Genomic DNA, 71,931 nt, shown 5'->3' with positions numbered 1-71,931 from the left:
GTCTGAGGGAACACACTTCCTGTGTTGTAGAGTAGTGGTCTGAGGGAACACACTTCCTGTGTTGTAGAGTAGTGGTCTGAGGGAACACACTTCCTGTGTTGTAGAGTAGTGGTCTGAGGGAACACACTTCCTGTGTTGTAGAGTAGTGGTCTGAGGGAACACACTTCCTGTGTTGTAGAGTAGTGGTCTGAGGGAGCACACTTCCTGTGTTGTAGAGTAGTGGTCTGAGGGAACACACTTCCTGTGTTGTAGAGTAGTGGTCTGAGGGAACACACTTCCTGTGTTGTAGAGTAGTGGTCTGAGGGAACACACTTCCTGTGTTGTAGAGTAGTGGTCTGAGGGAACACACTTCCTGTGTTGTAGTGTAGTGGTCTGAGGGAACACACTTCCTGTGTTGTAGAGTAGTGGTCTGAGGGAACACACTTCCTGTGTTGTAGAGTAGTGGTCTGAGGGAACACACTTCCTGTGTTGTAGAGTAGTGGTCTGAGGGAACACACTTCCTGTGTTGTAGAGTAGTGGTCTGAGGGAACACACTTCCTGTGTTGTAGAGTAGTGGTCTGAGGGAACACACTTCCTGTGTTGTAGAGTAGTGGTCTGAGGGAACACACTTCCTGTGTTGTAGAGTAGTGGTCTGAGGGAACACACTTCCTGTGTTGTAGAGTAGTGGTCTGAGGGAACACACTTCCTGTGTTGTGAAATGTGATGTCATGGAATATTTTTGGATCGTATTAAACAGTTGTTTTACATACAACCTTTAGCCAAATACATTTTAAAAACTCAGTTTTTCACAATTCCTGACATTTAATCCTAGTAGAAATTCCCTGTTTTAGGTCAGTTAGGATCAGCACTTTATTTTAAGAATGTGAAATGTCAGAATAATAGTAGAGAGAATGATTTATTTCAGCTTTTATTTCTTTCATCACATACCCAGTGGGTGAGAAGTTTACATACACTCAATTAGTATTTGGTAGCATTGCCTTTAAATGATTTAACTTGGGTCAAACGTTTCGGGTAGCCTTCCACATTCCGCAAGCTTCCCAAAATAAGTTGGATGAATTTTGGCCCATTCCTCCTGACAGAGTTGGTGTAACTGAGTCAGGTTTTTAGGTCTCCTTGCTCGCACACGCTTTTTCAGTTTTGCCCACAAATGTTCTATATTTAGGTCAGGGCTTTGTGATGGTCACTCCAATACCTTGACTTTGTTGTCCTTAAGCCATTTTGTCACAACTTTGGAAGTATGCTTGGGTTCTTTGTTGAGATGTTGCTTCAATATATCCACATAATTTCCCCTCCCTCACGATGCCATCTATTTTGTGAAGTGCACCAGTCCCTCCTGCAGCAAAGCACCCCCACAACATGATGCTGCCACCCCCGTGCTTCACGGTTGGAATGTTGTTCTTCGGCTTGCAAGCCTCCCCCTTTTTCCTCCAAACATAACGATGGTCATCATGGCCAAACAGTTCTATTTTTGTTTCATCATACCAGACGACATTTCTCCAAAAAGTAAAACCGTAGTCTGTGTTTTTTTTATGGCGGTTTTGGAGCAGTGGCTTCTTCCTTGCTGAGCGGCCTTTCAGGTTATGTCGATATAGGACTCGTTTTACTGTGGATATAAATACATCTGTACCCGTTTCCTCCAGGAGCAATGCAAATAGTTATATTGTTATAATAGTTATATAGTTATATTGTTATAATAGTTATATTAGTTATAATAGTTATATTAGTTATAATAGTTATAATAGTTATAATAGTTATAATAGTTATAATAGTTATATTGTTATAATAGTTATATAGTTATATTGTTATATTAGTTATAATAGTTATATAGTTATAATAGTTATAATAGTTATAATAGTTATATTGTTATAATAGTTATATTGTTATATAGTTATAATAGTTATAATAGTTATAATAGTTATATCCAATGAAATATATTACGTGACATTACATTTTAAAACACATGAAGTGTTTTCCATCAGGCCTGTGGAACAGGAAGTGCTTAACGAGGAGATAAACGCTTCAAGGTAACACAGCTGGCAGTCGTTTAGGTGGGCCAACCCAACACAGGTGTCCTACAACAGCGGCAGTCTGGGTTTTGTGTGTAGTGTCTAGGCAGACCCATGTAAGAGGATCTATATGCGAACAAATTCTCTCTCTCTCACTAAGTCTGTAGGGTACAGAGACATTCTCTCTCTCTAACAGTCCTGACTAAGTCTGTAGGGTACAGAGACATACTCTCTCTCTCTAACAGTCCTGACTAAGTCTTCAGGGTACAGAGACATACTCTCTCTCTCTAACAGTCCTGACTAAGTCTTCAGGGTACAGAGACATACTCTCTCTCTAACAGATACATAGCCTAGATATTACTTTCTATGTCATCTTCTTACATGGGTCTGCCTACACACTGTACACAGACTGCCGTTGTTGTAGGACACCTGTGTTGGGTTGGCCCACCGAAACGACTGCCAGCTGTGTTACCTTGAAGCTTTCATCTCCTCTTTAAAGCACTTCCTGTTCCACAGGAAATTGTTACGTCAGCTGACCAACCAGACTTTACTGCACACTCCTGCAGCCACTTGTTTTGATACGAGCAGATCCATTAAGGTGTCCGTTCTCCCCTCCCTTTTGTGTGGAGTGGAGCAGTGGTCTCTGTGGACTGCAGAGTGGAGGGAGGCCTCTCTTTCTGTGGCCAAGCCGTGGTCTCTGTGGACTGCAGAGTGGAGGGAGGCCTCTCTCTTTCTTTCCGTGGCCAAGCAGTGGTCTCTGTGGACTGCAGAGTGGAGGGAGGCCTCTCTCTTTCTTTCCGTGGCCAAGCCGTGGTCTCTGTGGACTGCAGAGTGGAGGGAGGCCTCTCTCTTTCTTTCCGTGGCCAAGCAGTGGTCTCTGTGGACTGCAGAGTGGAGGGAGGCCTCTCTCTTTCTTTCCGTGGCCAAGCCGTGGTCTCTGTGGACTGCAGAGTGGAGGGAGGCCTCTCTCTTTCCGTGGCCAAGCAGTGGTCTCTGTGGACTGCAGAGTGGAGGGAGGCCTCTCTCTTTCTTTCCGTGGCCAAGCAGTGGTCTCTGTGGACTGCAGAGTGGAGGGATGCCTCTCTCTTTCTTTCCGTGGCCAAGCAGTGGTCTCTGTGGACTGCAGAGTGGAGGGAGGCCTCTCGCTTTCTTTCCGTGTCTAAGCAGTGGTCTCTGTGGACTGCAGAGTGGAGGGAGGCCTCTCTCTTTCTTTCCGTGGCCAAGCCGTGGTCTCTGTGGACTGCAGAGTGGAGGGAGGCCTCTCTCTTTCTTTCCGTGGCCAAGCCGGTGGTCTCTGTGGACTGCAGAGTGGAGGGAGGCCTCTCTTTTTCTTTCAGTGGCCAAGCAGTGGTCTCTGTGGACTGCAGAGTGGAGGGAGGCCTCTCTCTTTCTTTCCGTGGCCAAGCAGTGGTCTCTGTGGACTGCAGAGTGGAGGGAGGCTTCTCTCTTTCCTTCCTTGGCCAAGCAGTGATCTCTGTGGACTGCAGAGTGGAGGGAGGCCTCTCTCTTTCCGTGGCCAAGCAGTGGTCTCTGTGGACTGCAGAGTGGAGGGAGGCCTCTCTCTTTCTTTCCGTGGCCAAGCAGTGGTCTCTGTGGACTGCAGAGTGGAGGGAGGCCTCTCTCTTTCTTTCCGTGGCCAAGCCGTGGTCTCTGTGGACTGCAGAGTGGAGGGAGGCCTCTCTCTTTCCGTGGCCAAGCAGTGGTCTCTGTGGACTGCAGAGTGGAGGGAGGCCTCTCTCTTTCTTTCCGTGGCCAAGCAGTGGTCTCTGTGGACTGCAGAGTGGAGGGAGGCCTCTCTCTTTCTTTCCGTGGCCAAGCAGTGGTCTCTGTGGACTGCAGAGTGGAGGGAGGCCTCTCGCTTTCTTTCCGTGTCTAAGCAGTGGTCTCTGTGGACTGCAGAGTGGAGGGAGGCCTCTCTCTTTCTTTCCGTGGCCAAGCAGTGGTCTCTGTGGACTGCAGAGTGGAGGGAGGCCTCTCGCTTTCTTTCCGTGTCTAAGCAGTGGTCTCTGTGGACTGCAGAGTGGAGGGAGGCCTCTCTCTTTCTTTCAGTGGCCAAGCAGTGGTCTCTGTGGACTGCAGAGTGGAGGGAGGCCTCTCTCTTTCTTTCCGTGGCCAAGCCGGTGGTTTCCCCCTGATTTCATCACTACCATCATCACTGCTAGTTTTCATTCCCCCGTGGACAGCTATGCCAACACTGCTAGTTTTCACAGCACTCTGTGGTTTGGGATGGAGGTTCTCTGGGAGTTCTCCCTCTTTGGAACGACGGCCTGTATCCCCCCTCCCCTTTCCATCCCCCTCAGTGTTATTGGAACAGCAGCTGCCCAAAATCCCTCCTCCCCTCCATCCAGGGACACACACCAACCCACAGACCTCTAACCCAGACACACACCGACCCACAGACCTCTAACCCAGACACACACCACCCATAAGACAGACCTCTCTACCCCAGACACACACCACCCATAAGACAGACCTCTCTACCCCAGACACACACCACCCCTAAGACAGACCTCTCTACCCCAGACACACACCACCCCTAAGACAGACCTCTACCCCAGACACACACCACCCCTAAAACAGACCTCTTAGGGTTCAAATCTGGAGGCTCTAATCTGGAACAGCGTTGTCCAGGGGGTTCTAATCTGGAGGCTCCAATCTGGAACAGCGTTGTCTAATCTGGGGGTTCTAATCTGGAGGCTTGTCTCTAGAACAGCATTGTCCAGGGGGTTCTAATCTGGAGGCTTGTCTCTAGAACAGCGTTGTCCAGGGGGTTCTAATCTGGAGGCTTGTCTCTAGAACAGCGTTGTCCAGGGGGTTCTAATCTGGAGGCCCGTCTCTAGAACAGCGTTGTCCAGGGGGTTCTAATCTGGAGGCTCGTCTCTAGAACAGCGTTGTCCAGGGGGTTCTAATCTGGAGGCTCGTCTCTAGAACAGCGTTGTCCAGGGGGTTCTAATCTGGAGGCCTGTCTCTAGAACAGCGTTGTCCAGGGGGTTCTAATCTGGAGGCCTGTCTCTAGAACAGCATTGTCCAGGGGGTTCTAATCTGGAGGCCTGTCTCTAGAACAGCATTGTCCAGGGGGTTCTAATCTGGAGGCTTGTCTCTAGAACAGCGTTGTCCAGGGGGTTCTAATCTGGAGGCTTGTCTCTAGAACAGCGTTGTCCACATAATTTATTTTTACTTTCCTTTATAAATTAAATCAGGAAATGCCTCTACTGCCATTCATTCCAATTAGACTGGTTTGGATTCCTCCCTGACCAAAATGGCTGCCATTTTCACCCCCATTCTTGAACATCGAGTGTTTAACACAACACCCCTCTAGGTATTTAATAGCATGTCGATGGTTCAACGTCTTAGCTACTATGCCACCTACATAAAATGGCAACGACTGACAGGAGACATCAGGCAATGTAACGTGTGTGTTTACACACCATATATCCCCGGTAACCTAGGAAACAAGCCACACCCCGGAGTGACGTTTCAACACCCACCATATATCCCCGGTAACCTAGGAAACAAGCCACACCCCGGAGTGACGTTTCAACACACACCATATATCCCCGGTAACCTAAGAAACAAGCCACACCCTGGAGTGACGTTTCAACACCCACCATATATCCCCGGTAACCTAAGAAACAAGCCACTCCCCTGGAGTGAAGTTTCACAAGACCAAGCCTTTAGTGTTGCATTTATTCAAGTGGAAATGTTCTGTGGCTTTAGCTGAGACCAAGAGAGGGTTTCTCAGATTCAACCACATGAACTGCCTCTTTAGAGGTAGAGGGTAGTACTAGCCTGGAGGCACAGCTCAGCTCTGTGGTGTGTGTGTGTGTGTGTGTGTGTGTGTGTGTGTGTGTATACACTGCTCAAAAAAATAAAGGGAACACTAAAATAACTCATTCTAGATCTGTATGAACTAAATATTCTTATTAAATACTTTTTTCTTTACATAGTTGAATGTGCTGACAACAAAATCACACAAAAATGATCAATGGAAATCAAATTTATCAACCCATGGAGGTCTGGATTTGGAGTCACACTCAAAATTAATGTGGAAAACAACACTACAGGCTGATCCAACTTTGATGTAATGTCCTTAAAACAAGTCAAAATGAGGCTCAGTAGTGTGTGTGGCCTCCACGTGCCTGCTTGACCTCCCTACAACGCCTGGGCATGCTCCTGATGAGGTGGCGGATGGTCTCCTGAGGGATCTCCTCCCAGACCTGGACTAAAGCATCCGCCAACTCCTGGACAGTCTGTGGTGCAACGTGGCGTTGGTGGATGGAGCGAGACATGATGTCCCAGATGTGCTCAATTGGATTCAGGTCTGGGGAACAGGCGGGCCAGTCCATAGCATCAATGCCTTCCTCTTGCAGGAACTGCTGACACACTCCAGCCACATGAGGTCTAGCATTGTCTTGCATTAGGAGGAACCCAGGGCCAACCGCACCAGCATATGGTCTCACAAGAGGTCTGAGGATCTCATCTCGGTATCTAATGGCAGTCAGGCTACCTCTGGCGAGCACATGGAGGGCTGTGCGGCCCCCCAAAGAAATGCCACCCCACACCATGACTGACCCACCGCCAAACCGGTCATGCTGGAGGATGTTGCAGGCAGCAGAACGTTCTCCACGGTGTCTCCAGACTCTTGTCACATGTGCTCAGTGTGAACCTGCTTTCATCTGTGAAGAGCACAGGGCGCCAGTGGCGAATTTGCCAATCTTGGTGTTTTCTGGCAAATGCCAAACGTCCTGCAAGGTGTTGGGCTGTAAGCACAACCCCCACCTGTGGACGTAGGGCCCTCATACCACCCTCATGGAGTCTGTTTCTGACTGTTTGAGCAGACACATGCACATTTGTGGCCTGCTGGAGGTCATGTTGCAGGGCTCTGGCAGTGCTCCTCCTTGCACAAAGGCGGAGGTAGCGGTCCTGCTGCTGGGTTGTTGCCCTCCTACGGCCTCCTCCACGTCTCCTGATGTACTCTCTCCTGGTAGTGCCTCCATGCTCTGGACACTACGCTGACAGACACAGCAAACCTTCTTGCCACATCTCGCATTGATGTGCCATCATGGATGAGCTGCACTACCTGAGCCACTTGTGTGGGTTGTAGACTCCGTCTCATGCTACCACTAGAGTGAAAGCACCGCCAGCATTCAAAAGTGACCTAAACATCATCCAGGAAGCATAGGAACTGAGAAGTGGTCTGTGGTCACCACCTGCAGAACCACTCCTTTATTGGGGGTGTCTTGCTAAATGCCTATAATTTCCACCTGTTGTCTATTCCATTTGCACAACAGCATGTGAAATGTATTGTCAATCAGTGTTGCTTCCTAAGTGGACAGTTTGATTTCACAGAAGTGTGATTGACTTGGAGTTACATTGTGTTGTTTAAGTGTTCCCTTTATTTTTTTGAGCAGTGTATATATATTTGTTACTTAGGTTTCTCTCTTACTTCCAGGGGAGCTGTGCCTAACAGGGCCTGTTGCTTTCAGACTCAAATGCTGTCTGCATGCCTGTCTGTCTGTATGCCTGCCTGCCTGCCTGCCTGCCTGCCTGTATGCCTGCCTACTTTGTGAGACCAACCAGGAAATGCTTTAAGCTTCAAATGTCTTACATTTGTGTGTGAGAGTATAAGATACAGAAACAAGCTGCCGAACGGTGCTGTGTAAGTGTGTCAGGTTGAGGAGAACGGTGCTGTGTGTCAGGTTGAGGAGAACGGTGCTGTGTGTCAGGTTGAGGAGAACGGTGCTGTGTGTCAGGTTGAGGAGAACGGTGCTGTGTGTCAGGTTGAGGAGAACGGTGCTGTGTGTCAGGTTGAGGAGAACGGTGCTGTGTGTCAGGTTGAGGAGAACGGTGCTGTGTGTCAGGTTGAGGAGAACGGTGCTGTGTGTCAGGTTGAGGAGAACGGTGCTGTGTGTCAGGTTGAGGAGAACGGTGCTGTGTGTCAGTTGAGGAGAACGGTGCTGTGTGTCAGGTTGAGGAGAACGGTGCTGTGTGTCAGGTTGAGGAGAACGGTGCTGTGTGAGTGTGTCAGGTTGAGGAGAACGGTGCTGTGTGTCAGGTTGAGGAGAACGGTGCTGTGTGTCAGGTTGAGGAGAACGGTGCTGTGTGTCAGGTTGAGGAGAACGGTGCTGTGTGTCAGGTTGAGGAGAACGGTGCTGTGTGTCAGGTTGAGGAGAACGGTGCTGTGTGTCAGGTTGAGGAGAACGGTGCTGTGTGTCAGGTTGAGGAGAACGGTGCTGTGTGTCAGGTTGAGGAGAACGGTGCTGTGTGTCAGGTTGAGGAGAACGGTGCTGTGTGTCAGGTTGAGGAGAACGGTGCTGTGTGTCAGGTTGAGGAGAACGGTGCTGTGTGAGGTTGAGGAGAACGGGGCTGTGTGAGTGTGTCAGGTTGAGAAGAACGGTGCTGTGTCAGGTTGAGGAGAACGGTGCTGTGTGAGTGTGTTAGGTTGAGGAGAACGGTGCTGTGTGTCAGGTTGAGGAGAACGGTGCTGTGTGTCAGGTTGAGGAGAACGGTGCTGTGTGTCAGGTTGAGGAGAACGGTGCTGTGTGTCAGGTTGAGGAGAACGGTGCTGTGTGTCAGGTTGAGGAGAACGGTGCTGTGTGAGTGTGTTAGGTTGAGGAGAACGGTGCTGTGTGAGTGTGTTAGGTTGAGGAGAACGGTGCTGTGTGTCAGGTTGAGGAGAACGGTGCTGTGTGTCAGGTTGAGGCGAACGGTGCTGTGTGAGGTTGAGGAGAACGGGGCTGTGTGAGTGTGTCAGGTTGAGAAGAACGGTGCTGTGTCAGGTTGAGGAGAACGGTGCTGTGTGAGTGTGTTAGGTTGAGGAGAACGGTGCTGTGTGTCAGGTTGAGGAGAACGGTGCTGTGTGTCAGGTTGAGGAGAACGGTGCTGTGTGTCAGGTTGAGGAGAACGGTGCTGTGTGTCAGGTTGAGGAGAACGGTGCTGTGTGTTAGGTTGAGGAGAACGGTGCTGTGTGAGTGTGTTAGGTTGAGGAGAACGGTGCTGTGTGAGTGTGTTAGGTTGAGGAGAACGGTGCTGTGTGAGTGTGTTAGGTTGAGGAGAACGGTGCTGTGTGTCAGGTTGAGGAGAACGGTGCTGTGTGTCAGGTTGAGGAGAACGGTGCTGTGTGAGGTTGAGGAGAACGGGGCTGTGTGAGTGTGTCAGGTTGAGAAGAACGGTGCTGTGTCAGGTTGAGGAGAACGGTGCTGTGTGAGTGTGTTAGGTTGAGGAGAACGGTGCTGTGTGTCAGGTTGAGGAGAACGGTGCTGTGTGTCAGGTTGAGGAGAACGGTGCTGTGTGTTAGGTTGAGGAGAACGGTGCTGTGTGAGTGTGTTAGGTTGAGGAGAACGGTGCTGTGTGTCAGGTTGAGGAGAACGGTGCTGTGTGTGATCAAGGAAGTGGAAGAGCAACAACAGCAAATTAGAATTTAATGAACATGCTTCTGTCTGAGCTGGTTAGAGGTCCCAGCCCTGTACAGGGACACAACACGTCCCATCTAACCCCAGAACAGTCCCATCTAACCCCAGAACAGTCCCTCCTGTAGTCCCATCTGACCCCAGAACAGTCTCATCTAACCCCAGAACAGTCCCTTCTGTAGTCCCATCTGACCCCAGAACAGTCCCTCCTGTAGTCCCATCTGACCCCAGAACAGTCCCTCCTGTAGTCCCATCTGACCCCAGAACAGTCCCATCTGACCCCAGAACAGTCCCTCCTTTAATTTCTGTCACTAGTCAGATTAAAGGCTGTGGAGGTCGGAGAGGGCATGTGTGTCTCCTCTCTTTACAAGGCCCTGTTGGCTCCACTCGTTTCCTTCTGAACTCACTACCCCAACGAGGTCGACTCAGCCAAAACAAGCCTCCTTGTACAGAACAGCCAAGCTCTCTCTCTCTCTCGCTGACAAGGCCAAGTTTTTTTTAAAAGGTCATTGTGCAAGCGGACAGATTCCTCTCAGGCGACAACCTAACATAATCCAATCCATTAAATAAATACCATTCGTCCCTTTTTAGGGTAGTTAAAGTCTCCAATTATTCTGTGTTGTATGTGACATGGCCGGTGTGTAGCGCGGCAACCGGTGGGGTGGTTAGCAGCTTGGCCAATTAGAGGAGGCGAGATGTTCCACCCAGCAGGCTGAGACTCGTGTATTTCATGACAAGAATGAGTGAAGGACGTTGTGTCAGCAGGTCTGAACTACGAGGGAAGGAGTGAAGGACGTTGTGGTAGCAGGTCTGAACTACGAGGGAAGGAGTGAAGGACGTTGTGGTAGCAAGTCTGAACTACGAGTGAAGGACGTTGTGGTAGCAGGTCTGAACTATGAGGGAAGGACGTTGTGGTAGCAGGTCTGAACTACGAGGGAAGGACGTTGTGGTAGCAGGTCTGAACTACGAGGGAAGGACGTTGTGGTAGCAGGTCTGAACTACGAGGGAAGGACGTTGTGGTAGCAGGTCTGAAATACGAGGGAAGGACGTTGTGGTAGCAGGTCTGAACTACGAGGGAAGGAGTGAAGGACGTTGTGGTAGCAGGTCTGAACTACGAGGGAAGGAGAACGAAGGCCCAAAGCCATGGCAGGTGACACAGTCGTGGCCAAAAGTTTTGAGAATGACACAAATATTAATTTCCAGAAAGTTTGCTGCTTCAGTGTCTTTAGATATTTGTCAGATGTTACTATGGATACTGAAGTATAATTACAAGCAAGTGTCAAAAGGCTTTTTATCGACAATTACATGAAGATGATGCAAAGACTCAATATTTGCAGTGTTGACCCTTCTTTTTCAGAACCTCTGCAATCCGCCCTGGCATGATGCTGTCAATTAATTTCTGGGCCACATCCTGACTGATGGCAGCCCATTCTTGCATAATCAATGCTTGGAGTTTGTCAGAATTTGTGGGTTTTTGTTTGTCCACCCGCCTCTTGAGGATTGACCACAAGTTCTCAATGGGATTAAGGTCTGGGGAGTTTCCTGGCCATGGACCCAAAATATCAATGTTTTGTTCCCCAGAGCCACTTAGTTATCACTATTGCCTTATGGCAAGGTGCTCCATCATGCTGGAAAAGGCATTGTTCGTCACCAAACTGTTTCTGGATGGTTGGGAGAAGTTGGTCTCGGAGGATGTGTTGGTACCATTCTTTATTCATGGCTGTGTTCTTAGGCAAAATTGTGAGTGAGCCCTCTCCCTTGGCTGAGAAGCAACCCCACACATGAATGGTCTCAGGTTGCTTTACTGTTGGCATGACACAGGACTGATGGTAGCGCTCACCTTGTCTTCTCCGGACAAGCTTTTTTCTGGATGCCCCAAACAATCAGAAAGGGGATTCATCAGAGAAAATGACTTTACCCCAGTCCTCAGCAGTCCAATCCCTGTACCTTTTGCAGAATATCAGTCTGTCCCTGATGTTTTTCCTGGAGAGAAGTGGCTTCTTTGCTGCCCTTCTTGACAGGACTAGAGAACCCAGTGGGGAGGGAGGGAGGTGAAACAGGAATAGAGAACCCAGTGGGGAGGGAGGGAGGTGAAACAGGACTAGAGAACCCAGTGGGGAGGGAGGGAGGTGAAACAGGACTAGAGAGCCCAGTGGGGAGGGATGGGGGGGGCAGGACTAGAGAGCCCAGTGGGGAGGGAGGGAGGTGAAACAGGACTAGAGAACCCAGGGGGGAGGGATGGGGGGGGGGGGGACAGGACTAGAGAGCCCAGTGGGGAGGGAGGGAGGCAGTACTAGAGAGCCCAGTGGGGAGGGATGGGGGGGGGGGGACAGGACTAGAGAGCCCAGTGGGGAGGCAGTACTAGAGAGCCCAGTGGGGAGGCAGTACTAGAGAGCCCAGTGGGGAGGGAGGGGGGAGACAGGACTAGAGAGCCCAGTGGGGAGGCAGTACTAGAGAGCCCAGTGGGGAGGGAGGGGGGGGGGGGGGGGGGGGGAGACAGGACTAGAGAGCCCAGTGGGGGGGGAGGGAGGGAGGGAGGGAGACAGGACTAGAGAGCAACGGAGAGAAGCAGCACCAGCAGTCCTGACACATGGCCCACATTCACAGCCGTCCGCCTGCCCTCTCCTCCCTCCCTGTCCTCTCCTCTCCTCCCTCCCTCCCTGTCCTCTCCTCCCTCCCTGCCCTCTCCTCCCTCCCTGCCCTCTCCTCCCTCCCTCCCTGCCCTCTCCTCCCATGTCACTGCTGCTCTTCAAATAAAAAGCCCCTTTGTTTCCCAGGAGGGAGGGAGAAAGGAAGGGAGGGAGAAAGGAAGGGAGGGAGGAAGGGAGGGAGGAAGGGAGGGAGAAAGGAAGGGAGGGAGAAAGGAAGGGAGGTCTCTTGGTTGCACTGCCACGATGCAACCCATCATTTAACATGTCATCTCCCCCTGGCCTGTCATCCCCCCCTGGCCTGTCATCACCCCCCCTGGCCTGTCATCTCCCCCCTGGCCTGGCTTTGCTTCAGTGCTCAAACAAAGGGTCATCGCAGTCCACTACAGTGAGCGTGTCTGTGTAGTCCACTACAGTGTCTGTGTAGTCCACTACAGTGTCTGTGTAGTCCACTACAGTGTCTGTGTAGTCCACTACAGTGTCTGTGTAGTCCACTACAGTGTCTGTGTAGTCCACTACAGTGTCTGTGTAGTCCACTACAGTGTCTGTGTAGTCCACTACAGTGTCTGTCCCATATTTATACACACAGTTGAAGTCAGAAGTTTACATACACCTAAAACTGGAAACATTTCAACTCAGTTGTCACAATTCCTGATATTTAATGCTAGTAAAAATTCCCTGTTTTAGGTTAGTTATGACCACTTTATTTTAAGAATGCGAAATGTCAGAATAATAGGAGAGAGAATTATTTATTTCAGCTTTTATTTCTTTCATCACATTCCCAGTGGGTCAGAAGTTTACATAATAGAAGTTTACATACACTCAATTAGTATTTGGTAGCATTGCCTTTAAAATTTGTACCAAACATTTTGAGTAGCCTTCCACAAAAAGCTGGGTGAATTTTGGCCCATTCCTCCTGACAGAGCTAGTATAACGGAGTCAGGTTTGTAGGCCTCCTTGCTCGCACACGCTTTTTCAGTTCTGCCCACAAATGTTCTATAGGATTGAGGTCAGGGCTTTGTGATGGCCACTCCAATACCTTGACTTTGTTGTCCTTAAGTCATTTTGCCACAACTTTGCAAGTATGCTTGGAGTCATTCTCCATTTGGAAGACCTATTTGTGACCAAGCTTTAACTTCCTGACTGATGTCTTGAGATGTTGCTTCAATATATCCACATAATTTTCCAACCTCATGATGACATCTATTTTGTGAAGTGCACCAGTCCCTCCTGCAACAAAGCACCCCCACAACATGATGCTGACCCCCCCGTGCTTCACGGTTGGGATGGTGTTCTTTGGCTTATAAGCCTCCCTCCATTTTTCCTCCAAACATAACGATGGTCATCATGGCCAAACAGTTCTATTTTCGTTTCATCAGACCAGAGGACATTTCTCCAAAAAGTACAATCTTTGTCCCCATGTGTAGTTGCAAACCGTAGTCTGGCTTTTTTATGCCGGTTTTGGACCAGTGGCTTCTTCCTTGCTGAGCTGCCTTTCAGGTTATGTCGATATAGGACTCGTTTTACTGTGGATATAGATACTTTTGTACCCGTTTCCTCCAGCATCTTCACAAGGTCCTTTGCTGTTGTTCTGGGATTGATTTGCACTTTTTGCACCAAAGTACGTTAACCTCTAGGAGACAGAACGGGTCTCCTTCCTGAGCAGTATGATGGCTGTATGGTCCCATGGTGTTTATACTTGCGTACTATTGTTTATACAGATGAACGTGGTACCTTCAGGTGTTTGGAAATTGCTCCCAAGGATGAACCAGACTTGTGGAGGTCTACCATTTTTGGGGGGGCTGATTTCTTTTGATTTTCCCATGATGTCAAGCAAAGAGGCACTGAGTTTGAAGGTAGGCCTTGAAATACATCCACAGGAACACCTCCAATTGACTCAAATTATGTCAATTAGCCTATCAGAGGCTTCTAAAGCTATGACAATTTTCTGGAATTTTCCAAGCTGTTTAAAGGCAGTCAACTTAGTGTATGTAAACTTCTGACCCACTTGAATTATAAGTGAAATAATCTGTAAACAATATGTCAAAATTACGTGTCATGCACAAAGTAGATGTCCTAACCAACTTTCCAAAACTATAGTTTGTTAAGAAGAAATTCGTGGAGTGGTTGAAAAACGAGTTTTAATGACTCCAACTGTGTGTGTGTGTGTGTGTGTGTGTGTGTGTGTGTGTGTGTGTGTGTGTGTGTGTGTGTGTGTGTGTGTGTGTGTGTGTGTGTGTGTGTGTATATACACACACACCTTGGGGGTGTGTCTCTGTGTTATCCGTTTCTTAGGCAACACTTCCTTCTACACTACTGGGTCAATATGTGCGTCCAGGACAAGGTAGACATTTATAAAGGAGAGATGTTTTTAATATCAATATAATATATGAATCTAAGTAGTTCTTTTGACTTTTAGAACTTCTATAAAAATACCCCCCATCAATGAAGAAGGCTTCAAAGTGCTGATCAATATGTAAACTCAGCAAACTCATGTAAACTCAGGATCCTCACTTAAAGATAATTCGTAAAAATCCAAATAACTTCACAGATCTTCATTGTGAAGGGTTTAAACACGGTTTCCCAGGCTTGTTCAATAAACCATAAACGATTAATGAACTGTGGAACGGTCGTTAAGACACTAACAGCTTACAGACGGTAGGCAATTAAGGTCACAGTTATGAAAACTTAGGACACTAAAGAGGACTTCCGAATGTCTCTGGAAAAACACCAAAAGAAAGATTCCCAGGCTCCCTGCTCACCTGCGTGAACGTGCCTTAGGCATGCTGCAAGGAGGCATGATGACTCCAGATGTGGCCAGGGCAATACATTTCAATGTCTGTACTGTGAGATGCCTAAAACATCGCTACAGGGAGACAGAACGAACAGCTGATCGTCCTCGCAGTGGCAGACCACGTGTAACAACACCTGCACAGGTAAATCCCAACATCACACATGGATAGAAACAACTGCCCGAGGAACACCAGGAACACACAAAATCCCTCCATCAGTGCTCAGACTGTCCGCAATAGGCTGAGAGGCTGGACTGAGGGCTTCTAGGCCTGCTTTAAGGCAGGTCCTCACCAGACATCACCGGTAACAACGTCACCTATGGGCACAAACCCACTGTCGCTGGACCAGGCAGGACCGGGAAAAAGTGGTCTTTACTGACGAGTCGCGGTTTTGTCTCTCAAGGGGTGATGGTTGGACTCTCGTTCATCTTCGAAGGCATGAGCGTTACACCGAGGCCTGTACTCTGGAGCGGGATCGATTTGGAGGTGGAGGGTCCGTCATGGTGTGTCACAGCATCGTCAGACTGGGCTTGTTGTCATTGCAGGCAATCTTAACGCTGTGCAGGGAAGACATCCTCCTCCCTCATGTGGTACCCTTCCTGCAGGCTCATCCTAACATGACCCTCCAGCATGACAATGCCACCAGCCATACTGCTCGTTCTGTGTGTGATTTCCTGCAAGACAGGAATGTCAGTGTTCTGCCATTGCCAACGAAGAGCCCGGATCTCAATCCCATTGAGCACGTCTGGGACCTGTTGGATCGGAAGGTGAGGGCTCGGGCCATTCCATCCAGAAATGTCCATGAAACTTGCAGGTGCCTTGGTGGAAGAGTGGGGTAACATCTCACAGCAAGAACTGACAAATATGGTGCAGTCCATGAGGAGGAGATGCACTGCAGTACTTAATGCAGCTGGTGGCCACATCAGATACTGACTGTTACTTTTGATTTTGACCTTTGTTCAGGGACACATTATTCCATTTCTGTTCGTCACATGTCTGTGGAACTTGTTCAATTTATATCTCAGTTGAGGAATCTTATGTTCATACAAACATTTACACGTTAAGTTTCCTGAAAATAAACACAGTTGACAGCGAGAGGACGTTTCTGTTTGTTGTTGCAGAGTTTATATTCATATATATCTGAAGACGGTAGATGAACATGTAAAACAACCATGTTTATTCCAATAGAAATATGTTAATGTTTTGACCTTAGTGTTGTAGTAACAACTTGTTAAAAATAAAGAATACTAAAAAAACGCCATTAGCATCATCACTAAGTATCAGACGAATGAGGAGACGAGATTTCATTTCAATGTTAGTGAAATGTTCATTGATATACTCTGTATAGGCTGTGTGTGTGTAGGCTGTGTGTGTGTGTGTGTGTGTGTGTATAGGCTGTGTGTGTGTGTGTGTGTGTGTGTAGGCTGTGTGTGTGTATAGGCTGTGTGTGTGTGTGTGTGTGTGTGTGTGTGTGTGTGTGTGTGTGTGTGTGTGTGTGTGTGTGTGTGAGACCTGGGTTCAAATACTGTTTGAAATCATTTCAATACATTATCTGGTCTGTTTAACCAGAATAATAATCTGGCACTCCAGGCCATCTGGCACTCCAGGCCATCTGGCACTCCAGGCCATCTGGCACTCCAGACCTAAAGCACTCCAGACCTAAAGCACTCCAGGTCATCTGGCACTCCAGACCTAAAGCACTCCAGGTCATCTGGCACTCCAGGCCATCTGGCACTCCAGACCTAAAGCACTCCAGGCCATCTGGCACTCCAGGCAGACCTAAAGCACTCCAGGCCATCTGGCACTCCAGGCAGACCTAAAGCACTCCAGGCCATCTGGCACTCCAGGCCATCTGGCACTCCAGACAGACCTAAAGCACTCCAGGCAGACCTAAAGCACTCCAGGCAGACCTAAAGCACTCCAGGCAGACCTAAAGCACTCCAGACAGACCTAAAGCACTCCAGACAGACCTAAAGCACTCCAGACAGACCTAAAGCACTCCAGACAGACCTAAAGCACTCCAGACAGACCTAAAGCACTCCAGACAGACCTAAAGCACTCCAGACAGACCTAAAGCACTCCAGACACTCCAGGCCTAAAGCACTCCAGACACTCCAGGCCTAAAGCACTCCAGACACTCCAGGCCTAAAGCACTCCAGGCAGACCTAAAGCACTCCAGGCAGGCCTAAAGCACTCCAGGCCTAAAGCACTCCAGACACTCCAGGCCTAAAGCACTCCAGCTAAGCACTCCAGGCAGGCCTAAAGCACTCCAGGCAGGCCTAAAGCACTCCAGGCAGGCCTAAAGCACTCCAGGCAGGCCTAAAGCACTCCAGGCAGGCCTAAAGCACTCCAGGCAGGCCTAAAGCACTCCAGGCAGGCCTAAAGCACTCCAGGCAGGCCTAAAGCACTCCAGGCAGGCCTAAAGCACTCCAGGCCTAAAGCACTCCAGGCCTAAAGCACTCCAGGCCTAAAGCAATCCAGGCCTAAAGCAATCCAGGCCTAAAGCACTCCAGACACTCCAGGCCTAAAGCACTCCAGACACTCCAGGCCTAAAGCACTCCAGACACTCCAGGCCTAAAGCACTCCAGACACTCCAGGCCTAAAGCACTCCAGACACTCCAGGCCTAAAGCACTCCAGACACTCCAGGCCTAAAGCACTCCAGACACTCCAGGCCTAAAGCACTCCAGACACTCCAGGCCTAAAGCACTCCAGGCCTAAAGCACTCCAGACACTCCAGGCCTAAAGCACTCCAGGCCTAAAGCACTCCAGGCCTAAAGCACTCCAGACACTCCAGACCTAATGCAAACGATAAAAGTGTTTACCGTCGGATGGGGCCACAGTGTCTCCTGACCCCTCCTGTCTCAGCCTCCAGTATTTATGCTGCAGTAGTTTGTGTCGGGGGGCTTGGGTCAGTCTGTTATATCTGGAGTACTTCTCCTGTCCTATCCGGTGTCCTGTGTGAATTTAAGTATGCTCCCACCAATTCTTTCTCTTTCTTTCTCTCGGAGGACCTGAGCCCTAGGACCATGCCCCAGGACTACCTGGCATGATGAATCCTTGTTGTCCCCACTCCACCTGGCCGTGCTGCTGCTCCAGTTTCAACTATGCTGCCTGCGGCTATGGAACCCTGACCTGTCCCAGACCTGCTGTTTTCAACTCTCTAGAGACAGCAGGAGCGGTAGAGATACTCTTAATGATCGGCTATGAAAAGCCAACTGACATTTACTCCTGAGGTGCTGACTTGTTGCGCCCTCTACAACTACTGTGATTATTATTATTATTATTATTATTATTATTATTATTTGACCCTGCTGGTCATTTATGAACATTTGAACATCTTGGCCATGTTCTGTTATAATCTCCACCCGGCACAGCCAGAAGAGGACTGGCCACCCCACATAGCCTGGTTCCTCTCTAGGTTTATAATCTCCACCCGGCACAGCCAGAAGAGGACTGGCCACCCCACATAGCCTGGTTCCTCTCTAGGTTTATAATCTCCACCCGGCACAGCCAGAAGAGGACTGGCCACCCCACATAGCCTGGTTCCTCTCTAGGTTTATAATCTCCACCCGGCACAGTCAGTAGAGGACTGGCCACCCCACATAGCCTGGTTCCTCTCTAGGTTTCTTACAAGAGTTCTGGCCTTTCTAGGGAGTTTTTCCTAGCCACTGTGCTTCTACACCTGCATTGCTTGCTGTTTGGGGTTTTAGGCTGGGTTTCTGTACAGCACTTTGAGATATCAGCTGATATACGAAGGGCTGTAAGGCACTCCAGGCCATCTGGCACTCCAGGCCATCTGGCACTCCAGGCCATCTGGCACTCCAGGCCATCTGGCACTCCAGGCCATCTGGCACTCCAGGCCATCTGGCACTCCAGGCCATCTGGCACTCCAGACCATCTGGCACTCCAGACCATCTGGCACTCCAGGTCATCTGGCACTCCAGACCATCTGGCACTCCTGGTCATCTGGCACTCCTGGTCATCTGGCACTCCAGGTCATCTGGCACTCCAGGTCATCTGGCACTCCAGACCATCTGGCACTCCAGACCATCTGGCACTCCAGACCATCTGGCACTCCAGGCCATCTGGCACTCCAGGCCATCTGGCACTCCAGGCCATCTGGCACTCCAGGCCATCTGGCACTCCAGGCAGACCTAAAGCACTCCAGGCCTAAAGCACTCCAGGCAGACCTAAAGCACTCCAGGCCTAAAGCACTCCAGGCCTAAAGCACTCCAGGCCTAAAGCACTCCAGGCCTAAAGCACTCCAGGCCTAAAGCACTCCAGGCCTAAAGCACTCCAGGCCTAAAGCACTCCAGGCCTAAAGCACTCCAGACACTCCAGACCTAAAGCACTCCAGACCTAAAGCACTCCAGGCAGACCTAAAGCACTCCAGGCAGACCTAAAGCACTCCAGGCAGACCTAAAGCACTCCAGGCAGACCTAAAGCACTCCAGGCAGACCTAAAGCACTCCAGGCCTAAAGCACTCCAGGCCTAAAGCACTCCAGGCCTAAAGCACTCCAGGCCTAAAGCACTCCAGGCCTAAAGCACTCCAGGCCTAAAGCACTCCAGGCCTAAAGCACTCCAGGCCTAAAGCACTCCAGACACTCCAGGCCTAAAGCACTCCAGACACTCCAGGCCTAAAGCACTCCAGGCCTAATGCAAACGATAAAAGTGTTTACCGTCGGATGGTGCCACAGTGTCTCCTGACCCCTCCTGTCTCAGCCTCCAGTATTTATGCTGCAGTAGTTTATGTGTCGGGGGGCTTGGGTCAGTCTGTTATATCTGGAGTACTTCTCCTGTCCTATCCGGTGTCCTGTGTGAATTTAAGTATGCTCCCACCAATTCTTTCTCTTTCTTCCTCTCGGAGGACCTGAGCCCTAGGACCATGCCCCAGGACTACCTGGCATGATGAATCCTTGTTGTCCCCACTCCACCTGGCCGTGCTGCTGCTCCAGTTTCAACTATGCTGCCTGCGGCTATGGAACCCTGACCTGTCCCAGACCTGCTGTTTTCAACTCTCTAGAGACAGCAGGAGCGGTAGAGATACTCTTAATGATCGGCTATGAAAAGCCAACTGACATTTACTCCTGAGGTGCTGACTTGTTGCACCCTCAACAACTACTGTAAATTATTATTATTATTATTATTATTATTATTCGACCATGCTGGTCATTTATGAACATTTGAACATCTTGGCCATGTTCTGTTATAATCTCCACCCGGCACAGCCAGAAGAGGACTGGCCACCCCACATAGCCTGGTTCCTCTCTAGGTTTATAATCTCCACCCGGCACAGCCAGAAGAGGACTGGCCACCCCACATAGCCTGGTTCCTCTCTAGGTTTCTTCCAAGAGTTCTGGCCTTTCTAGGGAGTTTTTCCTAGCCACTGTGCTTCTACACCTGCATTGCTTGCTGTTTGGGGTTTTAGGCTGGGTTTCTGTACAGCACTTTGAGATATCAGCTGATATACGAAGGGCTGTAAGATTTCAAATAGTATTTGAACCCAGGTCTGGGGTTCCCCATTAAAAAGATAGAGGAAGGAATGTACAGACGGACGGTGTCTCTCAAAGTCCTCTCCATCGCCGTCCTCACGTCCCTGTTAATGTACTGTGGGAGGAAGCGGTATGAGAAACAGAGCCCAATCCCAGACGGACCCCAATCCCAGACGGACCCCTAGCGCCCTACGGGTGGATTTGATTGGTATAAGCAATAGGGTGAAACTTCCCTCTAGCCTATCAGAGGGAAAGGGGGGGGGGGGGGGGGGGGGAACTACGACCATATTGATTGACCTAATAATTATAATTTATTGATTGACACGGGTCAAATCATCTCAGATCCCCATGTGCGTCAGGTTTAGGTGATCGATTGGGACGACATCCACTAGTCCAAGTGCAGAGAATTAATACAAAACTAGCTGTGTGTTCTGTTCATACCCAGTACAAACCAGCTGTGTGTTCTGTTCATACCCAGTACATCGTTATACAAACCAGCTGTGTGTTCTGTTCATACCCAGTACATCGTTATACAAACCAGCTGTTTATTCTGTTCGTACCCAGTACATCGTTATACAAACCAGCTGTGTGTTCTGTTCATACCCAGTACAAACCAACTGTGTTCTCTGTTCATACCCAGTACAAACCAGCTGTGTGTTCTGTTCATACCCAATACAAACCAGCTGTGTGTTCTGTTCATACCCAGTACAAGCCAGCTGTGTGTTCTGTTCATACCCAGTACAAACCAGCTGTTTATTCTGTTCATACCCAGTACAAACCAGCTGTTTATTCTGTTCATACCCAGTACATCGTTATAGATAAGGCATTCAGGCTAAGAGAGAAATGCTGATCGTCCAGACAGACAGAGACCCTCCTTCACCTTTCACTCCCAGAGACATGACCTGGTCCCTTCACAGGGACTACTGTAGTCTACAGGGTTTAGTCAGAGCAGGAGCCTGGTCTCATCACATGGACTACTGTAGTCTACAGGGTTTAGTCAGAGCAGGAGTCTGGTCTCTTCACATGGACTACTGTAGTCTACAGGGTTTAGTCAGAGCAGGAGCCTGGTCTCATCACATGGACTACTGTAGTCTACAGGGTTTAGTCAGAGCAGGAGCCTGGTCTCTTCACATGGACTACTGTAGTCTACAGGGTTTAGTCAGAGCAGGAGCCTGGTCTCTTCACATGGACTACTGTAGTCTACAGGGTTTAGTCAGAGCAGGAGTCTGGTCTCTTCTCATGGACTACTGTACTCTACTGGTCTTTGTCCTTTAAGCCTGTCAGCAGGGTTTACCTACTGTACCACCCAACTCTTCTTTCCTTTCACAATCCCATTCCCCTGAGGGTGGTAAGAATAGTGCAGGGTCATGTTTATTCATTCCCATTCTCCTGAGGGTGGTAAGCATAGTTCAGGGTCATTCTCCTGAGGGTGGTAAGAAAAGTGCAGGGTCATGTTCATTCAGTCCCATTCCCCTGAGGGTGGTAAGTACAGTTCAGGGTCATGTTCATTCAGTCCCATTCCCCTGAGGGTGGTAAGTACAGTTCAGGGTCATTCAGTCCCATTCCCCTGAGGGTGGTAAGTACAGTTCAGGGTCATTCAGTCCCATTCTCCTGAGGGTGGTAAGTACAGTTCAGGGTCATTCAGTCCCATTCCCCTGAGGGTGGTAAGTACAGTTCAGGGTCATTCAGTCCCATTCTCCTGAGGGTGGTAAGTACAGTTCAGGGTCATTCAGTCCCATTCCCCTGAGGGTGGTAAGTATAGTTTAGGGTCATGTTCATTCAGTCCCATTCCCCTGAGGGTGGTAAGTACAGTTCAGGGTCATGTTCATTCGGGAACATGAGGAAAAAAAATGCATTAACATTTTGAAGCATTTCTCATTGGACATATCCAGGTTCTCTCCTCGTTTCAGTCCGTTTTGGTGCACCGTTTGGTGCCTAATGAAAACGACCCGGGTTCAGTTCCTCTCGATCTGATCGATGTCCAGATCTCCTCCCAGCTGATACACATCCTTCCTGGTGCCAGTGGCTGCCCCTTCCGTCACGTCATCGCAGACCGGGGAGCTCAGCCAATCCAGCTCCTCGATGGAGATGGCTAGATCCTCCTCCCTAGAGACACTTGTGACAACTCCGCCATCTTTGGATCTGGCGGTTGGCTTGTCCAATCCCTGATCGCCTGCAGAAGTAAATTCAGTCTCACATTGGTCAGTGGTCCTCAGAGGGGGCGGGCCCTGGGTTGATTGATAGCTGTTGTCCCCAGTGATCTGAGAACTGAGGCTTTGGAAATTCCGAAGTTTCTGTGGATAAAAAAAAAAACTTTTTTATGTTTTTGTTATGAATATTTATTTGGTCACACAGGAAAAGAAACTAAAGCAAACCGTGACTGGACCTGGGGTAGAGAGAACTACACTGCATGCAGGATACTGAACAGACATACTCAGTCCCCATGAACAGCATTGGCAGATACTCTACAGTTGGTTTCCATGGAGATGCAATATTTCGCTGGCTAGACGGGACACTATTGGACTTGTTCAATAATACCGGTTGAAGAAACACACAACTTGACCTTTTAAATTGTTTGCTTTACCCAACAGTGCAGGAAATATTTGAGATAGCTAGCAGACCACATCCTCCTGAATTACAACACAGGTAAACCCATTATATTCATCCCCTTCTAACCTGTGTCATCTTGGTCAGGTCCAGAGAAGGCCTCTGTTTGTGTGAGTCGGCTGGTCTCCTCCGCTTCATACCCATCTTCTTGTCGCTGAGGACGCAGGGCTGAGAGAGACTCCGGGCCAGCTCCCCCTGCCCAGCACGGCGCTTCATCTCTGGGGTGGAGTCTGGGGAGCTCAGGGGCGACGCCGGCACTCCCTGGATCTCTGGGAGGCAGATCTGTTCATGAGAGAGGTAGAGGAAGGGCCTGGGGGGCTCTGAGGACCGGGAGGAGTAAGAGGGAGGGGCTAAACCGCTGAAGTAGGAAGGGCAGGGGGTGAAGCCAGTGAGATCCAGGGAGAGGGTGTTGGAGCGAGCTGGCAGGCTGAAGCTGAAGCTACGCTGCATGGCAGGGAACCCTAGCTGCTGAGAGCGTGTCCCTCCTCCTGTTGCAAATCCTCTCTGGACACTTCCTCCGCTGTGGGATCGCCTCTTCGCCACAGCCGTCCACACCCCGGACCCATGGGGCCTCCAGGCCGACGACCGGCCTCCCAGGTCCTCTGAGCAGGAGACTGAACGACACTGGCGTTTGGAGGGTGGAGCGGTGGAGGGTGAGGAGGCTACGGCGGCTGACGTCTCACCCAGGCTCAGGTCCTGTAGCAGGCTGGTGATGGCGCCCGGGATGGAGGTGGTGCTGGTGGGACCCAGTCCTGCGTCTCTGACTGGGCTCGGGTAGTAGTGGCGGGGTAAAACCTCAGAGGGCAGGACATCCCACAGGTTCTCCAGGCAACAGGACTCCACTGAGGGTCTCTGGTGATGCAGGGCTCCACAACACCCCCGGCCCAGACCCACGTCACCCCACCTGCTGCCGGTCTCTGAAACACATGGTAATAGTCAGGGGGGACGGACATATAGCCTACAACACAACATGGTAATAGTCAGGGGGGGGACATATAGCCTACAACACAACATGGTAATAGTCAGGGGGGGGACATATAGCCTACAACACGGTAATAGTCAGAAGGGGGGGGGGCATATAGCCTACAACACGGTAATAGTCAGAAGGGGGGGGCATATAGCCTACAACACATGGTAATAGTCAGGGGGGGACATATAGCCTACAACACAACATGGTAATAGTCAGGGGACGACATATAGCCTACAACACAACATGGTAATAGTCAGGGGGGGGACATATAGCCTACAACACGGTAATAGTCAGAAGGGGGGGGGGCATATAGCCTACAACACGGTAATAGTCAGAAGGGGGGGGGCATATAGCCTACAACACATGGTAATAGTCAGGGGGGGACGTATAGCCTACAACACAACATGGTAATAGTCAGGGGACGACATATAGCCTACAACACAACATGGTAATAGTCAGGGGACGACGACATATAGCCTACAACACAACATGGTAATAGTCAGGGGACGACATATAGCCTACAACACAACATGGTAATAGTCAGGGGGGGACGACATATAGCCTACAACACAACATGGTAATAGTCAGGGGGGGACGACATATAGCCTACAACACAACATGGTAATAGTCAGGGGGGGGGGACATATAGCCTACAACACGGTAATAGTCAGGGGGGGGGGACATATAGCCTACAACACGGTAATAGTCAGGGGGGGGGACATATAGCCTACAACACAACATGGTAATAGTCAGGGGGGGGGGGACATATAGCCTACAACACGGTAATAGTCAGGGGGGGGGGGACATATAGCCTACAACACAACATGGTAATAGTCAGGGGGGGGGACGGGACATATAGCCTACAACACAACATGGTAATAGTCAGGGGGGGGACATGTAGCCTACAACACAACATGGTAATAGTCAGGGGGGGGGACATGTAGCCTACAACACAACATGGTAATAGTCGGGGGGGGGGACGGGACATATAGCCTACAACACAACATGGTAATAGTCAGGGGGGGGACATGTAGCCTACAACACAACATGGTAATAGTCAGGGGGGGGGACATGTAGCCTACAACACAACATGGTAATAGTCGGGGGGGGGGGGGGACATGTAGCCTACAACACAACATGGTAATAGTCAGGGGGGACATATAGCCTACAACACAACATGGTAATAGTCAGGGGGGGGGGACATGTAGCCTACAACACAACATGGTAATAGTCGGGGGGGGGGGGGGACATGTAGCCTACAACACAACATGGTAATAGTCAGGGGGGACATATAGCCTACAACACAACATGGTAATAGTCAGGGGGGGGGGGACATGTAGCCTACAACACAACATGGTAATAGTCGGGGGGGGGGGCATATTTTCTACAACACAACATGGTAATAGTCAGGGGGGACATATAGCCTACAACACAACATGGTAATAGTCAGGGGGGGGGGGACATGTAGCCTACAACACGGTAATAGTCAGGGGGGGGGGGGACATGTAGCCTACAACACAACATGGTAATAGTCGGGGGGGGGGGGGGGACATATAGCCTACAACACAACATGGTAATAGTCGGGGGGGGGGGCATATAGCCTACAACACAACATGGTAATGGTCAGGGGGGGGGGGGGGACATATAGCCTACAACACGGTAATAGTCAGGGGGGGGGAGCATGTAGCCTACAACACGGTAATAGTCAGGGGGGGGGGACATGTAGCCTACAACACAACATGGTAATAGTCGGGGGGGGGGACATATAGCCTTCAACACAACATGGTAATAGTCGGGGGGGGGGGGGGACATATAGCCTACAACACAACATGGTAATAGTCAGGAGGGGGACATATAGCCTACAACACAACATGGTAATAGTCAGGAGGGGGACATATAGCCTACAACACAACATGGTAATAGTCGGGGGGGGGGGGGGACATATAGCCTACAACACAACATGGTAATAGTCGGGGGGGGGGGGGGACATATAGCCTACAACACAACATGGTAATAGTCAGGGGGGGGGGACGGGACATATAGCCTACAACACAACATGGTAATAGTCAGGGGGGGGGACATGTAGCCTACAACACGGTAATAGTCAGGGGGGGGACATGTAGCCTACAACACGGTAATAGTCAGGGGGGGGGACATGTAGCCTACAACACAACATGGTAATAGTCGGGGGGGGGGACATATAGCCTACAACACAACATGGTAATAGTCAGGGGGGGGGGGACGGGACATATAGCCTACAACACAACATGGTAATAGTCAGGGGGGGGGACATGTAGCCTACAACACAACATGGTAATAGTCGGGGGGGGGGACATGTAGCCTACAACACAACATGGTAATAGTCAAGGGGGGACATATAGCCTACAACACAACATGGTAATAGTCAAGGGGGGACATATAGCCTACAACACAACATGGTAATAGTCAGGGGGGGGGGACATGTAGCCTACAACACAACATGGTAATAGTCGGGGGGGGGGGGGGGGGGCATATTTTCTACAACACAACATGGTAATAGTCGGGGGGGGGGGGACATATAGCCTACAACACAACATGGTAATAGTCAGGGGGGGGGACATGTAGCCTACAACACGGTAATAGTCAGGGGGGGGGGACATGTAGCCTACAACACGGTAATAGTCAGGGGGGGGGACATGTAGCCTACAACACAACATGGTAATAGTCGGGGGGGGGGGGGACATATAGCCTACAACACAACATGGTAATAGTCGGGGGGGGGGGGGGGCATATAGCCTACAACACAACATGGTAATAGTCAGGGGGGGGGGGGGACATATAGCCTACAACACGGTAATAGTCAGGGGGGGGAGCATGTAGCCTACAACACGGTAATAGTCAGGGGGGGGGAGCATGTAGCCTACAACACGGTAATAGTCAGGGGGGGGGGAGCATGTAGCCTACAACACAACATGGTAATAGTCAGGGGGGGGGGGGGGGACGACATATAGCCTACAACACAACATGGTAATAGTCAGGGGGGGGGGGGGGGGGACATATAGCCTACAACACAACATGGTAATAGTCAGGGGGGGGGGGACATATAGCCTACAACACAACATGGTAATAGTCAGGGGGGGGGGGGACATATAGCCTACAACACAACATGGTAATAGTCACCCATAGGGTGGCGTACAATCGGCCCAGTGTCGTCCTGGTTTGGCCGTCATTATAAATAAGAATTTTTTTTTCTGGTTCAATTATTTTATTTTTTATTACAAAAAAATAAGCTAGTAAGGAAAGTTAGCCTGGTAGAAGTTAGCCTGGTAGAAGCTAACGGTATGGTTTTGCGTTTCAAAATAGTGTTGTAGCCTGTGGGGACATTGTTCTGTGAACTGTGATGAACAGTTTCAACAGTTCTACATGGCGTTTTGCATTTATACATGCGTGTCAACATCTGCGCAGCGCGAGCAGGGAACTAACAACGCAGCCAAACCGCTCTAGCAATGAATGAGGACATGCATACGTGGACTGTATCTGAAAATGGGCGTTGTGAAACCAGTGGGATGAACACCCAGTCGGCATAGCGAAACCTAACAGCTAAATTGGAAAGATTGGTTGCCAAACAAGACTGTTTTACGTGGCTGTTATATGCGTTTACTATGGATCCCCATTAGTTCCTGGGGTTTATTATGGATCCCCATTAGTTCCTGGGGTTTATTATGGATCCCCATTAGTTCCTGGGGTTTATTATGGATCCCCATTAGTTCCTGGGGTTTATTATGGATCCCCATTAGTTCCTGGGGTTTATTATGGATCCCCATTAGTTCCTGGGGTTTATTATGGATCCCCATTAGTTCCTGGGGTTTATTATGGATCCCCATTAGTTCCTGGGGTTATTAGTTCCTGGGTTTATTATGGATCCCCATTAGTTCCTGGGGTTTATTATGGATCCCCATTAGCTGCAAGGCAACAACTACTCTTCCTGGGGTTTATTATGGATCCCCGTTAGTTCCTGCCAAGGCAGCAGCTACTCTTAATTCAAACTAAATCCATTATTAGGCTAAATTCAGAGTTGTTATTTGGTCTCGGGTAAATCAGAAACATCTCATTCTCAGTAAGCCAGCCACTCCTACAGCCATTATATCCACACTCACCCATGACTCCACAAGAGAAGAGTGCTGTCCCCTGAAGGCTCATGGTCTCTGCCTTGATCTGTGGAAACACAAGACAAAACATCAGGAAACACCTGCCTTTGGGTTGGAAAGCCCCTCCACCAAGTCACCTCAACACTGGGGCTTAACGTTCTGTCACCAAGTCACCTCAACACTGGAGCTTAACGTTCTGTCACCAAGTCACCTCCCCTCAACACTGGAGCTTAACGTTCTGTCACCAAGTCACCTCCCCTCTGGAGCTTAACGTTGTCACCAAGTCACCTCACCACTGGAGCTTAACGTTCTGTCACCAAGTCATCTCACCACTGGAGCTTAACGTTCTGTCACCAAGTCACCTCCCCTCACCACTGGGGCTTAACGTTCTGTGACCAAGTCACCTCCCTCAACACTGGAGCTTAACGTTCTGTCACCAAGTCACCTCTCCTCAATACTGGAGCTTAACGTTCTGTCACCAAGTCACCTCCCCTCAACACTGGGGCTTAAAGTTCTGTCACAAAGTCACCTCACCACTGGAGCTTAACGTTCTGTCACCAAGTCATCTCACCACTGGAGCTTAACGTTCTTTCACCATGTCACCTCACCTCAATACTGGAGCTTAACGTTCTGTCACCAAGTCACCTCACCACTGGAGCTTAACGTTCTGTCACCAAGTCATCTCACCACTGGAGCTTAACGTTCTGTCACCAAGTCACCTCCCCTCACCACTGGGGCTTAACGTTCTGTGACCAAGTCACCTCCCTCAACACTGGAGCTTAACGTTCTGTCACCAAGTCACCTCTCCTCAATACTGGAGCTTAACGTTCTGTCACCAAGTCACCTCCCCTCAACAATGGAGCTTAACGTTCTGTCACCAAGTCACCTCACCTCTGTAGCTTAACGTTCTGTCACCAAGTCACCTCACCTCTGGAGCTTAACATGCTGTCTGTTCCTTACACAGCACTCTACACAATGAAACAGGAAGTGTAAGCTAGCATCACCTACCCCCTAGAAATGTAATGCAAAGATGGGTCTACTGCAAACCACAGAAACAATAGTGTCTACCAGTGTGTGTGTGTGTGTGGTGTTTTTGTAGGTCTATGTAAATGTGGCATGAAAGAGGACGTTGGAGACTGCAGCTGTGGAATGGATTCCCCCTGGGCACATCTAAAATGGCGTCTTATCCACTACATATTGGCCCATAGGGCTCTGGACCAAAGTCATGTGACTGTATTAGAAATAGGGTGCCCTTTAAAAAGACAGTCCTAGTCAGTCTAGTCTCCACTTTAAACTGAGGATCAGTCTCCTGAGACTGGGCATGACGATGACGTTTCACGTGGACAGAGGGCAAACTCATGTCCACATTACAGGGAGAATTTTCACTCTGAACATTTCTCTTCTCCGGTGAGAAAACACGAGTCAGAGTTGCCCAGCCTTGTTGTTTCTAAAGGTTGAGTGATATAGTCCACTACTGTTGACCAGAACCCTATGGGCCCGGGTCAAAAGTAGTGGACTTTCTAGATAACGGCCCTTTATTTTCAGAAGAGTAATGAATTCCCTTTATAGTGGAATAGGTTGGTGGTCTGTATAGTGGAATAGGTTGATGGTCTGTATAGTGGAATAGGTTGGTGGTCTGTATAGTGGAATAGGTTGATGGTCTGTATAGTGGAATAGGTTGATGGTCTGTATAGTGGAATAGGTTGATGGTCTGTATAGTGGAATAGGTTGGTGGTCTGTATAGTGGAATAGGTTGGTGGTCTGTATAGTGGAATAGGTTGATGGTCTGTATAGTGGAATAGGTTGATGGTCTGTATAGTGGAATCGTTTGGTGGTCTGTATAGTGGAATAGGTTGGTGGTCTGTATAGTGGAATAGGTTGGTGGTCTGTATAGTGGAATAGGTTGATGGTCTGTATAGTGGAATAGGTTGATGGTCTGTATAGTGGAATCGTTTGGTGGTCTGTATAGTGGAATAGGTTGATGGTCTGTATAGTGGAATAGGTTGGTGGTCTGTATAGTGGAATAGGTTGATGGTCTGTATAGTGGAATAGGTTGGTGGTCTGTATAGTGGAATAGGTTGATGGTCTGTATAGTGGAATAGGTTGATGGTCTGTATAGTGGAATAGGTTGATGGTCTGTATAGTGGAATAGGTTGGTGGTCTGTATAGTGGAATAGGTTAATGGTCTGTATAGTGGAATAGGTTGGTGGTCTGTATAGTGGAATAGGTTGATGGTCTGTATAGTGGAATAGGTTGATGGTCTGTATAGTGGAATAGGTTGATGGTCTGTATAGTGGAATAGGTTGATGGTCTGTATAGTGGAATAGGTTGGTGGTCTGTATAGTGGAATAGGTTGGTGGTCTGTATAGTGGAATAGGTTGGTGGTCTGTATAGTGGAATAGGTTGGTGGTCTGTATAGTGGAATAGGTTGGTGGTCTGTATAGTGGAATAGGTTGGTGGTCTGTATAGTGGAATAGGTTGGTGGTCTGTATAGTGGAATAGGTTGGTGGTCTGTATAGTGGAATAGGTTGATGGTCTGTATAGTGGAATAGGTTGGTGGTCTGTATAGTGGAATAGGTTGGTGGTCTGTATAGTGGAATAGGTTGGTGGTCTGTATACTGAACAGGACAAATCTATCATTTATTATACTGTAAGGCTGTAAACGGTTCCATCTTTGGGATGGTGAAGAACGTGGCAGTGAGATTAGACGGCGTCAAGACGTTATTCTACACTGGGCTTGGTGTTTCCTACCGACTGACAGGATGGTTGACATCATACTGACTAAACACTGGGCTTGGTGTTTCCTACCGACTGACAGGATGGTTGACATCATACTGACTAAACACTGGGCTTGGTGTTTCCTACCAACTGACAGGATGGTTGACACTGGGCTTGGTGTTTCCTACCAACTGACAGGATGGTTGACACTGGGCTTGGTGTTTCCTACCAACTGACAGGATGGTTGACACTGGGCTTGGTGTTTCCTACCAACTGACAGGATGGTTGACACTGGGCTTGGTGTTTCCTACCAACTGACAGGATAGTTGACATCATACTGACTAAACACTGGGCTTGGTGTTTCCTACCGACTGACAGGATAGTTGACATCATACTGACTAAACACTGGGCTTGGTGTTTCCTACCAACTGACAGGATGGTTGACACTGGGCTTGGTGTTTCCTACCAACTGACAGGATGGTTGACACTGGGCTTGGTGTTTCCTACCAACTGACAGGATAGTTGACATCATACTGACTAAACACTGGGCTTGGTGTTTCCTACCGACTGACAGGATGGTTGACATCATACTGACTAAACACTGGGCTTGGTGTTTCCTACCAACTGACAGGATAGTTGACATCATACTGACTAAACACTGGGCTTGGTGTTTCCTACCAACTGACAGGATGGTTGACATCATACTGACTAAACACTGGGCTTGGTGTTTCCTACCAACTGACAGGATGGTTGACATCATACTGACTAAACACTGGGCTTGGTGTTTCCTACCAACTGACAGGATGGTTGACATCATACTGACTAAACACTGGGCTTGGTGTTTCCTACCAACTGACAGGATAGTTGACATCATACTGACTAAACACTGGGCTTGGTGTTTCCTACCGACTGACAGGATGGTTGACATCATACTGACTAAACACTGGGCTTGGTGTTTCCTACCGACTGACAGGATAGTTGACATCATACTGACTAAACACTGGGCTTGGTGTTTCCTACCGACTGACAGGATAGTTGACATACTGACTAAACACTGGGCTTGGTGTTTCCTACCGACTGACAGGATAGTTGACATCATACTGACTAAACACTGGGCTTGGTGTTTCCTACCAACTGACAGGATAGTTGACATCATACTGACTAAACACTGGGCTTGGTGTTTCCTACCAACTGACAGGATGGTTGACATCATACTGACTAAACACTGGGCTTGGTGTTTCCTACCAACTGACAGGATGGTTGACATCATACTGACTAAACACTGGGCTTGGTGTTTCCTACCAACTGACAGGATGGTTGACATCATACTGACTAAACACTGGGCTTGGTGTTTCCTACCAACTGACAGGATAGTTGACATCATACTGACTAAACACTGGGCTTGGTGTTTCCTACCAACTGACAGGATGGTTGACACTGGGCTTGGTGTTTCCTACCAACTGACAGGATAGTTGACATCATACTGACTAAACACTGGGCTTGGTGTTTCCTACCAACTGACAGGATGGTTGACACTGGGCTTGGTGTTTCCTACCGACTGACAGGATAGTTGACATCATACTGACTAAACACTGGGCTTGGTGTTTCCTACCGACTGACAGGATAGTTGACATCATACTGACTAAACACTGGGCTTGGTGTTTCCTACCGACTGACAGGATGGTTGACATCATACTGACTAAACACTGGGCTTGGTGTTTCCTACCAACTGACAGGATAGTTGACATCATACTGACTAAACACTGGGCTTGGTGTTTCCTACCAACTGACAGGATAGTTGACATCATACTGACTAAACACTGGGCTTGGTGTTTCCTACCAACTGACAGGATGGTTGACACTGGGCTTGGTGTTTCCTACCGACTGACAGGATGGTTGACATCATACTGACTAAACACTGGGCTTGGTGTTTCCTACCAACTGACAGGATGGTTGACACTGGGCTTGGTGTTTCCTACCAACTGACAGGATAGTTGACATCATACTGACTAAACACTGGGCTTGGTGTTTCCTACCAACTGACAGGATGGTTGACATCATACTGACTAAACACTGGGCTTGGTGTTGCCTACCAACTGACAGGATGGTTGACACCATACTGACTAAACACTGGGCTTGGTGTTTCCTACCAACTGACAGGATAGTTGACACCATACTGACTAAACACTGGGCTTGGTGTTTCCTACCAACTGACAGGATGGTTGACACCATACTGACTAAACACTGGGCTTGGTGTTTCCTACCAACTGACAGGATAGTTGACATCATACTGACTAAACACAGTATAAACATACAACAACAAAGGATATGCAAATAACAAAGTCATATAAAAAGGTGTGTGTGTAGAGAACTTCTCACCAGCTCCAAATCGGTCTTTGACTTTGGACTTTACATCGTCGACACCCGGCTTCTTTTCCAGTAATGTTGTGTAAATGATCACCAAGGCAACGCCGCCCCACATCTCCGCTGCCACACTCTATTCCAGGGCATTTTGGCTGTGAACGGGGTTGGCGATGGAGGCCATCTTGACGATCCTCAGCACCTCCTGGAATGTCTACTTTCTGTCCCTCTGTCGCAGGAGACAAAGGGATTAGAATCCTGTCCGTTTCTGCAGTTCAGGACCTTGTTTCTCAACAACCCTCAACCCTGACCTCATGACCCAGCTGAACTGTGGGGCGGTCAGTAAGAATCCCTGAAGGGGCTTCCTCTCAAGGGGCTTCCTCTCAAGGGGCTTCCTCTCAAGGGGCTTCCTCTCAAGGGGCTTCCTCTCAAGGGGCTTCCTCTCAAGGGGCTTCCTCTCAAGGGGCTTCCTCTCAAGGGGCTTCCTCTCAAGGGGCTTCCTCTCAAGGGGCTTCCTCTCAAGGGGCTTCCTCTCAAGGGGCTTCCTCTCAAGGGGCTTCCTCTCAAGGGGCTTCCTCTCAAGGGGCTTCCTCTCAAGGGGCTCTCTGATAAGCCTGATCTAGGATCTGTTTGCAATGGAAATGACAGTGATCATGGGAGTTGGTGACACCGTAACAAACAGATCTGGGACCAGACTACTACATCTCTCCAGTGCTGATTTAAAAACTCTGGCAGCTCAGCTCAGACAGACACAGTCAGTCTCATCAGAATTTGAGGTCTCAAACGACACACTTGTAGATACCAAAAAAGGAGAACGGCAGTGGTTGGACAAGATCCATTCATTCCAGAACCACAGTAGAAGATGAGATGAGGACTGCACAGAGGGGGTCAGAGAGGAGGAGGACTGCACAGAGGGGGTCAGAGAGGAGGAGGACTGCACAGAGGGGGTCAGAGAGGAGGAGGACTGCACAGAGGGGGTCAGAGAGGAGGAGGACTGCACAGAGGGGGTCAGAGAGGAGGAGGACTGCACAGAGGGGGTCAGAGAGGAGGAGGACTGCACAGAGGGGGTCAGAGAGGAGGAGGACTGCACAGAGGAGGTCAGAGAGGAGGAGGACTGCACAGAGGGGGTCAGAGAGGAGGAGGACTGCACAGAGGGGGTCAGAGAGGAGGAGGACTGCACAGAGGGGGTCAGAGAGGAGGAGGACTGCACAGAGGGGCCTGAGATGAGGACTGCACAGAGGGGTCTGAAGATAGTAGGAGATGAGATGAGGACTGCACAGAGGGGTTGGGTGAAGAGGGTCAGATGAATGACAGAACTACTGCAGAGAGGAGAGCGCTGGGAGAGAGGATAGAGAGCGGGAGTAGAGAGCAGGGAGAGACCTGTTGTCTGTGGAACAAAAGGCACGTTGTCTTGATCATAATGAACAGAGAGGGGACACAATACGAGCTGACAAGAGAGGAGAGAAGTCAGAATATAAACTCATCACAAGACTGCAGGGGGCTGACTGAACCATGGTGACCGTGTGATCTCCATCACTAGGCCTAACAGTGATCACATCAAGTCACAGCAATTTGAGACGGGACGTCACCATTTCCTGGTTGATAACATTCTACTAGTTTGCCAAATCGGTCTCCCGAGTGATGCAGTGGACTGGTAACATGGGGCCCTCACTAAGTAGACTGGACACCAGCTGGTAACATGGGGCCCTCACTAAGTAGACTGGACACCAGCTGGTAACATGGGGCCCTCACTAAGTAGACTGGGTGAATTAGTCACATAAACATTACACAGCAGGTAACGGGCGTCGGGCCGACGACAGAGCAGGTGACCGGGGGGGGGGTAACCATCCGCACCCTGGTGACAGTTTAGCAGGGCCTCTGGTTTCTCAGGGATGCAACTTTAAAGCAAACTACTGTCAGCGCCAGGAGACATGCTGCTAATACTGTCTGTCAGCGCCAGCAGACATGCTGCTAATACTGTCTGTCAGCGCCAGCAGACATGCTGCTAATACTGTCTGTCAGCGCCAGCAGACATGCTGCTAATACTGTCTGTCAGAACCAGCAGACATGCTGCTAATACTGTCTGTCAGCGCCAGCAGACATGCTGCTAATACTGTCTGTCAGCGCCAGGAGACATGCTGCTAATACTGTCTGAGGAGTTCCTAGAACAAATCAAATGTATTTATATAGCCCTTCGTACATCAGCTGTGCTGTACAGAAACCCAGCCTAAAACACCAAACAATGCAGGTGTAGAAGCACGGTGGCTAGGAAAAACTCCCTAGAAAAGGCCAGAACCTAGGAAGAAACCTAGAGAGGAACCAGGCTGTGGGGTGGCCAGTAAACAAACAAACGTCAATAACACAATAGACAAGCGACGCAACGGAGTGAATGCAAATGAGGTAAGATTAGGGAGGTAAGGCAATAAATAGGCTGTAGTGGCGAAGTAATTACAATTTAGCAGTTAAACACTGGAGTGGTCTGCCAGCAGACAGACTGGTTATTTAGTTTTTATAAAGGACAGGGCACATTAATAAACAGGTCTGTCAACGTGCCAGTTTGAACCAGCGAGCCTCTCGACAGCGGTAGACGGGGGGCGTTAGAAGTGGTCTCTCTGCAGCACTGGGCTTGATGAGCGATGGAAAACGGTGACCAAGACTTCTTCCTCTGTGGTCACAGTCAGCCTTTCAAACAAACAGTGGCCTTTCTGAGGTGTATGAAGTTGCTGAAACGGCAAAGGCCGTCGCACTGAAAACACCAGAGAGACACAACTGGGTCTAGAGGAAACCAGTGCCAAATGAGGACAGGAGGATGGATATACACAACAGTGTAGAATACTCTGAGCCGGGTCACCCTGGGCTGATAAGAGGAGAGCCGGGTCATTCGCTGTATATAGACTTGATCTTTTCTACTGTATATTTTGTTTACTCCATGTGTAACTCTGTGTTGTTGTATGTGTCAAACTGCTATGCTTCATCTTGACCAGGTCACAGTTGTAAATGAGAACTTGTTCTCAACTGGCCTACTTGGTTAAGCAAAGGTAAAATAAAACTCTACTGGTCATTAGTAGGAAGCAAACTGGTGACCAGAAGCTGTAAGCATCAGATCTAATGTACAACTTTTAAAAAAGGGATAAATGTGAGAATCTGTCTAGTTAGCATTGGCTCTCAAAACCACCCCTTACTTCCTTCATACTGCACACAGAGACAAAAAAACAAAACGCTACCCACTAGTTCATCTGACGCCAGGTAACTGTCCCGCCAGGCCCCCCCGGCCCCTCCGGCCGTGTCCCGCCAGGGCCCCGGGGACTGGGTCAAACCGTCTCAGGATTGTAGCCCTAGTCTGTACTCTAGCCTAATCCTAGTGTCTGCTAGCTAGGCAGTGCGCCTACCTGAGGAAGGCCCAACAATTCCATCCCAGGTGATGAAGTCTAGCCCAAAAATCACCCATTTATGCTACTGCTAGCTGGTGATCAAGTAGCCTGGTCCCAGATCAGTTTCTGCCATCCTCTATGGTCATTGTCATAAGTGTGAGAAGAGGAAAAACAGATCTGGGACCAGATTAGGAGGCTAGTGCTTGAGAAGAACCAGTCATGTTTCCTGAAAAGTCTCTACTAGCTAACTCTGTTCCTATTGGCTGCTGGTACATTTCTTTCAGCGACTGCATTCAGCTTGAAGAAGGATCCACACGTCCATCTCATGCCCATTGGTTCATAGGCCCTAGACGTCTTCCTATTGGCTGCTGGTCTATGTTGACATGGTATGTAGTACAGGACAGGAACAATGAAAAGACTGAGGAAAGAAAACCGGTTCAGACCAGTTCAGACCTCTTGTTGCTGCATCAGCAAATCATCACCGTTGTGAAATGAAAATACCCGTACGATACAGAACCTTGAGACTTGACAAGTTAGGCCTGGGTTGGTGAACGTGTTGTAGGATACAGAACCTTGACAGTAAGGCCTGGGTTGGTGAACGTGTTGTAGGATACAGAACCTTGACAGTAAGGCCTGGGTTGGTGAACGTGTTGTAGGATACAGAACCTTGACAGTAAGGCCTGGGTTGGTGAACGTGTTGTAGGATACAGAACCTTGACAGTTAGGCCTGGGGTTGGTGAATGTGTTGTAGTAAAATTTGTCAAAGCAGGATTTGTGGTGGTTACAGTGCTCTGGAGATAACAGTACATCAATTAGTACTATTGTTTGGCAGGCTATAGGCTAAAGGCTAAATGCTATAAGCTATAGACTAAAGGCTATAGACTTACCAAACCACATTACAGAGAGGAGACGACTAGGCATCATCTTGGGTTTCCCCGAAGTTGACTTGGGGACACGACACCAACTCCCCCATTTGAATGCCATTCTACCATACCGAAACATCTAGGTTGGGTGCACCCTCACCTTGCGGTGCTGCGAGCTACACTACTGCTTAGAAAACTATAAGGACTCTAAGAGGGCTCCAGCTATGCATCTGGTTTTCTAACTTGCTAGCTAAGCAGCTAGATGTCAAGCTTCTTGGTTACAGCAGAGATATTCAACCCCCCCTTCTAGAGCAAGTTCCCCTGTTGCCTAAATTGTTTTGTGCGTCAAAAACAATTTGAGCCGTGTCAGAGACTAGTGGAACACAGTAATGGTTTAGGGTTTAGGAGACCCTGAGCCGTGTCAGAGACTAGTGGGACACAGTAATGGTTTAGGGTTGAAGAGACCCTGAGCAGTGTCAGAGACTAGTGGGACACAGTAATGGTTTAGGGTTGAGGAGACCCTGAGCTGTGTCAGAGACTAGTGGAACACAGTAATGGTTTCATAAGCATGCAGCTGCCCCAGCCACTTACCATAAACACAAAGACCCACCCAGCAAGCCTATGCATGGCAGCCAAGGCAGAGAGGCCTGCTTTTTAGTGGGTTTACTTCACATAAAGAAGGCCTACAGCCTGCAACAGCAGCACTGTACGTGGGTTAGGAAACAGCACCAGCACCGGGTGGGTCAGGAAACAACAGCACCAGCAGCACTGTACGTGGGTTAGGAAACAGCACCAGCACCGGGTGGGTCAGGAAACAGCACCAGCACCGGGTTGGGTTAGGAAGCAACAGCACCGGGTGGGTCAGGAAACAACGGCACCGGGTTGGGTTAGGAAGCAGCACCAGCACCGGGTGGGTCAGGAAGCAACGGCACCGGGTGGGTCAGGAAACAACGGCACCGGGTTAGGAAACAACGGCACCGTGGGTTAAGAAAGAACAGCACCAGCACCGGGTGGGTCAGGAAGCAACGGCACCGTGGGTTAAGAAACAACAGCACCAGGTGGGTTAGGAAGCAACAGCACCGGGTGGGTTGACATCTATACAGGCCTCCATGGTTCAGAAACAAGAGAATGGTGGAGGTCTTTAAAACAACATGTCTTTCCACCTGCCCTGTCAATGTCTACATGAATATTCATGCCCGTTAAAGTAACAGGGCCAACCTACACTGCAGGTAGGGCAGGCCTATTCATGACCATTAAACAGGGCCAACCTACACTGCAGGTAGGGCAGGCCTATTCATGACCATTAAACAGGGCCAACCTACACTGCAGGTAGGGCAGGCCTATTCATGCCCATTATTAAAGTAACAGGGACAACCTACACTGCAGGTAGGGCAGGCCTATTCATGACCATTAAACAGGGCCAACCTACACTGCAGGTAGGGCAGGCCTATTCATGCCCATTATTAAAGTAACAGGGCCAACCTACACTGCAGGTAGGGCAGGCCTATTGAACATCATATTGATAACATGGGAAGGCTGCATCCTATTCCCCTATATCGTCCACTACTTTCAGCCCTATGGGCCCAAAAGTAGTGCACTATAAAAGGGAACAGGGCACCATTTAGGACACAGGCCTTAAGCCTAACATTTTAGAAAAGTGATTTGTCGGCATTAGGCCAAATATCTGATCCATGGGAAGATGAGGTACTGTGAGCAATCTAGAGACACTCCCAAACAACCTTAAAAAATAAATTACAAGTAACTGCATTGTCACTGACCTATTTAAATAGCAGTACATGGACAATAACCCGCTAGAGTCATCTCAATGTTCAGTTCCTGCTGTCTCAGCTAAAAACGGAGCCTTGTGACTGTAACAACTAAACCACAACTGACAACATATTCTACCATCCAGCTGTGATAAAGATCAAGAGGTGTAAGACCACATGTTAATGTACGACTCAAAACGCCTGGCTGTTTACCATGAACGAACCCCCCCCCCCTCTCCCTCTCTCTGGCTCCACTTCCTCAATGAATATGACAAGGCTTAACTAGCTAAATTACAGCCCAAGCAACACACATAAATGATCTAGGTCTGGTTGTTTCCAAAGTCCCTCTGATAAAGGAAAGGAGTTTGGCAGGCAGGTTGGTGTTGCAGAAGCCCACCGAATGTTACAATGAGGCTACAGAGCACGCACACATTTTAACCTTGAGGGGGAAAAAGGCCACAAACTGCTATATACTGTATTAACACAATATGAAGAGACCTGCTTGTAAAATCTAGTTGGCATAGCAATCACAGGCTACCTCATTGGAGCTCTCATCTGACAACTTCGATGTTAATGAGCAAAAAAAAAAACATACAGTATTGAGAAACAAGCTAAATATCATGGTCCTTACACGTCATTGTTATAGAGAAAGTTGAATAGCAAGCCGACATCCTGTCGTTGACCACATTACGGCTCCACGTTATATTGGATAGCATGTCAACCCGACCGACCTGAGAGGAACATGATCCATGATGAACATTCTCTTATGGTAAAATAAGTTGAAATGTTAACATCTATAAAATGCTACTTGATACTTTATGGCCCAAAGATATTATGTTCCTGTCACACGGGATCTGCTTGTCAAACTCACGGGATGAAAATGATCCTAACAATGCGACCGATTAATTACAACAACCATTCAAAAGTTTTAAAAAACAACTCCTCTCGTATTTCCTACAGTTCATTCTGGGTTGATTTTGATTTAAGCAGCAATACAGAAGCCCGAGTTCAGACCCTGACAAATCTGTCCCGGATAAACTCGCGTCAACCCAATGACATGGTTTTGAAAACAGAAAGGCATCTCACAGAGCAGGACTTTCCAACATAACACCACTAGCTAGCAGACTGCTATAGTAGAGGCTCGTTGGTAGTAGTAGATGCCCTAGTTGTCATGAGCAACCCATAAAAACTAGCTACTACTGAGTCCAAGCCAAGTTCCTCGAAGGCAGAGGCAGTAAACACATTAGTTAGACATGTTTTTTTTTTTTACAGAAAAGTGTTATTCGCAGTACAATAAAGAGCATTCAACCTCCATTTCTTTGATAGTTGTGGGAAAAATGTTGCTACATTTCATAACATCAATTGCTAATTAAAATGTTACAATGAAACAATTTTAATCAAACAACCACCTCATGAACATCACTAGTATGCCGGTTGTTTTTCTATGCTTACTAACTAGGCTGCACAACCGGCTAGACAGAGGAGAGCAAAGAAGACGTTGTAGCTAACTTTCTCTTACATAATCACAGTTTCCTTCCTATCAGACATAGTTACATAGCAAGCTTGATGACTGAATGAAATAACTTGTTAAATCATACAAACAATTATTGCTTTGACATAAGCCTACATCGGGGTACGCATGTTTACTACTAGCTAGCTTTTTATGCAGTCAGCTAGATGGCTTGGTAGTTAGCAGCACAGTCAGCTAGATGGCTTGGTAGTTAGCAGCACAGTCAGCTAGATGGCTTGGTAGCTAGCAGCACAGTCAGCTAGATGGCTTGGTAGTTAGCAGCACAGTCAGCTAGATGGCTTGGTAGTTAGCAGCACAGTCAGCTAGATGGCTTGGTAGCTAGCTTTTTATGCAGTCAGCTAGATGGCTTGGTAGTTAGCAGCACAGTCAGCTAGATGGCTTGGTAGCTAGCTTTTTATGCAGTCAGCTAGATGGCTTGGTAGTTAGCAGCACAGTCAGCTAGATGGCTTGGTAGTTAGCAGCACAGTCAGCTAGATGGCTTGGTAGTTAGCAGCACAGTCAGCTAGATGGCTTGGTAGTTAGCAGCACAGTCAGCTAGATGGCTTGGTAGCTAGCAGCACAGTCAGCTAGATGGCTTGGTAGCTAGCAGCACAGTCAGCTAGATGGCTTGGTAGTTAGCAGCACAGTCAGCTAGATGGCTTGGTAGTTAGCAGCACAGTCAGCTAGATGGCTTGGTAGTTAGCTGCACAGTCAGCTAGATGGCTTGGTAGTTAGCTGCACAGTCAGCTAGATGGCTTGGTAGTTAGCTGCACAGTCAGCTAGATGGCTTGGTAGCTAGCAGCACAGTCAGCTAGATGGCTTGGTAGTTAGCAGCACAGTCAGCTAGATGGCTTGGTAGTTAGCAGCACAGTCAGCTAGATGGCTTGGTAGCTAGCAGCACAGTCAGCTAGATGGCTTGGTAGCTAGCAGCACAGTCAGCTAGATGGCTTGGTAGCTAGCAGCACAGTCAGCTAGATGGCTTGGTAGTTAGCAGCACAGTCAGCTAGATGGCTTGGTAGTTAGCAGCACAGTCAGCTAGATGGCTTGGTAGTTAGCAGCACAGTCAGCTAGATGGCTTGGTAGTTAGCAGCACAGTCAGCTAGATGGCTTGGTAGTTAGCTGCACAGTCAGCTAGATGGCTTGGTAGTTAGCTGCACAGTCAGCTAGATGGCTTGGTAGTTAGCTGCACAGTCAGCTAGATGGCTTGGTAGCTAGCAGCACAGTCAGCTAGATGGCTTGGTAGTTAGCAGCACAGTCAGCTAGATGGCTTGGTAGTTAGCAGCACAGTCAGCTAGATGGCTTGGTAGCTAGCAGCACAGTCAGCTAGATGGCTTGGTAGTTAGCAGCACAGTCAGCTAGATGGCTTGGTAGTTAGCAGCACAGTCAGCTAGATGGCTTGGTAGTTAGCAGCACAGTCAGCTAGATGGCTTGGTAGTTAGCTGCACAGTCAGCTAGATGGCTTGGTAGTTAGCTGCACAGTCAGCTAGATGGCTTGGTAGTTAGCAGCACAGTCAGCTAGATGGCTTGGTAGTTAGCAGCACAGTCAGCTAGATGGCTTGGTAGCTAGCAGCACAGTCAGCTAGATGGCTTGGTAGCTAGCAGCACAGTCAGCTAGATGGCTTGGTAGCTAGCAGCACAGTCAGCTAGATGGCTTGGTAGTTAGCAGCACAGTCAGCTAGATGGCTTGGTAGTTAGCAGCACAGTCAGCTAGATGGCTTGGTAGTTAGCAGCACAGTCAGCTAGATGGCTTGGTAGTTAGCAGCACAGTCAGCTAGATGGCTTGGTAGTTAGCAGCACAGTCAGCTAGATGGCTTGGTAGTTAGCAGCACAGTCAGCTAGATGGCTTGGTAGTTAGCAGCACAGTCAGCTAGATGGCTTGGTAGTTAGCAGCACAGTCAGCTAGATGGCTTGGTAGTTAGCAGCACAGTCAGCTAGATGGCTTGGTAGTTAGCAGCACAGTCAGCTAGATGGCTTGGTAGTTAGCAGCACAGTCAGCTAGATGGCTTGGTAGCTAGCAGCACAGTCAGCTAGATGGCTTGGTAGTTAGCAGCACAGTCAGCTAGATGGCTTGGTAGTTAGCAGCACAGTCAGCTAGATGGCTTGGTAGTTAGCAGCAGTCAGCTAGATGGCTTGGTAGCTAGCAGCACAGTCAGCTAGATGGCTTGGTAGCTAGCAGCACAGTCAGCTAGATGGCTTGGTAGCTAGCAGCACAGTCAGCTAGATGGCTTGGTAGTTAGCAGCACAGTCAGCTAGATGGCTTGGTAGCTAGCAGCACAGTCAGCTAGATGGCTTGGTAGCTAGCAACAGTCAGCTAGATGGCTTGGTAGCTAGCAACAGCCAGCTAGATGGCTTGGTAGCTAGCAACAGCCAGCTAGATGGCTTGGTAGCTAGCAGCACAGTCAGCTAGATGGCTTGGTAGTTAGCAGCACAGTCAGCTAGATGGCTTGGTAGTTAGCAGCACAGTCAGCTAGATGGCTTGGTAGTTAGCAGCACAGTCAGCTAGATGGCTTGGTAGTTAGCAGCACAGTCAGCTAGATGGCTTGGTAGTTAGCAGCACAGTCAGCTAGATGGCTTGGTAGTTAGCAGCACAGTCAGCTAGATGGCTTGGTAGTTAGCAGCACAGTCAGCTAGATGGCTTGGTAGTTAGCAGCACAGTCAGCTAGATGGCTTGGTAGTTAGCAGCACAGTCAGCTAGATGGCTTGGTAGTTAGCAGCACAGTCAGCTAGATGGCTTGGTAGTTAGCAGCACAGTCAGCTAGATGGCTTGGTAGCTAGCAGCACAGTCAGCTAGATGGCTTGGTAGTTAGCAGCACAGTCAGCTAGATGGCTTGGTAGTTAGCAGCACAGTCAGCTAGATGGCTTGGTAGTTAGCAGCACAGTCAGCTAGATGGCTTGGTAGTTAGCAGCACAGTCAGCTAGATGGCTTGGTAGTTAGCAGCACAGTCAGCTAGATGGCTTGGTAGTTAGCAGCACAGTCAGCTAGATGGCTTGGTAGTTAGCAGCACAGTCAGCTAGATGGCTTGGTAGTTAGCAGCACAGTCAGCTAGATGGCTTGGTAGTTAGCAGCACAGTCAGCTAGATGGCTTGGTAGTTAGCAGCACAGTCAGCTAGATGGCTTGATAGTTAGCAGCACAGTCAGCTAGATGGCTTGGTAGTTAGCACAGTCAGCTAGATGGCTTGGTAGCTAGCAGCACAGTCAGCTAGATGGCTTGGTAGCTAGCAGCACAGTCAGCTAGATGGCTTGGTAGCTAGCAACAGCCAGCTAGATGGCTTGGTAGCTAGCAACAGCCAGCTAGATGGCTTGGTAGTTAGCAGCACAGTCAGCTAGATGGCTTGGTAGTTAGCAGCACAGTCAGCTAGATGGCTTGGTAGTTAGCAGCACAGTCAGCTAGATGGCTTGGTAGTTAGCAGCACAGTCAGCTAGATGGCTTGGTAGCTAGCAGCACAGTCAGCTAGATGGCTTGGTAGCTAGCAGCACAGTCAGCTAGATGGCTTGGTAGCTAGCAGCACAGTCTGCTAGATGGCTTGGTAGTTAGCTGCACAGCCAGCTAGATGGCTTGGTAGTTAGCAGCACAGTCAGCTAGATGGCTTGGTAGTTAACTGCACAGTTACCTAGCTTGCTAACCTAGAATCTCCTAGCTAAAATGTATAACTATAGTAGCTAAACAGTGTTACAACTCACGAGAATCAAGCTGCCCATCTCGATGGGTCCCAATGTCAGTCTGACTCCCACACCAACTTACAGTTCGAAATGCAGAATCATCTTCCAAATGTTTTTGGTTGCAAAAAACATAGCTACTGCAACAAACAAAAACAAGACAAAAGCATTGAGTTCAAACTTCCCGTGCTGCATGGACACACACCCAGGGAACTGAACTCTCACAACTACCAGACATTGAGCCAGTGGCTGAATTTACACGCTGTGACGACATGCGCGTTGGAGCGAACCATTTATTTGTCGTAGGGGTGGTCGGGTTTACTCATTAAAAATCATGATATCAAGGCTGTCGCGTATTTAGATATACATTATGTGGTTATGACTGTTTTGATACGGTCAATAATCAAAAGTATGTCAAGATAGTGAGAGATACTGTATCAGACTTTACCGATCACATAGCGGCCGCCTCACCTAAACGAAGGTCTCATCCGCACCGCAGTAATCGAAAGCACATAAAAAAATTAATCAGATTTAAAGGTTTGTAATAGTTGTTGACTGACCGTAAACAACTTTGTGAAAAAGTAGGTCATATGTACAAGGATTACACAATGCACATGTATGTGTAAACCACGATAAAGGATTGGTTAATAACCATTGTTATATTGCCAAAACTACTGAAAAGTGTTGGATATTTTATTTGAGTGACTTGTCTCACAGTGGAAGTGTTTTTGTAAAGTGTTTTCAAATGACCTAAAAGCATTATGGGTTGGAATGATGTCACTAGAATACCACCAGATATTTGCATAATGTTATGCAGTATGTCAATAGAACACTTGTTTTTAGTCCAGGAAAAGTTGCAAATGTGGTCCAATTTATTTGAGGTTTTTTTATTTATTTATTTATTTTACCTTTATTTAACCAGGTAGGCAAGTTGAGAACACCTTTATTTAACCAGGTAGGCTAGTTGAGAACACCTTTATTTAACCAGGTAGGCAAGTTGAGAACAAGTTCTCATTTACAACTGCGACCGGGCCAAGATAAAGCAAAGCAGTTCGACAGATACAACGACACAGAGTTACACATGGAGTAAAACAGACATACAGTCAATAATACAGTATAAACAAGTCTATATACAATGTGAGCAAATGAGGTGGGAAGGGAGGTAAAGGCAAAAAGGCCATGGTGGCAAAGTAAATACAATATAGCAAGTAAAACACTGGAATGGTAGTTTTGCAATGGAAGAATGTGCAAAATAGAAATAAAAATAATGGGGTGCAAAGGAGCAAAATAAATAAATAAAATTAAATACAGTTGGGAAAGAGGTAGTTGTTTGGGCAAAATTATAGGTGGGCTATGTACAGGTGCAGTAATCTGTGAGCTGCTCTGACAGTTGGTGCTTAAAGCTAGGGAGGGAGATAAGTGTTTCCAGTTTCAGAGATTTTTGTAGTTCGTTCCAGTCATTGGCAGCAGAGAACTGGAAGGAGAGGCAGCCAAAGAAAGAATTGGTTCTGGGGGTGACTAGAGAGATATACCTGCTGGAGCGTGTGCCACAGGTGGGAGATGCTATGGTGACCAGCGAGCTGAGATAAGGGGGGACTTTGCCTAGCAGGGTCTTGTAGATGACATGGAGCCAGTGGGTTTGGCGACGAGTATGAAGCGAGGGCCAGCCAACGAGAGCGTACAGGTCGCAATGGTGGGTAGTATATGGGGCTTTGGTGATAAAACGGATTGCACTGTGATAGACTGCATCCAATTTGTTGAGTAGGGTATTGGAGGCTATTTTGTAAATGACATCGCCAAAGTCGAGGATTGGTAGGATGGTCAGTTTTACAAGGGTATGTTTGGCAGCATGAGTGAAGGATGCTTTGTTGCGAAATAGGAAGCCAATTCTAGATTTAACTTTGGATTGGAGATGTTTGATATGGGTCTGGAAGGAGAGTTTACAGTCTAACCAGACACCTAAGTATTTGTAGTTGTCCACGTATTCTAAGTCAGAGCCGTCCAGAGTAGTGATGTTGGACAGGCGGGTAGGTGCAGGTAGCGATCGGTTGAAGAGCATGCATTTAGTTTTACTTGTATTTAAGAGCAATTGGAGGCCACGGAAGGAGAGTTGTATGGCATTGAAGCTTGCCTGGAGGGTTGTTAACACAGTGTCCAAAGAAGGGCCGGAAGTATACAGAATGGTGTCGTCTGCGTAGAGGTGGATCAGAGACTCACCAGCAGCAAGAGCGACCTCATTGATGTATACAGAGAAGAGAGTCGGTCCAAGAATTGAACCCTGTGGCACCCCCATAGAGACTGCCAGAGGGTTAACTGCATTTCACCACTAGTCATGTTTCATTATTTATCCTTGATTAGAGGAGTACTGGAACGCCAATTCTAAATAAATAAAATACTTCCTAACAGCTTCTACCCCCAAGCCATAAGACTCTTGAGGGCTATTTTCTTATTCCTGTGTGGTGGTAATGGGGTTACCATGGTAACATATCCACATGTTCATACATCCTGTGTGGTGGTAATGGGGTTACCATGGTAACATAGGAGAGAGTTCATAACTTCCTGTGTGCTGGTAATGGGGTTACCATGGTAACATGTCAGAGTGGTCATACCTTCCTGTGTGGTGGTAATGGGTTTACCGTGGTAACACATCAGTGTTCATACCTTCCTGTGTGGTGGTAATGGGGTTACCATGGTAACATAGGAGAGTGTTCATGCCTTCCTGTGTGCTGGTAATGTGGTTACCGTGATAACATGTTAGAGTGGTCATACCTTCCTGTGTGGTGGTAATGGGGTTACCATGGTAACATATGAGAGTGTTCATACCTTCCTGTGTGGTGGTAATGGGGTTACCATGGTAACATGTCAGAGTGGTCATACCTTCCTGTGTGGTGGTAATGGGGTTACCGTGGTAACATGTCAGCATGGTCATACCTTCCTGTCTTGTGTCCCATGTACAACAGTAGTTCTCTGATCCTGGTCCAGAATACACAGGGTTTCTCCCTCCCATATTGACTGATACCTGATCCTGGTCCAGAATACACAGGGTTTCTCCCTCTCCATGTTGACTGATCCTGGTGCAGAATATACAGGGTTTCTCCCTCCCATATTGACTGATCCTGATACAGAATATACAGGGTTTCTCCCTCCCCATATTGACTGATCCTGGTGCAGAATACACTGGGTTTCTCCCTCCCATATTGACTGATACCTGATCCTGGTCCAGAATACACAGGGTTTCTCCCTCCCATATTGACTGATCCTGGTCCAGAATACACAGGGTTTCTCCCTCCCATATTGACTGATCCTGGTACAGAATATACAGGGTTTCTCCCTCCCAATATTGACTGATACCTGATCCTGGTCCAGAATACACAGGGTTTCTCCCTCCCCATATTGACTGATACCTGATCCTGGTCCAGAATACACAGGGTTTCTCCCTCCCCATATTGACTGATCCTGGTCCAGAATACACTGGGTTTCTCCCTCCCATATTGACTGATACCTGATCCTGGTCCAGAATACACAGGGTTTCTCCCTCCACATATTGACTGATACCTGATCCTGGTCCAGAATACACAGGGTTTCTCCCTCCTCATATTGACTGATACCTGATCCAGAGCCAGGTCTCTCTCCATTCAGAGACATCAGTATCACGCCTGTCTGTCAGAGTGCCAGGTCTCTCTCCATTCAGAGACATCCGTATCTGTCTGTCAGAGTGCCAGGTCTCTCTCCATTCAGACATCAGTATCAAGCCTGTCTGTCAGAGTGCCAGGTCTCTGTCCAATCAGAGACATCAGTATCAAGCCTGTGTCAGAGTGCCAGGTCTCTGTCCATTCAGAGACATCAGTATCAAGCCTGTCTGTCAGAGTGCCAGGTCTCTGTCCATTCAGAGACATCAGTATCTGTCTGTCAGAGTGCCAGGTCTCTGTCCATTCAGAGACATCAGTATCAAACCCATCTGTCAGTCTGGACTCCATCACATCATCATGCTAGTCTCCATGTGCTGGCTCCATACATGTTTCTGGGAACAAATAGTGACTGTTTAAAAAAAAAACAATGACAGTTAGTATAGGTAATATCTGAAACACAAACATGTTGAAGTTTGAACAAATCAGACTAAACCTACCTAATTCCTAATTCTGTTCTCCCCATCGACAACCGTTGGTGAGCAGGCAAGAGGTAAGGGTTGGAGGTGAGGTCTTTGCCAGAGCCCCATTGATGGGCATTGGCAGCGTAGATCAGCTCTTGGCCCATTCATCAAAGATACTGGTTGGTCACACCCATGACATTATCAGTAGTGGTTATGATAGGCCTGCTGGAACCAACCCGATCGCTGAGGTCACCTTTCACTTATCAGTAGTGGTTAATGTCAGAACCTCATGCAGGAAGTAATGGTCCTAGCTCCAGAACCCCATGCAGGAAGTAATGGTCCTAGTTCCAGAACCTCATGCAGGAAGTAATGGTCCTAGCTCCAGAACCTCATGCAGGAAGTAATGGTCCTAGCTCCAGAACCTCATGTAGGAAGTAATGGTCCTAGCTCCAGAACCTCATGCAGGAAGTAATGGTCCTAGTTCCAGAACCTCATGTAGGAAGTAATGGTCCTAGTTCAAGAAGCCCATGCAGGAAGTAATGGTCCTAGCTCCAGAACCCCATGCAGGAAGTAATGGTCCTAGTTCCAGAACCCCATGCAGGAAGCAATGGTCCTAGTTCCAGAACCCCATGCAGGAAGCAATGGTCCTAGTTCCAGAACCCCATGCAGGAAGCAATGGTCCTAGTTCCAGAACCCCATGCAGGAAGCAATGGTCCTAGTTCCAGAACCTCATGCAGGAAGTAAAGGTCCTAGCTCCAGAACCTCATGCAGGAAGTAAAGGTCCTAGCTCCAGAACCTCATGCAGGAAGTAAAGGTCCTAGCTCCAGAACCCCATGCAGGGGATGTGTGCAGCCAGGAGACTGTATGCATGCCATCTGGGTTTCTAATTAACATGATCATTATTTGAAACATACAGTAGCCTATTTTTTTTTATCTAAAAGCTCTCAAAAAAAGACAACCCACCTCTCATCAATAAAACTAAAGCAAAAAAAACCGATTTAAAATAAATTCATACATTTCTACACAATTTATTTCATGGTCATTCAAGCCATTTCATGTCTGTCTTTGCTTGTAACAAACATTTTATTGCACTGTAAGTAATTTGCGATCCAAGTTACGAACTTTGAAATGCACAAACTGTCACTAATGTTCACTACCGTAGCCAGGTGTAGAGGTGCTAACTGAGGATGGTGTGTTGCAGTTAGCCATCTACCAATAAAGGGCCCTTTCCCGTAGTAGACCATCAAAGCTAAGTATAATCTCTTTAATTACCAATCGAGACAAGGCAGGCTGCTACAGACAAGACAACATTTACGTGAAAGGAAAACAGGGACACCAACTGACAGAGTTGCAGAACTACATCCATTTGCCTTCTGTTGAGCAACTCTTTATGCTGAGTGGAATCACCAATTAGTAGTTTTGACGATTGATCAAACGGGAAATGTACTAGCATCCGACTGTTGTCATGGAAACAGTTGACCAAATCCAAGCAGGTGATTATTTGTATTTTTTAAATTATTTAACCTTTATTTCACTAAGCAAGTCAGTTAAGAAACAAATTCTTATTTACAATGACGGCTTACCTCAGCCAAAACCGGACAACACTGGGTTTGGCCCGGGACTCCCAATCACAGCCGTATGTGATTTAGCCTGAATTCGAACCAGGGACTGTAGTGACGCCTCTTGCACTGAGATGCAGTGTCTTAGACCGCTGCGCCACTCGGGAGCCCAGATTAACAGAGGTGTCTTCCCAAATGGCACCCTATTCCCTACGTAGTGCACTACTTTTCACCAGAGCCCTATGAGCCCTGGTCAAAAGTAGTGCACTACATAGGGAATACAGGGTGACCTTTGGAAACTAATATGAGACCAGAAAAACATGAAAGGACCATCTGGTCGCCATAGATACCCAGTTATTGACACAACCACCTGTCAGACATTTAGTTCATCCACAGCTCATAGCAGAGAGATGAGATCATTCAACCTTAACGCCCCTCCAGGATAATGTAATAATTTGGGGGGGCAAAGGACCATAGGACATAGGAGTCCATCTGGGATTGGGCCTTGTCTTTGGCTCTGGGAGCCCATGACTCAGGAGTAGAGGTGGAGGCCATTTTGGGGGATGGGACAGCGTGTCAACGGGAGGGGGGGTTCTGGAGCAATGCCCATCAATGTTGTTGGTTGTGTAAAACAAAGTGTACAGAAGAAGTGTAGTCTCTATGCTTGACAGTAACATTCAGTGTGTTGTCCAGAAGTGTAGTGTCTATGCTTGATAGTAATATTCAGTGTGTTATACAGAAGTGTAGTGTCTATGCTTGGCAGTAATATTCAGTGTTTTGTCCAGAAGTGTAGTCTCTATGCTTGATAGTAATATTCAGTGTGTTGTCCAGAAGTGTAGTGTCTATGCTTGACAGTAATAGCCAGTGTGTTGTACAGAAGTGTAGTGTCTATGCTTGACAGTAATATTCAGTGTGTTGTCCAGAAGTGTAGTCTCTATGCTTGACAGTAATATTCAGTGTGTTATACAGAAGTGTAGTATCTATGCTTGACAGTAATAGCCAGTGTGTTGTACAGAAGTGTAGTGTCTATGCTTGACAGTAATAGCCAGTGTGTTGTACAGAAGTGTAGTGTCTATGCTTGACAGTAATATTCAGTGTGTTATACAGAAGTGTAGTGTCTATGCTTGATAGTAATATTCAGTGTGTTATACAGAAGTGTAGTGTCTATGCTTGACAGTAATATTCAGTGTGTTGTACAGAAGTGTAGTCTCTATGCTTGACAGTAATAGCCAGTGTGTTGTACAGAAGTGTAGTGTCTATGCTTGACAGTAATAGCCAGTGTGTTGTACAGAAGTGTAGTGTCTATGCTTGACAGTAATATTCAGTGTGTTGTACAGAAGTGTTTTTTCCCAGAATGTACAGAATGTTGTCCCAGTCCTCTTTAACGGCTGTCCGAAGTTGCTGGATACTGGAAGACGCTGTCATACACGTCGATCCAGAGCATCCCAAACATGTTCAATGGGTGACATGTCTGGTGGGCATGCAGGCCATGGAAGAACTGGGACATTTTCAGCATCCAGGAACTGTGTCCAGATCCTTCCTGTCCTTGTAGACTTCCTGTCCTTGTTGTGTCTCTGTACCGGTAGACTTCCTGTCCTTGTTGTGTCTCTGCCTTCTCTGTCCCGGTTCACTTCCTGTCCTTGTTCTGTCTCTGCCTTCTCTGTACCGGTAGACTTCCTGTCCTTGTTGTGTCTCTGTCCCGGTAGACTTCCTGTCCTTGTTGTAAGGCTTGTGAACATTGGAGAGCGAAACTACCTGTAGCTTCCTTCATGTAAAGACATACAAATGGAACCATGAGTTCATCGGACTCTGGGTAACTAGATAAAATAGTATCATTTTTTAAGTTAAAAGACTTTGCAGATATAGTTCATATTGACTAATTTGCCTTGTAACATGTCCCTGTTGTGTCTGCACTCTCAAATCAAATGTTATTTGTCACATGCGCCAAATACAACAGGTATTAGGTGTGCTTACCCAAGGATCGTACCCTTTTTAGATTCAATTTTTGCCTAAAATGACATACCCAAATCTAACTGTAGCTCAGGACCCGAAGCAAGGGCAGTGTGGAGTGCGATTGAGATCGCGTCATCCGTGTGGATCTGTTGTGGCGGTATGCGAATTGGAGTGGGTCTCGGGTTTCCGGCATGATGGTGTTGATGTGAGCCATGATCATGTGAAATTAGACATTAAAATACATGTCATCTATGCACTTACATAGCGAATGGAGGACGCTTTTCCCGTGGTTCAATTTCATGCCAGCCAGGTAGACAATGCTCCTGTTATAAAGAGAAGCAATGTGCTTAATATTAGGAAAGTTGAGAAATAAATATAGTAGGCGTAGCCTATAGAAAGCGGATGGGATCCTCTTCTTTTTAGTAGAGGCCATCACTCTGTTCTCACGCAATTGCATAGCCTATGAAAATGTTGCGCAACATGAACTTTAATGTTTGATTAGATTTTCCACAACATTTGCATTGATGTCAGAGAGATTAGAGACAGAATGCTGAGTACCACCGTTAGCAAGTTTGGTAGGCTACTAATGACCATCAGCTAAACGGTCACGTTGAACTTGACAGACGTTGTGGAGGTAATTTGGTCACCGTAACAGCCCTATAACCCACCGGTTGGAAGTTCACTGAGGCATTGCAACGACGAGGTGAAATGATAATGGGAGCAGCAACTAGCTGGTTTTCCCACCACCAAAGACCTCCTTCAAGACGATTGGACAAGAGATCCTCATGAATCTGGTTGAGTGAACGCCAAGAGTGTGGAAAACAGTAAAAGCAAATGGAGGCTCCTTTGAAGAATCTAAAATATATTTTCATGTTGTTAAACACTTTTTGTTTACTATATGATTTCATGTGTTATTTTATATAGTTGTGATGTCTTCACTATTATTCTACAACATAGAAAATAGTAAAACTAAAGAAAAAGCAACCTCTGACCGGAACTGTAGACTTGGGGTATAATATTCTGCCCACATGAATTCATTTATATAGGCCATAAAAATATTAGTCATATATGATTTCATGAAAAATCATTAAAACATACACATTTAATAACAGAATCATAAACACAATCATTCAATGCTTCCCCGGCGCACCATAGCTTCCCCGGCGCGCCACAGCTTCCCCTTCCCCGGCGCGCCACAGCTTCCCCGGCGCTCCACAGCTCCCCGGGAAACTCTGTGTATTTTAGCCTCACACAGACGAAAGAGTAGCGGAGGAAGGAGTTCGCTGCAGTGTTCGCTGTAAAATGTTATGCGCTGTGGGAGTGCTTTGGTTCTGGGGTTATGTTCTGTGAATCGTGTTCTCTCCTTGTGCCTCAGTCTCTGCCCTCTCTGTGTCCATGTATGCCTGGACAGACCTCCACAGGGCTTGGATGTTCCCCTCTCCGAACCCTGACGCACCTCTCCTCTCGATTAGCTCCAGGAAGAAGGTGTCCTCTGAGAAGATGGGCTTGGTGAACACCTGGAGCAGGTATCTGTTTAGGAGGGAATGAGAAGATGGGTGAACGCCTGGAGCAGGTATCTGTTTAGAGGGAATGAGAAGATGGGCTTGGTGAACGCCTGGAACAGGTATCTGTTTAGAGGGAATGAGAAGATGGGCTGGGTGAACGCCCGGAGCAGGTATCTGGGAATGAGAAGATGGGCTTGGTGAACGCCCGGAGCAGGTATCTGTTTAGAGGGAATGAGAAGATGGGCTGGGTGAACGCCCGGAGCAGGTATCTGGGAATGAGAAGATGGGCTTGGTGAACGCCCGGAGCAGGTATCTGGGAATGAGAAGATGGGCTTGGTGAACGCCTGGAGCAGGTATCTGTTCAGAGGGAATGAGAAGAGAGGAAAACATAGGTTAGATATATTGGGTAGCTTCGACCTCAGTCAGTCAGTAAAAGGACACTGGGTGTCTCTTCTGATCATCATTAGAAAACATTTACTCTGACCGCTACACTCTGACCTCTACACTCTGTGTTGTGATGAAGCAGAGCAGTAGACATACTGCGGTCTCATCAGAGCTGAAATAAAGTACTGTATTGAAAACCCACGACAGCCTTTAAGGAACACTAGCATTTGATACCTACAGGCTAATGAATCTGGTACCTTTTCTTCTGCGTGTCCGTAGTCTGACAGGAAGGGTCAGTCTGGACCTGGCGCAGGTCTGTGTCCAGGAGGATGCTGTGCTGAGACAGCATCTGGGGGTCGTAACCTGCGTCCTCCATCTCCTGCTGCTTACCCACCTGCCACAGGACAAGACACGGGGGTCAACGAGCACAGTGGTAGTAGACGTAATGTTCGACTTCCTGCTAAAGGAGAGACACGGGGGTCAAAGAGCACAGTGGTAGTAGACGTAACGTTCGACTTCCTGCTATAGGACAGACACGGGGGTCAACGAGCACAGTGGTAGTAGACGTAATGTTCGACTTCCTGCCACAGGACAGACACGGGGGTCAACGAGCACAGTGGTAGTAGACGTAATGTTCGACTTCCTGCTATAGGACAGACACGGGGGTCAAAGAGCACAGTGGTAGTAGATATAACGTTCAACTTCCTGCCACAGGACAGACACAGGGGTCAACGGGCACAGTGGTAGTAGACGTAACGTTCGACATCCTGCCTGACTAGATACGCAGGCGTTTCATTAACAAATGGTTGCGTGCCACGTCATCCGTTGTGCAGTCGGGCGTCAGACGACTGAACAACGTCAGACATGCGTGAGGGACGGGCGGACATGCGTGAGAGACGGACATGAGTGAAGGAGATTGTAGATTATGAAAAGTGCTATGAAAAGTTAAATAAATGTATAATTATTAGGTGCAATCAATATGGTAGTAGCTCCACCCTGCTCTCTGATAGGCTAAGTGGAAGTTTCACCACATTGCTTATACCAAGCAAATCCTCTAGGTCTTTCCATTTGGGATGAGCCATTGGGTGCCATGGTGACTGAGTGAGACAAACCTCCGTGTAGTAGGCAGGAGGAGGAGAGAAGAAGTGGACTCCTGCCTGGCCCATGGTCTGTGCTGTGGACACTATGTCCTGTGTGTACAATCCAATGTGCTGGATCCCTGGGCCTCCGTGCTGCTCCAGAAAGGTGTCCACCTGGTTCCTGCCTGAAACAGACACCATTCAGACCGAGATAGACACCATTCAGGTCTCGGCAGGTGGTAATTCATTAGAATGAAAATTGGTCATGGGTAAATGCATTGGCTCTTTCTCTCAATCCATCTATTCCTCACATCGTCTCTCCTAACTAGAGGTTGACACCGGAAACAGGACACCGGCAGGATGTTACCGGTCCCACCCGGTTCTGGCAGGAATGGGAGTGAGGTTCTTGAGTCCATCTCGGGACAGGATCAACAGTCTATACAAATAGTTATAAACTGAGTTTTTAGGTGCAGAATTATGACATGTGTGGAGCATTTCTTCAAAACAACAGTGTAGCAATTTGAGTAAAGAAATTAAATAAAAGGTCATTTTCCCCTTGGCTCACTCTCACGTCAGTCATTAGGTTACTTCAGATGCTAACCGACATTACCAGGATAAATGATGAAGTCTTCAATGGAGGAATAACAATGTCTTGTTGCAGCCAAGGTCCCATCACTAACATCACAGCCAAGGACCCATCACTAACATCACAGCCAAGGACCCATCACTAACATTACAGCCAAGGACCCATCACAGCCAAGGACCCATCACTAACATCACAGCCAAGGACCCATCACTAACATTACAGCCAAGGACCCATCACAGCCAAGGACCCATCACTAACATCACAGCCAAGGACCCATCACTAACATTACAGCCAAGGACCCATCACAGCCAAGGACCCATCACTAACATCACAGCCAAGGACCCATCACAGCCAAGGACCCATCACTAACATCACAGCCAAGGACCCATCACAGCCAAGGACCCATCACAGCCAAGGACCCATCACTAACATCACAGCCAAGGACCCATCACTAACATCACAGCCAAGGACCCATCACTAACATCACAGCCAAGGACCCATCACTAACATCACAGCCAAGGACCCATCACTAACATCACAGCCAAGGACCCATCACTAACATCACAGCCAAGGAAAGAACAATGTTTAAGCTAAATTTGATTGGTTTCTTTGTTGTCAAAGACAACTCCGAGTACACGACTTGTAAAAAAAAAAAAGTTTAAGTGCTGAGGTTTAATCAAATAGTCTACCAACAGGAGAGCTGGACAAGCAGCATAGCTAAACCCCCAACAACTTTACCATCAAGTCCAAGCAGCCTAGCTAAACCCCCAACAACTTTACCATCAAGCCCAAGCAGCCTGAAGCAGCATAGCTAAACCCCCCAACAACTTTACCATTAAGCCCAAGCAGCCTGAAGCAGCCTAGCTAAACCCCCAACAACTTTACCATTAAGCCCAAGCAGCCTGAAGCAGCATAGCTAAACCCCCAACAACTTTACCATCAAGCCCAAGCAGCCTGAAGCAGCATAGCTAAACCCCCAACAACTTTACCATCAAGCCCAAGCAGCCTGAAGCAGCATAGCTAAACCCCCAACAACTTTACCATCAAGCCCAAGCAGCCTGAAGCAGCATAGCTAAACCCCCAACAACTTTACCATCAAGCCCAAATGAAACAAAAATAGATCGACTTGTGCTGTGCTGCCACTTTAGGGGTTCTTGTATTTATTTAGGTTGACGTTGTAAATGTTAATCTGTTGAAAAACATGCGCAGTGCTCAGATGTAGGCTACAGATTCACACTAGTAGTGAACAGACCATCCTGCAGGGGGTGCTGTCCTCATCCATCTATTTAAGTCATTTAGAATAGATTCTCATCCAGAGAGACTTAGAACTAGTCAGAACATTTAACTAAAATTAGGCAATACAACCACATATTGAATTTAACTCCATTTTCATTCCCATGTCAACCTCTACTCCTAACCTCCTCAAATCCAATTAAATATGGAGGGACCTTTGACCTTCCAAAATAGGTGAGAAAGAGGAGAAGAGAGGATTTGAGGAAGCACGGAAAAACAACATTTTAAGAAATGAGCGGTCTAACGCTCTGAAAGTGATGACCTTGGTCAGGCAGCGACTCTGCAATGACAAACTTGCAGTCCGGTTGTTTGTCATCTGTGAAGGGAAGCTTGATTCCGGTTTGGCTGCATTTCCAGTACTCCATGGCTGTGAGACGCAGTCCAATGCCCTCCGTGTTCAGAACATAGCCCTCATCCACATCCTCATTACTAAGGGAAACGGACAGAATCCATTTATTTATTGTCCCAGGTGAAACATTTGTAAAAAGATGGGAAAAAAACCCACACTTACAGAAAGAGCATCTATTAGTCTTCATTGTTAATCCCATAGACATGCTATTTAATCAGTATTAAAAATGGCTAATTATAGGGTTTATCCTTATAGCGTAGCCTGGGTACCAAACCCAGTTTGTGCTATCATTCCACATGTGTGGCTTATGCCACAGAGTGGCGTGACAGCACTAACAGGTCTGGTGTCCAACCCAAACAAAAAAATGTTCTATACTCACAATAAACTTTCATTCATATCACATGATCAATAATCATCATCTAACAATTCATTATTTTCAAATTGCAGAATCATTACATAAAAATGTTAAAAAGCCACTTAACCTGTCAATGAAGAACCTCTGAAAGCCAAAGTGCCTCTCATACCAGCTCATCACTTGCGGTGTGCACCGTCTCGGACAAGCATAGGTGATGTGATCAAAATGAGTGACTGGACAAGAAGACTCCGTACTCTTAGACACCGGTGTGCCGTTTTCCGTCACGTTTTCAACCTCCTGAAACCCGGGTAAGAAACTCCCCTTGTATTTACTCGTGTCAATGAGCGTGTGGTTGACATTTCCCACGATTGATTTGACGACTGAATAGGTGACAATCCCTTTCTCGTCACACACCTCTGTCGGAGGCACCAAGAAATCGCAGCCAAGGTTGCGAAGGGACTTGAATGACCTTTCCACGTTTTCTACTTCGAAACAGACGTTAGACGCGGTATCGACGGAATAGTGTGGGTTGACATCGTAGAGACATTTCGGATCCTTGTCGTTCTTTATCCCGGTTTGAATGTTGTTCGTCCATCCCGGTTCCGATTCTGAAGGAGAAATCCCTCTCTTGCTCGATAGTGTTACTCCATTCAATGGTCTTTCATTGACGACGAAAACTGCCGCTCCTTTCCTGAAAGCCAACTGTTTTGACTTCTCCGTCAACCTCGCAACAAATAAATTAAACTTAAATTTAGAAACAAGTTCATACGCTATTTTATCCACGTTTGTAACGTGAAGTGAAATGTGGTGCAACCGGCTCAAGGAGGCTGCCATCTTGTTATGATGGTAGGCTGGCGCGTGTGTGTCACCGAAAAGAAAAATACTTTATATAGGATCCAGTTTGACAATTAGGGCTGATACATTGCTAAATATAAATTACCCCAGCCCCCCGCTTAAATAAAAAGAACCAATCAATGTGTGTCTGACTGGGCCAGGCGAGTGTCACTGCCGTTGGGCATTACATCTGTCAGTCTCTCTCCCAGCCAATGACATTTGGTCCAGTCCGTTCGAACGTCCCCTGGGCCACCCAGCTTCCCATCTCTATTTCGTGGTGACATCTGGATGTATACATCTGGATGTATATAAAAAATTACTAATTATTCAAACGTTGAACTCCTTGTTATGCATGAATAGTTATGATAACTGACTAGTTAGTACTTAGCATTAACAAACTGGAGACGAACCACCAATGTAGACCATTTGTCTTGCGCAAGGATTTAATGACGGAAACAAAACCTACGAAAAAAAAAAAAAAAATTGGTTGTGTACCCACTGTTCCCCGGTAGGCCGTCATTGAAAATAAAAATGTGTTCTTAACTGACTTGCCTCGTTAAATAAAGGTAAAAAAAAAATGTGTGCATCTGACAGATGTAAACTGAGTCAGAGCCAGGATGCCACCCCAATTGTTGTATTATTTTAAGAGGACACATTTCTTCCTGTATTCTACTGGTCAGATGGTTCCAGAGACATGTTCCCCTTGTTCTATTTACTAAAAGTTATTGTTATACATTTTGTTCAGTAAACTTGTTTACATAAAGTGTGGCGTGGGTTGTGTGGGTGGCTGGTGTATTGCTGGGGGGGGGGGGTTGAACGGCCGGTCTGAGTCAAAAAGTCCAGGGCCATTTTTCATTCCCAGTCCGTCCCTGCTCAGAGCAGTCGTCTCTCAGGGTCTCTATGCTGCTCCCTGCTCAGAGCAGTCGTCTCTCAGGGTCTCTATGCGTTCCCCTGCTCAGACGTTGCATGCATCAACCAACAGCTCCTGAATAGGTATGTTACATATCAGCTGACCAGTGATCAGATCTTACAGCTCCTAGATAGGTATGTTACATATCAGCTGACCAGTGACCAGATCTTACAGCTCCTAGATAGGTATGTTACATATCAGCTGACCAGTGACCAGATCTTACAGCTCCTAGATAGGTAGGTATGTTACATATCAGCTGACTAGTGACCAGATCTTACAGCTCCTAGATAGGTAGGTATGTTACATATCAGCTGACCAGTGACCAGATCTTACAGCTCCTAGATAGGTAGGTATGTTACAGATCAGCTGACCAGTGACCAGATCATATACTGTAATATAGTAATCTGATGCCCGACTGCACAGTCAATGAGGTGGCACGCAACCATTGGTTGATGCAATGAAACGCCTGCAGATCTATTTGGGTAGGATCTCGACCACCACTTCCTCCCAAAACAGCTCTAGAGCTCTACCCCATTCTTGGAGCATGCAGGTCCCTAGTCTATTCATGTGACGTGTTTCCTGTCTGTATTCACTCTCACATTTCTTCTCCTCTCCTCTCTTCACTCTCACCCCTCGTTCCTCCTCTCCTCTCATCTCTTGTTCCTCATCTCCTCTCTTCACACTCTCCCTCATTCCTCTTCTCCTCTCATCTCTCGTTCCTCTTCTCCTCTCTTCACACTCTCCCTCGCTCCTCCTCTCCTCTCCTCTCTTCTTTTCACTCTCTCCCTCATTCCTCCAATCCGCCAATTGTTGTGCTGTGTTCACTTTTACAGGAAGGTGGTCGCGGCGGCCCTTCTTTTTGCCATCGGACCTTGTCATCAAAGTCTGGCATTCTCTGGATTTATAGTGCTTTCAAGACAACTGGGAACTCTATTATGACGTCAGTGATCTTCAGGTCGGAGTTCTAGAAGGAGGCTTGAGTTCTCGACTTGGAATTCCGATTTGAACGAGTTCCCAGTTGTCTTGAACTCACTAAAGTCTGAGATTTCCCAGTTCCGAGTTTCCAGTTGTTTTGAATGCGTCAGAAGTCAAACTGGATTGACAGCGTGGTCAATGTAGTCAACCTTTTCTGGCCCATGGGTGTTGCACGTGAATGTTTATCCTTTTAAGATTGGAAAAGAGACTCTTAAACCCAGACTTAGACCACACACCCTCTCCACTGAATAGCAGGCTAGTGATTGCTTTGTATTGCTTGCAGTTATACACTGATTCCTTCCAAACCACTCAATGTTGAATTTGCGATTTCCAACTTGTTGTGTAATATTTATGTCCAATGGCCGATGAGCACCGATTAGGTTTTATCTATAATTTCTCTTCATATGACAAAGATTGAAAAGGATGTGCCAGTATATAGTTCACTTGATTCAGGATGATGGATGCTAGCTAAGATTTTGAAAGCATGATGTTGACATGATCAGTCCAATCAAAGCTACGGTAGATAAAACGTGATTTGACATCATTTTATCTGAGGCCAATGACCTTGAGCCTTCTTGGACGGGCACTTCTAATGTAAATCTATAGCAGCACCCAAGGGGCTTGAATGTTCATGCGCTACCCTTAGATTTGGCAGTGACGTAGTGTCCCCATGAGTGACAGAACACTGAGCCAATCACGGCGCAACTAGAGAACATTACCAACCCCTTTGCTCTGTATTTTCCACCCAGCTGCCCCACCACCACAGAAAGCACTGAGCTTGGCTGAAACACCTGCATTTTGGAGCTGCCTTACTCAAGAAAGCAAACGAGAGACCATGTTCATATGTGGCTTTATTAACTCAATGATGCATATTTTTTTTTTTACATTGTTTGTAAATGTGACACGTATTAATTCCAAAATAACAAATATGCAAAACAGTGCAAACCAGATGGGATGGCGTATCGCTGCAGAATGCTGTGGTAGCCATGCTGGTTAAGTGTGCCTTGAATTCTAAATAAATCACAGACAGTGTCACCAGCATAGCACCATCACACCTCCTCCTCCTCCATGCTTCACGGTGGGAACCACACATGCGGAGATCATCCGTACACCTACTCTGTGTCTCACAAAGACACGGCGGTTGGAACAAAAATCTCACATTTGGACTCATCAGACAAAAAGACAGATTTCCACCGGTCTAATGTTCATTGCTTGTGTTTCTTGGCCCAAGCAATTGGTGTCCTTCTTATTGGTGTCCTTTAGTAGTGGTTTCTTTGCAGCAATTTGACCATGAAGGCCTGATTCACGGAGTCTCCTCTGAACAGTTGATGTTGAGAAGTCTGTTACTTGAACTCTGTGAAGCATTTATTTGGGCTGCAATTACAGAGGCTGGTAACTCTAATGAACTTATCCTCCACAGCAGAGGTAACTCTAGGTCTTCCTTTCCTGTGGCGGTCTTCATGAGAGTCAGTTTCATCACAGCACTTCATGGTTTTTGCGACAGCACTTGAAGAAACTTTCAAAGTTCTTGAAATTTTCCGAAATTGACTGACTTTCATGTCTTAAAGTAATGATGGACTGTCATTTCTCTTTGCTTATTTGAGCTGTTCTTCCCATAACATGGACTTGGTCTTTTACCAAATAGCGATATCTTCTGTATACCACCCCTACCTTGTCACAACACAACTGATTGGCTCAAACTCATTTAGAAGGAAAGAAAGTCCACAAATGAACGTTTAACAAGGCACACCTGTTAATTGAAATGCATTCCAGGTGATTATCTCCTGAAGCTGGTTGAGAGAATGCCAAGAGTGTTGCAAAGCTGTCATCAAGGCAAAGGGGTGGCTACTTTGAAGAATCTCAAATAAAAGATATATTTTGATTTGATTAACATTTTATTTTGGTTACTACATGATTCCATATGTGTTATTTCATAGTTTTGATGTCTTCACTATTATTCTACAATGTAGAAAATATATTTAAAAAAAGAAAAACCTTTGAATGAGAAGGTGTGTCCAAACTTTTGACTGGTACTGTTTATATATATATATATATATATTTTTTTTAGCTAAACAGCTGAGCATTTTGACGTGTCACAGTGGTTCTTTTAGCTAAACAGCTGAGCATTTTGACGTGTCACAGTGGTTCTTTTAGCTAAACAGCTGAGCATTTTGAAGTGTCACAGTGGTTCTTTTAGCTAAACAGCTGAGCATTTTGAAGTGTCACAGTGGTTCTTTTAGCTAAACAGCTGAGCATTTTGACGTGTCACAGTGGTTCTTTTAGCTAAACAGCTGAGCATTTTGACGTGTCACAGTGGTTCTTTTAGCTAAACAGCTGAGCATTTTGACGTGTCACAGTGGTTCTTTTAGCTAAACAGCTGAGCATTTTGACGTGTCACAGTGGTTCTTTTAGCTAAACAGCTGAGCATTTTGACGTGTCACAGTGGTTCTTTTAGCTAAACAGCTGAGCATTTTGACGTGTCACAGTGGTTCTTTTAGCTAAACAGCTGAGCATTTTGAAGTGTCACAGTGGTTCTTTTAGCTAAACAGCTGAGCATTTTGAAGTGGTTCTTTTAGAAAAAAATTTACTTGCAAGAATATGGACATTTTCCCAGAGAGGAAGTGGCGAAGCGAGAAGATTTGTCTGTCCGTGCGAGTTGAGACCCTTTTTTATACGGAGGTCTAGAAGAGAGTGTCGAATTACATGAGGATTATACGATCTAATTAAGGTTTTAAAATGTTTAGGTTGCACGTGACATTATGGCAACTTTGATAAAAATGATTTAGGGGTTATCTAGTTTGGGCAAAAGACCGTCCTCCGTCCTCTCTCCTCCGTCCTCTCTCCTCAGTGACCCTGAAACCGATAAGTGTTTGAGTGGTCGAGGAGTGTGTAAATTCGTAGGCAAATGGAAAATTGTCCTCCCCTTCTCGGTAGCCACCTTTCATGGAGGATTCTCGATGTGTATCCAGCAGGAGGTGAGCAGATCTAATTGATAAAAGGCCTTAGTTGTGACTGTCGTTTACACATGTACCCAGTGGTGGAAAAAGTACCCAGCTGTCATACTTGAGTAAAAGTAAAGATACCTTAATAAAAAAATGACTCAAGTAAAAGTGAAAGTCACCCAGTAAAATACTACTTGAGTAAAAGTCCTAAAAAAAGTATCCGGTTTTAAATGTACTTAGGTACAGCAGTGGAAAAAGTACTCTATATTGGAGTAAAAGTACTCTATATTGGAGTAAAAGTACTCTATATTGGAGTAAAAGTACTCTATATTGGAGTAAAAGTACTCTAAATTTGAGTAAAAGTACTCTATATTGGAGTAAAAGTACTCTATATTGGAGTAAAAGTACTCTATATTGGAGTAAAAGTACTCTATATTGGAGTAAAAGTACTCTATAATGGAGTAAAAGTACTCTATATTGGAGTAAAAGTACTCTATAATGGAGTAAAAGTACAAAGATAATGTAAATGCTACACATCAAATTCCTGATATTAATAAAACTAGACAGACAGGCACTCCAACACTCCAAACATCATTTACTTAACGCAGTATTTAGTGAGTCTGCCAGATCAGAGGCAGTAGGGATGACAATGCTATATTGATAGGTGTGTGAATTGAACCATATTGCTGTCCTGCCTGAGCATTTGAAATGTAACAAGTACTTTTTAAGTGTCAGGGAAAATGTATGGAGTAAAAAAGTACATTATTTTCTTTAGGAATGTAGTGGAGTGAAAGTAAAAGTTGTAAAAAATATAAATTGTCAATTAAATTAAGAATGCTATTGAGACTCTCCAAAGGAATTGCAATTGTGATATTTGGCTACGTTCATTTGGCTACATTCAGCTAAAATAACCGTTCATTTGGCTACATTCAGCTAAAATAACCGTTCATTTGGCTACATTCAGCTAAAATAACCGTTCATTTGGCTACATTCAGCTAAAATAACCGTTCATTTGGCTCATAAACGTCACTTCGTTCTGTAGGTATAGTGTTTAAAAATAAAAAAATATAAATAGTAAATTAAATTACAGATACACCCCAAAAATACTTAAGTACTACTTTAAAGTTGATTTACTTAATTACTTTACACACCTTTGTGTATCTGCACTCTCATTGGCTAGAATCGTCCCACCTGATCTCGCCTCCTGCCTGCCTTCCTTCCTGCTTTGAGGATATGTATTTCCATCGTTAGAGCGGTCACTTAAGTATCTTATATGATCTTTGCATTTCCCCCCCTCGATCTTCTTCTTCATCTCTGCCTGACTACAACCAAAAAAAAATTGTATTGCCGCCACCTACTGGGTGGGGTGAAAACAAACACTTTAACGCAGAATGGGGACTGGGGGAAAGGTGAAAAACATCCTCAAAATATCTATGTACTACCAAAGAATCAGTGGTACTACTCCTTCCGTCAGATTAAAACGTCTTTCCCCTCTATCTTCGTCGCAGCCAATTAAAACACAGGCGATTTTTTTTTATGGCTCGGCATTCGGAGAGGAGAGACCTCTGAGCCAATGGTTTTTGGGGTGGCGAGGAGAAATGACGCAAGGGGAGAACATAAATTGCTTGATCCTCGCGTCCTCTCTCTTCTACATTTATGCTCACAGTCGTGAGCGCATACATTTTCATTATATATATTTTTTTTTTTCGTACTGGGCCCGTGGGAATTGAACCCACAACCCTGAGGTTTCAAGCGCCACGCTCTACCAACTGCACACGGGATCTTCACTTCTCACCCCTTTCTCGAAACCCATTGGATGACAAAACCAGAGGTCCCGCCCCTCTGACCTTGTCCTCCAATGGGGTTTGAGAAGGAGGCGAGGAGAGAGAGGTTTACAAGGAGAATGCTATTGAGACTAGGAATTGCAATTGTGATATTACCTAGGGGTCTTTTCCGAGATGCGGTTCATTTGGCTACGTTCAGCTAAAATAACCGTTAATTTGGCTCATAAACGGCACTTCGTTCAGTAGGTATAGTGTTTAAAAATGAAGCTACCTAAAACATTTAAAAAAAGTACAAATCTTCAATGTAAAGCCCAAAAAGTTGCCTGACGTCATGTCAGATCCTGACATATGACTTCAAATACATTTCACCTGACCAAAATGATGTAGATTCCCTGCAAAATAAATGGAGAACCAAATTAAAAAGCACGGCAAAAAAAAATGCGTGTGGTGTGGAACAGAATGAGTATCCTCACAAACGATTGTTCTTGTGGTGAAGAATTACTTATCTTCAGATACTTTTTTGTTGTTGTATAATTTATCTGCAGTTAAATCGTCGTAACAGTAAGCAAATGAGAGTCAAATGAACCGACCTTTCACAAATGCAATTCGGTTCCCGTCGTTCATCAAAAAAGGATCCGTTCACAACAACAAAAAAAGAACCGATCGTTGTTGTTCGCGAACGATTCATCCCCACTAACCATGGAGTCCGGATTCACAACATGATATAAAGAGCGAAACGGAAGGGAGCTTTACACTATAACACAGTCCCCTTTTTATATTTTTTTTCTCCCATATAGTTTACAGTGGGCAAAGATAAACATGTGAGAGAGAAAAAGGAGGGTAAAGAAATCCACTGGAAGAACGGACTAGAAAGGCAGGACTGAACGATTCAGGTTTGTTATGTTGTCTGGACCGAGGAGGAGGAAAAGTACACAGGGAAAGATACGATTCATCAATGAGTTAGGTAGCTAGGTAACTATAGTTTTAGTAGCAAATGACAGCGATCAGTTGATCGACGACAAAAGACAATGTTGTTCATTATTGAGTATAATAGGATTAGCTAGCTAGTAGCTAACGTTAGCTAATGTTAATAGAGTGGCAAAGCTAGCTAGCAAGCTAACCTTCCGCTAACTAGCTAGCGTAGCTAACTAACTAGTTAACGTCGAACAATATCCTTTTAAAAACGGGGGTGTTTATTTCAATATTTCACCCCCGTCACAGACGGTAAAACAACAACAACATGGCTGTCCGTGTTTCAAACCCCGACAGGTGGTGTCTCCGTAACAAAAAGCGAACTAGTTAGCATTTCGCGCTAGCTAACGTTAATGGTGGTGGTGGTGGGGGGGTTTGAGTTGCTTGGCAAAGCTACAGTGTTTAGTCCAGGTACTGAGGTCTGTGGTGGGGCCCTTAGCAGACCGTATGTCCTGAGTTGGGAGTGTACGGAACATGAAATTGTCCTCGGTAAGCTTAAAAAAAAAAAAACTGAATGAAATGCAGATAAATGTGTTGTCTTTCCAAACACTTATTATTATTATCTTATTGTCTGTTCAGCTAAAAAGGTTTACCCTATCCATATTTGTTAAGTATCTACCCATTTTATATATATTTTTATGGTATGCAAACTAGTTTTTTGCTGAAGTATCCCTTACATTTCTGTGCATTTATGTCTCCGCAGACAGTGCGATACTGATCCCCTTGGTAACGGGAACGGAACCGTTTTCTTTCTACCTCATCCGTGATGACCGAGGTGGGAGTGAAGTGGGCCTGCGACTACTGCACCTATGAGAACTGGCCGTCCGCTGTGAAGTGCACCATGTGTCGTGCACAGTGTCCCAGCAGCCCCATAATCACAAAGGAGACCTACAATAGCAGCCCCAGCAGTCTTAGTACGGAGCCTAGTTGTGGCTGGCAGGACCCTCCAAGCCCCGAGGGAAGCTGTGGTAGCCTCCTCATCTACCCAGACTCCAGTGCCAGGCCCCGTGTCAAGCCCCCCAGCATGGCTGAGAATAGCTCCAAATGGTCCTGTCAGATGTGCACCTACTTGAACTGGCCCCGTGCCATCCGCTGTACCCAGTGTCTGTGTCAGCGCCACCAGAGGACCCCATGCAGCCCCACAGAGGCCCCCCAGACATCAGGCTCCAATGTGGGCCACCGCCCAGCCCCTCCCCCCATGGACCCTAGTACAGAGGAGTACAACGACCGGAACAGACTCAACAGACTCAACACCCGAGGTGGTGGTGGCGGCAGTAGCAGTGGGCAGCACTGGACTTGCACGGCCTGTACTTACCAGAACTATCCCAAGACCCGGAAGTGCATTGTCTGCGACCACCCACAGCCTCAACCTAACAACCGGGAGGCTAATCCTATAGAGCTGGCTGGGCAGTCCGAGGAGTCTCCCTCCTCCACATCCTCAATCATCAATGAACAGGACAGAGACGGGGCCAGGTGGAGAGGGAGTGGGGGGAGCTGCAGTAGAGGGCTGAGCGGGGGACAGAGACAGGGACTGGGACAGAGGAGGACTTCTCCACCCACCTCTAAGAAGGAGGCGGAGGTAAAGATGGACTTCCAGAGGATTGAGCTGGCGGCCGGGGCGATGGGCAGTAGAGAGGAGCAGCATCGTCATCCGGAGAACATTGATTTCAAGAAGACTAAACAGATTAAAAACAGGATGAGGAAAACTGACTGGCTGTTCCTTAATGCTTGTGCAGGTGAGTGAGTGGCTATTATAGGATCTAAGTTAGTGTTTACTGTACATAAAGTCTTCCTGTTTGTGAATGGATGTTACAGACACAAGATCAGGTGAAAATGAATGGAACACTCTTGTTCCTGAACAAGTTGCAGGAGTTCACCCTGGTTGTCACTAACTGGCCACGCTGCACTAGTTCACCCTGGTTGTCACTAACTGGCCAAGCTGCAGGAGTTGACCCTGGTTGTCACTAACTGGCCACGCTGCACTAGTTCACCCTGGTTGTCACTAACTGGCCATGCTGCAGTAGTTCACCCTGGTTGTCACTAACTGGCCATGCTGCAGTAGTTCACCCTGGTTGTCACTAGCTGGCCATGCTGCAGTAGTTCACCCTGGTTGTCACTAACTGGCCACGCTGTAGTAGTTCACCCTGGTTGTCACTAACTGGCCAAGCTGTAGTAGTTCACCCTGGTTGTCACTAACTGGCCAAGCTGCAGTAGTTCACCCTGGTTGTCACTAACTGGCCATGCTGCAGTAGTTCACCCTGGTTGTCACTAACTGGCCATGCTGCACTAGTTCACCCTAGTTGTCACTAACTGGCCACGCTGCACTAGTTCACCCTGGTTGTCACTAGCTGGCCAAGCTGTAGTAGTTCACCCTGGTTGTCACTAACTGGCCACGCTGCAGTAGTTCACCCTGGTTGTCACTAACTGGCCAAGTTACAAAGTGATGAAGGGGGGGGATCTATAGTTAGATATCACAATATTATTTAGTAAGATATTATATCGATATTTTGACTCCCGTGTATCCATTTTGTGTTGTTAGCTAGCGCTAGTCGGCTGTACCTGCGCCAAACTGTTATTTTTTAATCCTATATGTTATCGATGTTATCGATAGTCGATGTCTACGCCCCTGGGGAAATCTAATTAGCATAATACAAAAATCTGTCTGTGTGTTAAGTGTTTTTTTGTTGTTGTATGGGCTGTGTCTCAATCCACAGCATCCACCAATGACGGCCCTCCGCCTCTGCGGTGGGAGGCGCCCGAGCTACAGCGGTGTTTGTCTGACACAAGACATCCAGAAAATTAGATTTTTCTCATGAAAACAATTGTAGCGTCCCAATTGTTTTGGTCTACAAACTCTATGGAAAGATGAGACTCTCTCATGGTTCTCAGGGTGTCCGTTATGGGTCCTTAGTCTCAAAATGTCTTAAATTCAGTTTTCTCGGGTCTTAATAGTGACGGAGTGACTACCGTGGTTCTGTTATATTGTGCCGATGCTTAATTGATGCTACGTGAGGAAAAAAAAATAAATAAATGATTAAACGCAAAAAAAAATACTCAAGCCGCATATGATGTTGTAGAGCGACCTGGTCGTACGCCTGGAGAGCGACCCACATGGGCCTCTGTACACGTCTGGTCGTACGCCTGGAGAGCGACCCACATGGGCCTCTGTGTACACGTCTGGTCGTACGCCTGGAGAGCGACCCACATGGGCCTCTGTGTACACGTCTGGTCGTACGCCTGGAGAGCGACCCACATGGGCCTCTGTGTACACGTCTGGTCGTATGCCTGGAGAGCGACCCACATGGGCCTCTGTGTACACGTCTGGTCGCACGCCCGGAGAGCGACCCACATGGGCCTCTGTGTACACGTCTGGTCGTACGCCTGGAGAGCGACCCACATGGGCCTCTGTGTACACGTCATGTCTGGTCGTACGCCTGGAGAGCGACCCACATGGGCCTCTGTGTACACGTCTGGTCGTACGCCTGGAGAGCGACCCACATGGGCCTCTGTACACGTCTGGTCGTACGCCTGGAGAGCGACCCACATGGGCCTCTGTGTACACGTCTGGTCGTACGCCTGGAGAGCGACCCACATGGGCCTCTGTGTACACGTCTGGTCGTACGCCTGGAGAGCGACCCACATGGGCCTCTGTGTACACGTCTGGTCGTACGCCTGGAGAGCGACCCACATGGGCCTCTGTGTACACGTCTGGTCGTACGCCTGGAGAGCGACCCACATGGGCCTCTGTGTACACGTCTGGTCGTACGCCTGGAGAGCGACCCACATGGGCCTCTGTGTACACGTCTGGTCGTACGCCTGGAGAGCGACCCACATGGGCCTCTGTGTACACGCCTGGTCGTACGCCTGGAGAGCGACCCACATGGGCCTCTGTGTACACTCCTGGTCGTACGCCTGGAGAGCGACCCACATGGGCCTCTGTGTACACGTCTGGTCGTACGCCTGGAGAGCGACCCACATGGGCCTCTGTGTACACGTCTGGTCGTACGCCTGGAGAGCGACCCACATGGGCCTCTGTGTACACGTCTGGTCGTACGCCTGGAGAGCGACCCACATGGGCCTCTGTGTACACGTCTGGTCGTACGCCTGGAGAGCGACCCACATGGGCCTCTGTGTACACGTCTGGTCGTACGCCTGGAGAGCGACCCACATGGGCCTCTGTGTACACGCCTGGTCGTACGCCTGGAGAGCGACCCACATGGGCCTCTGTGTACACGCCTGGTCGTACGCCTGGAGAGCGACCCACATGGGCCTCTGTGTACACGTCTGGTCGTACGCCTGGAGAGCGACCCACATGGGCCTCTGTGTACACGTCATGTCTGGTCGTACGCCTGGAGAGCGACCCACATGGGCCTCTGTGTACACGTCATGTCTGGTCGTACGCCTGGAGAGCGACCCACATGGGCCTCTGTGTACACGTCATGTCTGGTCGTACGCCTGGAGAGCGACCCACATGGGCCTCTGTACACGTCATGTCTGGTCGCACGCCCGGAGAGCGACCCACATGGGCCTCTGTACACGTCACGTCTGGTCGTACGCCTGGAGAGCGACCCACATGGGCCTCTGTACACGTCACGTCTGGTCGCACGCCTGGAGAGCGACCCACATGGGCCTCTGTGTACACGTCATGTCTGGTCGTACGCCTGGAGAGCGACCCACATGGGCCTCTGTGTACATGTCATGTCTGGTCGTACGCCTGGAGAGCGACCCACATGGGCCTCTGTGTACACGTCATGTCTGGTCGTACGCCTGGAGAGCGACCCACATGGGCCTCTGTACACGTCACGTCTGGTCGCACGCCCGGAGAGCGACCCACATGGGCCTCTGTACACGTCACGTCTGGTCGTACGCCTGGAGAGCGACCCACATGGGCCTCTGTACACGTCATGTCTGGTCGCACGCCCGGAGAGCGACCCACATGGGCCTCTGTACACGTCATGTCTGGTCGTACGCCTGGAGAGCGACCCACATGGGCCTCTGTGTACACGTCATGTGCCAGTAGGAATCAGGCTGTTGCCAGAGGAGAGAGCCAGGTAACCTAGAGGTCTACCATTTGATATATAAGCTGTGAGCGTTTATCTCTAAGCACGACTAGGCCTTGGCTAGATTGAATGCACTTGAGTAGAGAGATATATGTTTTGTGGATACACAAGGTGTTTGTTGGAGGAATGACTATCTAGAATGAAAATAGATGTGTTGCGGTTAGTGGCTCCGCAGCTGCATTGTTACATAATGAACACACACAGAGAACTACAGTATTATTAAGGAAGGGCTTAGTTAGAAGGGAATCTTGGACCCATTCAATCCCTGACTGTTTGTCCTTTGCTGTTCTGGGAGAATCTCTGATCGTGAAAGTATTCCCTCAGGTCTGTAGGGATGAACAGCTACTTTGGCTAGGCTTGGGGAGCAGACTGTGTCAGAGAGGAGGAAGGCTGGGGAGCAGACTGTAGCAGAGAGGAGGAGAGTTCTGCTCTCTGTCTGGGTCCAGTGGGAGAGTGGCGACCGAGGGAGGAACAGAGTGAGCAGGAGACAGACAGGGAGAAAGAGACCAGACAGGGAGAAAGAGACCAGACAGGGAGAAAGAGACCAGACAGGGAGAAAGAGACCAGACAGGGAGAAAGAGACCAGACGGGGAGAAAGAGACCAGACGGGGAGAAAGAGACCAGACGGGGAGAAAGAGACCCGACGGGGAGAAAGAGACGGACGGGGAGAAAGAGACAGAGACGGACGGGGACAAAGAGACGGACGGGGAGAAAGAGACGGACGGGGAGAAAGAGACGGACGGGGAGAAAGAGACGGACGGGGAGAAAGAGACAGAGACGGACGGGGACAAAGAGACGGACGGGGAGAAAGAGACGGACGGAGAGAAAGAGACGGACGGAGAGAAAGAGACGGACGGAGAGAAAGAGACGGACGGGGAGAAAGAGAGTGACGGGGAGAAAGAGACTGACGGGGAGAAAGAGACGGACGGAGAGAAAGAGACGGACGGGGAGAAAGAGACGGACGGGGAGAAAGAGACGGACGGGGAGAAAGAGAGTGACGGG

At 47.7% G+C, this 71,931-nt stretch overlaps 2 protein-coding genes and 1 pseudogene across 2 annotated transcripts in view; 1 reads left to right on the top strand and 2 right to left on the bottom strand.

Annotated features, from left to right (window-relative positions):
* Positions 1 to 20,876: 20,876 nt before the first annotated feature.
* On the bottom strand, positions 20,877 to 44,547 carry LOC116353023 (protein FAM53B-like; annotated as a pseudogene).
* An 8,210-nt stretch (positions 44,548 to 52,757) lies between these two features.
* Positions 52,758 to 58,354, bottom strand: LOC109885146 (4-hydroxyphenylpyruvate dioxygenase-like protein). Its single transcript, XM_031815807.1, has 5 exons — positions 57,580 to 58,354; positions 57,011 to 57,177; positions 54,903 to 55,054; positions 54,048 to 54,184; positions 52,758 to 53,431 (listed from the first exon to the last, which is right to left on the bottom strand). The coding sequence occupies exons 1-5, from the start codon at positions 58,284 to 58,286 to the stop codon at positions 53,239 to 53,241; spliced, it is 1,356 nt and encodes a 451-aa protein (XP_031671667.1). The 5' UTR covers positions 58,287 to 58,354; the 3' UTR covers positions 52,758 to 53,238.
* Positions 58,355 to 65,566: 7,212 nt separating this feature from the next.
* LOC109886307 (ubiquitin thioesterase ZRANB1-like) overlaps positions 65,567 to 71,931 on the top strand; it is a 46,213-nt gene continuing 39,848 nt past the window's right edge. The window contains exons 1-2 of the mRNA XM_031815806.1: positions 65,567 to 65,790; positions 66,573 to 67,605. Coding sequence (XP_031671666.1) covers positions 66,636 to 67,605 — 970 coding nt within the window. The 5' untranslated portion in view covers positions 65,567 to 65,790; positions 66,573 to 66,635. The remainder of the gene's footprint in view (positions 65,791 to 66,572; positions 67,606 to 71,931) is intronic.

This window comes from Oncorhynchus kisutch, unplaced genomic scaffold (assembly GCF_002021735.2).
Source record: "Oncorhynchus kisutch isolate 150728-3 unplaced genomic scaffold, Okis_V2 scaffold635, whole genome shotgun sequence".
In the NCBI taxonomy this organism is placed as follows: Eukaryota; Metazoa; Chordata; class Actinopteri; order Salmoniformes; family Salmonidae; genus Oncorhynchus; species Oncorhynchus kisutch.
Note: the sequence above shows the minus strand (reverse complement) of the source record. Positions and strands in the feature narration are given on the sequence as shown.

Bases quoted from the DNA above. Each gene is read 5' to 3' on its own strand.
- LOC109885146 (XM_031815807.1), bottom strand. From the start codon at position 58,286: ATGGCAGCCTCCTTGAGCCGGTTGCACCACATTTCACTTCACGTTACA. The intron at 55,055-57,010 runs GTCATCACTTTC...TGTCTGTTTCAG, and splicing joins AGAGTCGCTGCCTGACCAAG to GCAGGAACCAGGTGGACACC. The intron at 53,432-54,047 runs GTACCAGATTCA...CCTCCTAAACAG, and splicing joins ACGGACACGCAGAAGAAAAG to ATACCTGCTCCAGGTGTTCA.